Source organism: Dermacentor andersoni, chromosome 2, assembly GCF_023375885.2.
Source record: "Dermacentor andersoni chromosome 2, qqDerAnde1_hic_scaffold, whole genome shotgun sequence".
In the NCBI taxonomy this organism is placed as follows: domain Eukaryota; kingdom Metazoa; phylum Arthropoda; class Arachnida; order Ixodida; family Ixodidae; genus Dermacentor; species Dermacentor andersoni.
Window position 1 is genome coordinate 21943221 of NC_092815.1, and position 72089 is coordinate 22015309.

At 46.4% G+C, this 72089-nt stretch overlaps 1 protein-coding gene across 3 annotated transcripts; it reads left to right on the top strand.

The window, feature by feature from the left end:
• The first annotated feature begins 2150 nt into the window (after positions 1-2150).
• On the top strand, positions 2151-57754 carry Rab5 (RAS oncogene family member Rab5). Of its 3 annotated transcripts, none has more exons than XM_050189943.3 (5): positions 2151-2937; positions 12296-12467; positions 21225-21499; positions 36424-36517; positions 55429-57754. In XM_050189943.3, the coding sequence occupies exons 2-5, from the start codon at positions 12302-12304 to the stop codon at positions 55548-55550; spliced, it is 657 nt and encodes a 218-aa protein (XP_050045900.1). In that variant the 5' UTR covers positions 2151-2937; positions 12296-12301; the 3' UTR covers positions 55551-57754. The 3 variants fall into 3 exon arrangements, with proteins under 3 accessions (XP_050045900.1, XP_050045899.1, XP_054933395.1); XM_050189942.3 differs by having other exon boundaries at positions 2151-2494; XM_055077420.2 differs by lacking the exon at positions 2151-2937 and adding an exon at positions 3019-3095.
• The last annotated feature ends 14335 nt before the right edge of the window (positions 57755-72089 follow it).

The following is a 72089-nucleotide window of genomic DNA, read 5'->3' on the forward strand; positions in this document are numbered from 1 at the left end:
AAGCCGGCAGTATAGGTTAAAGGGAAGGGGAGAGAGAAAAACCAAGATGGAAAAGTAAATCAGGGTGAAGTATAATGTTCATATTAAGAAATAGGTTTGCATGGCAGAGATAGAAATACACATATTTGTAATTATAAACAGCAAACCTTGCGTTCTCTCTTGGGTGGTATTAGAATAATTTCAAAGATCGAATCAGCAGTTTAATGATCTAACCAATTATTCAATGATTTCGAGAATTAATATGGTAGCCTTCTTGTGTCACAGAGATAGTTTCAAATGGCCATGCAGATGTTCCTGTGGTTAAAGCCCAATGAAGCCCCAAAGAAGAGGATATTTTGAGTAGTTGAAGAAATACCCAATTTACGGAATGAAAATTCTGGCTTTTTTCCTCGGGATTCTGAATTGACAGCATGCTGGTAGAAAGTGTTCAATGTTTTTGGGTTCCTGGCAGGTAGGACAGAGGGGACGGTGCCAGACCAGACCTGCTGTACAAGTAAAAATTTAATGGTGGGATGCGACATTGTAATTTTGTGATGGAGATTTCGAATTTATGCATGGGACGCCATTTATTGTCCCATGAAAAGGACAAATGATTAAATTCCGACGTATGAATTTTCAGTTTTGTAGTCTTGGAAAAGAAAATTTTCTTAACCTAGCCGCAGTGACATAAGCTGAAGTAGGCATCACATACATAGCTGGTCCTTCAAGAGATATCCGCGCAAGTGTGTCTGCAATTTCATATAAGAATATACCATGTTGGCCTGGAACCCGTATCAACTTCACCAGGCAAAAGTTTGGGGGGATTAATGATTTAAATGTATTGACTACACTCATAAAACGGTTGCACCCTTTGGGGTGTATATTTGTCCCACAACAATAATTGTCATCTGCCTTGCTTGCGTTTCCTTTCTTGAAAACTCGGCGCTCGCTACTTTCCTGTCGAGGATGCTGCGTCACACTGGTAACGCGCATGCCGTTCGTGACTGGGAAGTAACGGGCTCGCAGCGTTAAAGAAAGGAAACGCGGGCAAGACAGATGATTATTGTTGTGGGACACACTCTTAGGCAAAGTTACACCCTTTGGAGTGCCCCTTGTGCCACACAACGATAATCGTCATCTGCCTTGATGCGTTTCCTTTCTTTAGCGCTGCGAGCCCGGTACTTTCCAGTAACGAACGGCATGCGCGTTATCAGCATGATAGCATTCCCGACAGGAAAGTAGCGGGCGCGACGTTTTCAAGGAAGGAAACGCATCAAGGCAGATGACGATTCTTGGGTGGCAGAAGGGGCACTCCAAAAAGTGTAACTTTGCCTAAGAGTGTAGGCAAAGTTGCACCCTTTGGGGTGTATCTCTGCCACACAACAATAATTGTCATCTGCCTTGCTTGCGTTTTCTTTCTTGAATACGCCGCGCCCGCTACTTTCCTGTCGGGAATGCAACGTCATGCTGATAACGCGCATGCCGTTGGTTACTGGAAAGTACCGGGCCCACCGCGTTAAAGAAATGAAATGCGGACAAGACTGCATATGACGGTTATCGTTGTGTGGCAAAAGGGTGTTATTTTGCTTAAGAGTGTATAGTAGTGTCTGAAGATGGAGTTGAAGATGAAATTTGAAGGAAGTTTCCGAAAAGCTAAGATAAAGGCTTATAGTTCAACCAGAAATATGGACGTGAAATCCGAAAGGTGTAATGCACATGAGTGAAGAAAATACCCACACCCGCTTTCTCCTCACTCATTGACGTGTCAGTCACGATTACATGATCCATTCCCAATTGCGTTAAATGATCCTGTAGTATGCCATTTAAATATGTAATGAGCAGGAGTTTGGCATTTGATGAAAATAGATAATCAAATTCAATTTTTATATTAGGAAAGGGCTTGTCTGGACAAATGCTCGCTCACTCCGCTGTTGCGTGGCGCCGTCGTGTGCATGAGCAATCGCTGCGCGTGCATTTGATTCGTTAACCCCTTAAGATATCAAGCTGGCGTACCTTAATTTACCTTATATTTTTGTAACGTGGTCTAATTTATTAAATTATAGACAAAATTTTTGAGGAATGTTGTGAGCGTAGCATTACTAAAGAGCGGTTTTAGCGGCATAAATTAATTGTGTAGGCAACACCGAGAAAGGAACTTGTGACGTCAGAGATTGTTCGTCGCCAGAGGAAGGAAAGATAACAGGAAACATAGTCCGTTGCTTTCACGCAACAGGGCTGCGCTAAAGATATTCGGCGAAAGTCCGCAATGTTTTCGGACCGAATGGAAGTTTAGCTGACTTTGTGGCATCGAGAGCGAGCGCCAGTATTGCCTTCGAACTTGCTGGCTCCTTTCATCCAAGCCCCAGCGGAAGGTTACAAGGACGTTGTGTGACTCGGCTGCATTTTTCGAGGGTGGTGTAAAGGAAGGCCCGTCGACTCCCTGTGAAATTTTTTCGTATTTTTGTTTTTAGCCCGTATTTCGGACTCTCCGGAGTACATTCAAGTTTTCAATTAGGTGAGTTTTGTGTGCTTTCCCGTTGCTCTTAACCCGTGCGCGCTGTGAGGGAGTGCGTGCTTTTGTGCTGCTGTTTTTCTTAAAAGCTGGGAAGGGAGAGGATAGGAAAAACGGCATCGTCGAGAGAGCCAGCGGCGAAGTGGGCTCTAGTACGTGTAAACGAGATTGCTCTAGGCCTAAGCGCGAATAGGCCTAGCCTTTCCCGACGTCGACGGTGACAGTTTATTTATCTCGTCGCTATCCGCGGATCCGCGTTGACTGACGGCTGGTCGCGGTGCTCGGTGTGTCCGGGCTCGCCATTGCTCACCAGAGCGCCCTGCGAGCGCCGCGTCGTTCCTGACAAGCTGCAAAATACGCCCACTCGCCTCAAGCAACCAACTAGTCGGCGCCAGGCCCTGAACAGGACCAGTGAACTTCGACCGAAGGGTTCCCTTTGCACAAGCGTGAGATCAATTTTTTGGTTTTCACTTTGTTTTCGTTACTGTTTTCTCACAATGGCGATGCCGTCCCCTGGCGTAGTTGTGCGCGTGTTGACGTGAATCAGAGCGTTCCGAGGAAAGAAGTCTTCGTTGCGACCAGCCGGCAGCGATTTAGTAGTCAGGTGGGGACCCCGTTGGAGTTGCGTGCTCTGAATCGTTGAGCGAAGCTGCGTCACAGGTCTGTTCCGAGCCAGCCTTGCGCCTTTAGCGAGGTCGGCACGTCAGGCTTCGCACTCGTCAGGCTCAGATCAAAGTACTCGCGCTATTGATCACCGTTTACGATACCTTGCTTGGCGGTAGTCATTTTACCTCGCTTGTTGCTATCGGGCGCGCGTAGCTATCGTGTAAATGCAGCAGTGTCCGCTGTGTCAAGACCTTGCAAACGATAAATAAAAATAAGGACAGGAGTGTCGACGTCCCCTGTCTTTCGGCAAGGTTGTGATTCACGGCCGGCGGGCTGCGTTCAAGGGGCGTCTTGCGGACAAGTTCCACGCTGTCTCCTCAAAGGGGCGTTCACGCACAAGTCGCCAATTTCGCCTGATATTGCAGATGTATCCCGCAGCAATGTTTCCCGACATTTCGTTTCATATGTTTTGGGATACCATATCGGTGCCAATTTGAATGTTTGAACAGGATTGGTGCTTGGCTGATCCCTGCCTCTCGCTCTGCGTTCCTAGCCTTCCGAGGAGTTAGGCAGTCCATCTTATTAGCTCCATTGTACGTATTCCTTTTTAAATGCTCGTAGCAAAGGGAGTAAACAGCAGTGTTTGCTAAAAGGATCCCAGAATTTCGATACTGTTGGGCATCTGTTTTGTACTGCTAATCTCCGAAACAGGGGAGCTTCCTGAACATATATGCACGAACGGGCCAGCACAGGTCTATATATTGTATGCGCTCTTCAGAAAGAAGGGGTTGGCAATGCAGTACAATGCTGAGCTATATTAATAGCCATTATGAGTGTAAAATGAAGCGAACTGATAACTCCAAGGAAAACGCAAGTAAGAGAATAAAAGAAATACCGCCAAAATAATTGGACAAAAGTTGAATTTGCAGTTTTCCTTGCCTTCATTACCTTTTAGGTTCTTACTTGATCATAATAAAGCACTGTTGTTCCTTATATTCTTCTCACTCGTTTCTCAAACAGCAATTATGTTCATTTTCACCAGAGGTGTCCAGATTGGCTGAACTGGAAAGTCCAAGTCTCTTTTCATTCTGCATCCTAGCAACGCCTTGCGGCATTTAAAGTATTCCTTCACTTAATAGTGTAACAAAATATTTGAAGTATTTCAATGAATCGCTTACTTTAGGGCATATCATAAGAAGTCAACAAACACTGACACCAAGGGCAACATAGGGGAAATTACTTGTGCTTAATAAATGAAATAAAGAAATGATAAATTAATGGAAATGAAAGTGGATGCAAAAACAACTTGCCGGAGGTGGGGAACGATCCCACAACCTTATAAACCTAATATAAAACCTTATAAAACTAATATATCGGGCCCCTTGGTTTAACCCCCTTTCTTCTCGTTTATTACTTTGGGCAGCAATCTTAAAGGCTGCTGTTATGGTAGAAAAAAATGTTAATTGAAAATGAGACCTGCTTCAGTGGCCGTCATTTTGCAGCTGAGCAGTGCAAGGTTATGGGCTAAGTTCTTGATTATGGCGCCTGCATTTTGATGGGGGTAGAATAACCAAAAGTAAGTAGTCAAAATTCTTAGTCCTCCATTACGGCATCTATCGCAGCCTGTGCTGGTTTGGGACCCCATCGATCATTGCATAATAACATTATGGTATGTAGTTCTGCTGAAAATGTTGGGTTTAGTTCAGAAACAATAAGTTAAGGAATGAAGAGTGCGTAGCATTTGTCCAGCTATGCATACCTTCATTGTTTTAGTCGTAGTATTCAGCTTGGCTGTTCGTCCCTTTATGTGTTACAAATGCTCGTCAGTTGCTGTCCAGTCTGACTTGTTGAACAAGGGGTTTCCACTGGAGCTAGCAATACCCCCCCTAGGAATCTGTATTGCCAGTTGCAGGGGCTGAGCTTGCTGTGTACTGCTGAGTGTTTATATGCTGTTTGTCAGTCAGCCTTGCGGGAGTGAGTCACACCTTCAGTCTGACTCTTGACAAACACATGGCAAGTTTGCCAAGACCCTTTTGCAATGACACTGCTCATCTTTTGCTTTGCTCTTCTCTTGGCTTGCTACAAAAATGTTGTAGCTAATACACATTTTCCTTCAGCAGACAGGTTTGTGCTCATTCAATCTTCTGTCTTTCATGTTCTCACATCCGCTTTGTAGAGGAACATCACTTATAAGTTCATACTTCCTGTAAATTGCTTTTGTGTGCAAGATATACACAGTTGGAAATATTTTCTAATAGTTTTTTTTATGCAGCAAGTATCTTTCAATGTTAGCTTTACACCATGTAACAGATTTCACTTACTCTAAATTAACAGGTGTGCAGATGCAGGATGTTGTTCAACAGGCAATTGTTCAAATTAATAATGCATGCTTGCCATAAATACATGGCCTGGCATTACTATTGCTGCAGTTAATCCTCTGCAATATGTGAAAATTCTGTGTTGGTGTAGTAATTGATTATTCCAGACGAGCATGGTTTTTTGCCATTTCATTTAAAATGTTAAGCTGCTCACTGGTACAATTACGACAGTTCAATGCAAGGAAGCATTACCCATCTCTGCAAACAAATTCTGATACTTTACAGTCTACGCTTTTTGTTGGCTTATGTCTGATGTACATGCCACATAGAGGAAATAGCTATTGTTTTGTGGGCCGTGCGAGTGTCTGCTTTTCTCTTGCTTGTAGCTTTATAGCAAATCACACTACATTCTCAAATACATATTGGTTTGACTTGGTTATTGGAAGCAGCTTGTGAAGTGTTGGTATGCCCTATTGCCTTGTGCATGCAACTTCTGGCTGCACCTGTGCGCAGATTGAGTTGCTGTCAGTTGCCGCTTGTTGTGGGAGGCTCATTGATCTGCAGCCCTAGAGCAACTGTCTGGGGAAACAAAAGTACATTCCACATCTCTGTTATCTCTCGGTGCATCACATGGCTTAGGTTGGCTATGCTCGTGCTACCGAGTTATGCTTTTCTGACCTTGTGTGTGTGTCTGCATGCACAGACATATGTGTTTATGAGTGTGCTTCACTCAGAAAATTTAATATGAATTAAGGTATTGCTCATAAGGAAGCACCCTTCCATAGCTCAAAACAGAACCTTTGCCATCTTTAGTGGTTCTTTACAGAAGAGAGAAAAGCGTATGCCTCGGCATTAATCAGTTTTAAGCACCATATGTAGCTTGAAGGTCCACAATTTAGGAAGGTAGGTGGGCTTGACCAAACAAGCGTTAACATGACAAAGTTGCTTTATGGTGAGGTTATTGACCTCAATTTAACTTTTGTGGTGGTGTGGGTATTGATTGCAGATATTGAATTGTAATTCTGCATGATAGTGCATAATACTGCAGGCTTTCTTTATTATTTTGTAGCTCCAATAACAAGTTGCATGCACTGTATGAGTTTCATGCACTGCAGTTGCATGCATGCTTTTCTGATGTTCAGCAGGGCTGCGATTTTGTACTAATGCATTCCACTAGGTTATATGCCACTTCTCTCATTCACCGTTCATTGCAGGCTAATCCCATTGATAAAGCAGGCAGAGTATTGCCCTGTCCAAGCATAAAATGGAATGACATTGGAAAAGGCATTGGTGCAAAATTGCAGTCTAGCATTGCATTTCAGTCGATCACATGTATTGGTTCCTTCGGTCGTGTTGCTGGTATGTCATCATCATCATCAGCCTGGTTATGCCCACTGCAGGGCAGAGGCCTCTCCAATACTTCTCCAACTACCCCGGTCATGTAAAAATTGTGACCATGTCGTCCCTGCAAACTTCTTAATCTCATCCGCCCACCTAACTTTCTGCCGCCCTCTGCTACGCTTTCCTTCCCTTGGAATCCATTCCGTAACTCTTAATGACCATCGGTTATCTTCCCTCCTCATTACATGTCCTTCCCATGCCCATTTCTTTTTCTTGATTTCAACTACGATGTCATTTCTCCGCGTTTGTTCCCTTACCCAATCTGCTCTTTTCTTATCCCTTAACGTTACACCCATCATTCTTCTTTCCATAGTTCGTTGCGTCGTCCTCAATTTAAGTAGAACCCTTTTCGTAAGCCTCCAGGTTTCTGCCCCGTACGTGAGTACCGGTAGGACACAGCTGTTATACACTTTTCTCTTGAGGGATAATGGCAACCTGCTGTTCATGATCTGAGAATGCCTGCCAAATGCACCCCAGCCCATTCTTATTTCAGTCTCATGATCCGGATTCGCAGTCACTACCTGTCCTAAGTAGATGTATTCCCTTACCACTTCCAGTGCCTCACTACCTAGTGTAAACTGCTATTCCCTTCCAAGACTGTTAAACATTACTTTAGTTTTCTGCAGATTAATTTTTAGACCCACCCTTCGGCTTTGCCTCTCCAGGTCAGTGAGCATGCATTGCAGTTGGTCCCCTGAGTTACTAAGCAAGGCAATATCATCAGCGAATCACAAGTTACTAAGGTATTCTCCATTAACTCTTATCCCCAATTCTTCCCAATCTGGTATGTCAGGTTGGCTTTAATATAATCAGCATTGTTGTCTGGGCTATAGATGATAGTGCACTCCAGACCAGCTATGATGTGTACTGTAGTTGGCATACAAAATGTTGTCGAGCAAGAAGTACTTTTTTGCAAGCTAGTTTGTTCATGCTGAAATTCTTAATGTACTGCACGAAACAATTACCATTAGGTGCGGAAAGGGGAGACACGATAGAAAACAGTGCAGGCTACCAACTGTTTATTTTTGGGAGAACTAGCAAGCCAATATGAAGGCATGATACAATTGTGCCACCTGGAGAGAGCCCAGAGTTTCTAAAAAAAAAGTTTTCTTCATTGACACATATCTTGTTTTCCTAAGTGCACATAAACGTCAATTGGTACAAGCAACCCACACGTGTTTGCAACACTGATGAAACATTGCTTGCTACATGAAACAAAAATGCTGGAATGGGAAAATACGGCCCCTGTGATACATGACCCAGATGTGGTTACAAAAACCCATGAAGCATAATTTTTCTCTTATACCAGAGGCTAAAATTCTACAAAAAACATGATTCAAAAGAAAACAAAATTTAAGCCCTAAGGCGTGTTCACAGCAAAACCTTGAGTGTGAACAGATCAAACGGGGCTGTCAAAGAAAGTTATCTCCTCCCAGTTAGTGAGACTGATGCTGTGCTTACACGTGTCACCGCTCTGCTTTTAAAGAAGGCTTCGATGATTTTACATTGTCTTATTCCAGGCTCTTGCCATGACAGCTGTCGTTTCATACTGTGGCCTGTACCGACAGCTCCTGCAGTGGAAGTCAAGATGGCCACCTGTCTTGATACGCACCGCGAAGCTGTGCTCGTGTGTCCTATCGTTAATGCAACATCCCGTTTGTTCTATGTGCAAAGCTCCGCAGGACAATGGGATCTGGTGCACAACCGCCAACACACAATTTACACATTCACATGTGTCTTTCTACACTGCACCTTCTTTTCTTTGTTCATCATAGAACATGTTTGTCCCTACTTGAGAGGGGCCAAAAAGTCTGCATTCTCTCGACGTCTACTTGCATTCTTTTTGAGGTTGTGTTAAATTTTTTGTAGGTATGGTATTACCTGTACCGGCTTCTTCTCCTTGTCTTTCTTTGGTGTTGTGTTCCTTGCGTTTCTGCAGCAGGCTCTCACTTGTCACTAATTGTTGAGGGTATCCTGCTTCCATCAGCCGTTCAGTTTGTGGCCTGAAGCTTTCCTTCACCTGTTGAGGGCAAGATATTTCAAAGGCTGAAGAGCAAGTGATCAGCACAACACTCTGTTTGATGAGCTTGGAATGTGTGCTTTCCTACAGGAGCAAACCTTTCTTGCTTCTTGGATTATACTTCCAGCGAGCGCACTTCTCAGTGAATTGCAGCTTCAGATTCAGAAACTGTATTTGGTTATTCGTGGGCAGCTTGTGCATGAAATTTAAACCCCTAGAATGCTTTTTAAAGGCACCGAGAACCTCATTCACACCATTGTACAAGCTGCTGTTGTGGTTTTTCTTGTCCACCACAATCAAATAAGCGACATATTGAGCCGCTTTTTCATTAATTTGCTCGGAGTAATGTGAATGGTGGGAGGCAAAGTTACATGGGGGAGTATAGTGTAAATAAAAATGCAAATGTGGAATTTATAGACAACAAAAATGTCTTGTGGAGAACACAAAAACAAATGAAGATCTAATGTTCACAGCAGAGAGGAACCTACACTTCCTCCAATAAATGTTTACTCAAGCATTTCATCATGCATTTGTCATTTAGAATGTGCTGGTACCATATATTTATGTGTAGACTGCTCATTCACTGACATTTTCTCTGGCAAGTTTCAAAATTATAAATTGTCACGCAAGGAATCTGGCTGCACATTCAAAGAAATGTTTTTTCACTGTCTCACCTAGTGTCCAGAGCTTGCAACACCGGACCCTAGCCATCCTTGAAGCACAGGCAAAGTGGCGCATTGAATTCCCGCACTTCCATCGAGCTGCATAACATGGTCATGCTATAGCCATCTTGGCATAACTGCCTCGCAACCCAAAATTCAGTGGTGGGAACTTCACCTAGAGATTAGGATGTTTCTTTTTAGTGCCATTTTGTCACGACAGCGTGATTGATCAAATGGAGGGAGGCAATATCTGTAAGTGGCTATTGCCATTGAAAAGAAGACCCTCAGGTCTGCACAGTCAAACTGCAAGTCTTAACAAGTAACCTCTTCTTGCATTGCTACTATTGTGCCTTGACTTATTCTGAAACTTGTTTCCTAAAAGCTGTAGCTAACATAGAGGTGGTAACATAAATGACAAGCTCTGGCTATATGAGTACAGTCAACCACAAAAGTTTACGGAGTATGGGATCTCAGAAAACGTTCAATTTCCGAGTAGCTTGTAATAGTAGTCGATAAAACAGAACATCACAATGCTCACATATACTTGTAGAGGCTGTAAATGCGAATACTAGCCTGTGTTGTAAGGCTGCGGGGATATTCAGCTTTTTCTCGGATCTAGTGTTCCATAAAGTTTTCTGGTTCAGCCATCTTGCATGTAGCATTGTTGATATCTAGTGAGTGGTGCATCACATCCAAGCAGCATGAACTTCCATGATCTTTGTTGTGGAGCGCCTGAGAAGGATATTAGCTATGCTCTAGTGCCACACCAGATACGTAGTGTATTCACAGCTATCTCTAGCAATTTGTGTGGATTTTACAAGCTGTGCATGTCACTTTCCAAAACTGATCCTGTAAGATGCACCGCAGCAGCTAGCTATGCCAATTTGCTGGCGACATTACAAGCTCGGAGCACCTCTTCAGTAGAATGCTTGTCTTTCATGCAGTGGACTTAAGGAGTGTATACACACCAGCGGAAAAACTTGCTTGGTGAGACGTGTGTCGCAGGTGGCAAGACATGTGCCGTGAAAGCTGCCACGCGGCAGCTTTTTTGTGCCGCAGGAGAGATCTGTCCTGGACAGATTTCTTGCGGCTTTTCACAGTGGCATGCCAGCCGTGAACGCCGGAGACCAATGAGAGCGGCCCCTTCAGTGATGTGCGGGGGGAGGGGGGAACTGGTTTCATGCGGACCTGCCCGACCGTTTGATTCATTTTCGTATGTCTAGTGTCAGCAGGAGTGTTCGTTTCGTATTGTCTGCTTGCGCCAGTACACGCTAGCTCTTGTTTTGGTTTGCTTCATTTGGTCTCATTCGCACTTGTTTGATTGTCATAGTTTGCAGGTATTTTTTACTATGAGTCAAAGTCGAGACGTCCTGATATAAAGGTTTTTGGAGAAACTGCGCCATGTCCGATTCTGTATGACAAGACGGGCCCTGAATACAAGGACATGAAGGCGGCATCCTTTACCTCATTCTCCTTGTCTTTTGAATGCGGCAATACTTCAACAGAAGTGAGCGCACCAACATGATTATTAGTGGCACTGGCATCATCTTCACAAGACATAACTTGCGTTGAGAACAAAGGATGAAGAATGAAAACACAGTACAGATCTGTCAGCACATGAAGGAAAAAGCATGCGGCATCTCGCAGCTACATGTAGAGTAAAAGAGGAGGCAAGATTTTCGTGCTGTCGTGCGACTGCTGCAGCGGCTTGCCGCCAGTTTTTGTGGCCACTCTGCCGCAGCTATGTTTTGCCTGCGGCGGCACACTGTGCGCATTTTTCTGCTAGTGTGCATGCGCCTTTAGGTTCGAGTTCTGGCATGAGAGGGTCAGGTATGTACAAGTTACTCAGAAAAAAATGCATGTTAAGCAGTATCAGGCCAAAAGAGTTTGTGTTACTCCACTTTGAAAAGTACTTGAGTAGAATACTAATTACTTGAGACTCGCATATTCTTAGGCAACAGTAATAAAATCCAGCCATACCAAAATGGCGTACTTGCCGTCAGCCTTTTTCTTCGAAACTCAAATTGCACAGTGCCGCTTGCTGCTGCTTTTCATGGACAAATTCACTGAGAAACACTGGCAGGGGAAGTCGACGCTAGTTTTGATGAATGCACAGAATTAATACTTGAAAGTTGCAACTGTTACTGAACTTGTAAAATGCTTTGAAAATAAGCTTCCAAAAAATTCGGAGCAGCCAATTTTGTTTCCCACAACTTTTGTATAATATGTTGACGTAAACTTCAAAAGCTTGCAATGAACATTAGAACTGTGGGTTTTGTAGATTATACCACACAGCTAGACGGTCTCATCATCCTCACCTCTTTTTTTTTTTTTTTTTCATTCCACTCTTGCTGTCTGATATTCTGGATTTATTCCAGAGCTACAGAATGATGTTGTCGTCTGCAGGCTTATTTTTATTTTCTCCATGTTCAATGAATCTTTCTCTGGGCTTTGATAGCTGAGAGCAGGGCAGTCAGGTGTACCTATTTTCTAAAGTTTTATTGGCAAGTGCTGGCTTGGGATATGCCGAAATGTATGCAACCGATTGGCATTTGCACATCAAGCCAGAGTCGACACTAAGCAATCCTTACTCTTGAGAATTCACATATTTTAGGTAGCTTTTGCTTCAAGCTCTGTCATAGGATGCAGCTCCATGTGGGATTTATAGTGATTTCTGCTGTGGTCTGCTCTCCATAGTTCAAGAATGCATTAGGAATTTAAAATGAGCTACAGATTCTTTAAGTGCATGTTTAGCAACAACTTCAGTGAATGCTAATTTGTGTACTCACGTTTGCAGGCTCCGATGGCAGGACGCGGGGCAGCGGCACAGAGGCCCAATGGGGCTCCGCAGGGCAAGATTTGCCAGTTTAAACTGGTGCTTTTAGGTGAGTCGGCAGTGGGAAAGTCAAGCCTGGTGCTGCGTTTTGTCAAAGGCCAGTTCCATGAATACCAGGAGTCCACCATTGGAGGTGAGCATCTCTGGCAGTATGTGATGGTCATGGAATGTTAGTCTTCAACTGCAACAGCACTGTGAATTGGTTCTTTGGCAGTTTTGTTGTGGCATTGAAGTACAGTGGCACAAATTTATGCATCTGTCAGCCATTTAAATAATTGACTTGAGATGATTTCAGTGTAAAATGTCTTGCGCATTTATTGGTTTGTCTTTGTAGCATTAAGGTTCTTAAGTGAGTTTATGGCCATTTAGGGGAAGTATGGAACCTCTACGCTCAGAATAAAGGTTGTGGTAGGTGTGTGAGCGCAAGAAAAATTATGCCAGAATGCCTACTATCATCTAGTTGAGGTGGCCTTGTCATCAGCCAGAAAATGACGATCGCTCATGATTAGCCGAGGTTGTCAAGATCCTTTAAGGGTTTACAACAGGTTTGGTATATTGATCCCAAAAGCGGTGCTGCTTTTGAAAGTTATTTAGTAAGACCAGTCACAGGTTAGTGCAAGTCACATAAACCTTTATTGCCTGATTTTGGGCGTCATTGTAGTACCATGTGCCAGGTTATCTTTTCCTCACATCTTTTTTTGCAACTGCTGCTTCAGAACACCTTATTAAGAGGGCTGCGCAGGTGGCAAATAAGTCTATGTACTGTTTATGATTTCATGAAATCTGCACGACAGCAGCAGCTGAGAGCTGTGATTTGTCTGGGAGATTTGAAGCACTTGCTTGGCTCACAAGTGAAGACACGCACTGCTGCTTATTCTGCCCTTATAGCAGGGGGCACTCTACATTACATTGTTTTTGGCTTATGTTGACCTCATGAGTATTCAGCACCCCCCTTTTCCGCTTATTGCTATGATCTCCAAACCGTGAAGGGTTTCTGCAATGTACCCAAAGATCCTAGATGGTACCTATAGCATCATCATAATGCAACAATTTTATGCACTTCGTGCAAAGGATTTAATGTCTCTACAGCATGCCATCAACGCACTAAGCATATGACACAGCAACTTTTCTAGTGGAAGGTGATGTAATCATAAAAATGGCACCATCAATAAGCTGAGCAGTTTTGGTAACCATGGCCTGCAGACTTGAGCTATGTAATACCATTGCGGTGCTGCCATGGGGTGCTGCAGTTATTTGTCATAAGGGTGAAACGTGGCATCCATAGCCACAAAAGTTTGAGTTGAGGGTAACTCTTGTTTGTATTTTTTACTTTTTAGGACCTGTAACTTAGGTTTGTGTGTGTTTTCATATATATATATATATATATATATATATATATATATACACATACATACACACACACCGTATTTACTCTCATAATGATCGCACTCGCGTAATGATTGCACCGCTGAATTTTGTCGTCAAAATTAGATTTCTTGCTTTCCCGCATAATGATCGCACCCCGAACTTGTTGCAGCTATATGTTGTGTGCCAATTCTAGCTAATGATGATCGCGCTTACCATCTGGCGAATGCTGTCAAATGCTACGCGAACGACTCTTGAAGACATACCAAGCGGTCTGCACGCACCAAACATTCCTAAGCAGATGCCCAATTTCATTCCTTTCATCACTTTCCACACTCCCGTGAAAAAAAAAAAACTACAGCCAAATTTGCCTTGGCTTTATTACTTGTAGGCTTCATAGTAGTTTTGCCCAACAACAAGAAAGGCGCCTTTCGATTCTTTTTGTCTGCACTCGTGAGCATGCAACAAATCGCGAGTGGCAACTATAGTGGCCATGTTTACACTAAGACGTTAGAAGTGTACCCTATTCATACACTGACGCGTGCAACACAGCTATGATATTCGCCCACCCTTAGTGGAAACATGCCGTATTGAAGACAAATGCCGCAGTTTCCGCAGCATGCCCGCCATGTGTTTCTATGTCACTGGCAGCTACGCGCTCCCATCTCTGATTCTGTCCCCTTAAAGTGGACATGGCTGCGGTATTGTCGCAGACTTGCCGATATTAACAATAGTATTCATTACTGATACTGAAGAAACTGTTTCAATGCGCATAATGTACTCACGAGAACAAAAATCGCGTTCGGAGCGTTCGGCTTGCTCCGCCAGCCACCATATTTGTTCTGGTGTCCTGCACTGTTACAGTGGCAGCCACCTGCTTGTTGACCTGTTGTCATCTGCAGCAAACGCAGAATGAAAGAAAATATTTTCGCGGGAAATTTAACCCGCGTAATGATCGCACCCCTGAATTTGCATCAATTTTTTTAGAAGAAAGTGCGATCATTATGAGAGTAAATACGGCATATATATATATATATATATTGCCGCGACGCCATCTGTGCCCAACCACGCTGACGACGAGGACGACGACCTCGTGCGTGCAAGTGAGGGGGCTAGAGAAGAAGCCAAAACTGAACGCTTGTTCTAATTGTCTAGATAAAATACCGCTCTCCGCTCTTGTCTCAAGTGAGCCGTGACACTGGTGGAGGTGCTGGGTATCGCATCATCGCCTAATGATAGGGACGACTCCTGCGAGTAGCCCTCCGTCCAGCCCTTCAAGACATCATCCACGCGTCGAGACACCTGTGCACCGCGCAAGCCGCTGCCTACAAGGTCTGGGCCCGGAATTCGGTCTCTTGCAACGAACTTCGTCAGCGACCTCACCGCCTCAGGAAATGGCGATTGCGAGTCCAACACAGGTGACTATCCAAAACAATCTAGTCCCCACAAGCTTCCACGGTGACACGTACGAAGACGCCGAAGACGGGCTGGACCAGTACGAACGCGTAGCTAAGGTCAATCAGTGGCGTCCGGACCAGAAGCTTTCCAATGTGTACTTCGCTCTTGAAGGTAGCGCAAGGACGTGGTTCCAAAACCGCGAGGCACATTTGACGTGGGACGAATTTCGCCGTCGGCTACTTGACACCTTCGGAAGCACTGATCGCCGAGATAATGCACAACGCCTTCTCGAGTTGCGCATTCAGAAGCCCAATGAAAGTGTCTCCATGTTTGCCGAGGACATGTCTCGTTTGTTTCGCCGCGCGGATCCCAACATGCCGGATTCGAAGAAGCTGAGCCATCTCATGCGCGGCGTCAAAGAACAGCTATTCGCTGGTCTCGTGCGTAACCCGCCCACAACTGTAGAAGAGTTCATTAAGGAAGCCACAGCAATCGAGCGGGCGCTCCAGCAGCGTTGTCGGCAATACGAACGCCTCACTAACGATACGCCTGCAGGAGCCGCAGTACTCAGTGACAGACGAGACCTCGCTGCGTCAACTGATAAGGGACATTGTGCGCGAGGAGATTGCGAAGCAAACTTTGACACCGAAGGATTTTACTGTTGCTTCGGTCGCTGAAGTTGTCCGTCAAGAAATTCGGCAAGCATTCGCACCTCCTGAGCCACTCCCCGAACAGAGTCCCGGGCCGCGCTTCGAGCCACGCGCATATAGCTACGCAGACGCTGTCCGTCGCCCGCTTTCTACCATGCCGGTACAGCAGTACCACCAGCGTCCACCTGTTGCTGCCTGGATACAGAGGGAGCATTTCAGACGACCACAGCTTCGCAGGACCGACGTATGGCACACTGCTGATCGCTGACCATTGTGTTTTCACTGTGGCGAACCAGGGCACATTTATCGTTTTTGCCCTCATCGCCAGGGAGGCATCCAGGAAATGTCACCTGCCACTCCGCGCCAGTTTCAAGAGAGACATCCACGCTTCGACGACAGTGTCACTCGGGAACAAGGCAGCTCAGCTAATCTTCGGTCGCGCTCGCCGTCTCCATTACGTTATTCTTCGCCGAACCGTCGCAGTTTCGCAGACGTGGTACGAGGCCACTCTCCAAGCCCACGGCGGGGAAACTGAAATCAGCGACCTCCGGGGGGAAGGTTGCAAGTCGTCGAACTGCCGAAAATCCCCCATTATTACTGAGAAACGAGCAGAGCAACCCGGAGAAACGGGATGCCGACGAATTTGTAAGTGCCGACTTACCCTTAATAATTGATGGGCACGACGTGACAGCTTTAGTCGATACTGGCGCAGACTTTTCGATAATGAGTGAGCAGTTGGCAGACCGGCTTAAGAAAGTCAAAATTCAATGGACGGGCCCTTATATTCGAAATGCCGGGGGCCAGATAATGATACCTACAGGAAAATGTACTGCACGGCTCCAGATAGGAAATACAGCTTTTGTCGCCACTTTTATGATTTTAAAGGAGTGCTGCAGATCACTCATCCTTGGAATGGATTTCTTGCGGGAGTACGGCGCCGTGGTTAACATACGGGACGGCGAGATAACCTTGTCAACTAGTACAGACACGGGCCAAGACGAAGAGCGCCGACGTACATCGTTACGTGTAGCCGACGACGTCTGCATACCACCACTATCATGCAGTCTTGTCTCCGTAAGTTGCGGAGAACAGTTTGACAAGGACGGTGTAGCTGAACAACTAACTGCACTTCTGTTCCATCAAGGTATTGCCATCGCTCGGGGCATCGTCAGCCTAATCGGCGGTCGCACAGAGGTACTACTGACAAATTTTACCAATGAACGCCGGCACATCAGTAAAGGCACCGCTGTGGCGTACTTTGACGAAATCGACCACGTCCAACACTGCTTTGCTGTAAAAGAGGAATCAACCACCGATACGATGCCATCTACACCCGTCGTCGACGTTGACCCAGGTTTAGTGCCGCAGCAGAAACAAAGGCTCGGAGAACTGATTGACCATTTTAAGGACTGCTTCTCTACAACGTCCCGAGTGCGTCAAACACCACTGACGAAACGCCGCATCATTACGGAGGAAACAGCAATACCCATCCGACAGCATCCGTGTCGCGTAGCTGAGAAAGAGCGTGAAGCAATACAGCAGCAAGTCAAGAAAATGCTAGATGATGTCATCCAGCCGTCGAAAAGTCCTTGGGCATCGCCCGTGGTACTCGTTAAGAAGGATGGCAGCCTGAGGTTTTGTATCGATTATCGCAAGCTCAATCGGGTTACGAAAAAAGATGTGTATCCCTTACCACGCATCGACGATTCCCTCGACAGGCTACGGCATGCACGTTACTTCTCATCGATGGACTTAAAAAGTGGATACAGTACTGGCAAATAGAGGTCGATGAGCGGGATCGCGAAAAGACTGCGTTTGTGACGCCTGATGGGCTCTATGAATTCAAAGTTCTCCCTTTTGGTTTGTGCTCTGCCCCAGCCACGTTCCAAAGGCTAATGGATACTGTTCTCTCAGACCTTAAGTGGAAGACTTGCTTAGTGTACCTAGACGATGTGATTGTTTATTCTGCCACATTTGATGAACATCTCAGTCGGCTACGGTCAGTTCTTCAAGCCATACAGTCCGCTGGGCTTACCTTAAAACCTGAAAAGTGCCACTTTGGCTATGAAGAACTACAGTTTTTGGGCCACATTGTAAGTCACACAGGTGTCAGACCTGATCCTGAGAAAATCGCAGCCGTCGCAAAGTTTTCAAGGCCTACGGACAAGAAGGCAGTCAGACGCTTCCTGGGCCTATGCTCATATTACCGGCGATTTATTGCGGGTGTTGCACGCATCGCCTCACCGCTCACCTGCCTAACCAGAGAAGATGTCACGTTTGTGTGGGGCGAAGGAGCAGGAGGCGGCATTTAACGAGTTGCGGCACCGTCTACAAACTCCACCTGTTCTTGCCCACTTTGACGTGGATGCGCCGACAATGATCCACACCGACGCCAGCAATGTCGGTCTAGGTGCCGTCCTTGTTCAGCGGCAAGACGGCGCTGAGCGAGTCATCGCTTACGCGAGTAGAACACTGTCACGTGCCGAGTCGAACTATTCTACCACAGAGAAGGAATGCTTGGCTGTAGTATGGGCCGTTACCAAGTTCCGTCCGTACATATATGGCCGCCCATTTCAAGTCATAAGTGACCACCATTCTCTCTGTTGGTTGACCAACATGAAAGATCCATCTGCACGTTTGGCACGCTGGAGCCTACGACTTCAAGAGTATGACATGACAGTGGTCTATAAATCGGGAAGGCAGCACTTAGACGCTGACTGCCTCTCCAGATCACAGATCGAGCTGTCAGGCCGAGATGATGACGAATCCGCAGGCTTTTTAGGAGTTGTTGGTGCGGCTACCATCTCTCAACAACAGCAAGAGGACCAGGAGCTCGCTTCACTAATTGATTTCTTACAAGGTCGCACCACAAACAAGCCCAGATTGTTCTCGAGGAACTTGTCATCATTCTGCATATGCAACAGTGTTCTTTTTAAGAGGAACTTCAATTCAACAGGGAAGCGATATCTACTGGTCATCCCTCAAACTCTCCGCAGTGAAATCTTACAGGCCTGTCACGATGAAGCTACCTCGGGCCACCTAGGCTACACAAGAACATTAGCACGGATCGAAGAGAAATACTACTGGCCACGGCTCGCAACACAGGTGAAGCACTACGTTCGAACGTGCCTTGACTGTCAGCGACGAAAAGTGCCACCTACGAAACCTGCCGGACTATTACATCCCGTTCAAGTGCCGGAAACACCCTTTGCACAAATTGGGATGGACCTTTTGGGCCCATTCCCAATATCAATTGCAGGAAATAAGTGGGTCATAGTTGCAACAGATTACCTTATGCGTTGTGCAGAAACCAAGGCACTTCCGAGCAGCACAGCAGCCAAAGCCGCGCAGTTCTTCGTCGAAAACGTCGTCCTCAGGCACGGGGCTCCAGCGGTCATCGTAACCGACAGGGGAACCGCGTTCACGGCTGAACTTTTGCGAACTGTACTCTCGCTCAGTGGCACGGCACACAGAAGGACGACAGCTTATCACCCGCAAAGCAATGGACTTACGGAGCGCCTCAACAAGACTCTCGCAGACATGCTGTGCATGTATGTCGATGTGGAACACAAGAACTGGGACCAAATATTACCCTACGTAACCTTTGCTTATGATACGGCTCGGCAAGAAACAACAAGAATGACTCCATTCCGTCTCCTCCACGGTCGAGAAGTGACTACCATGCTGGATGCTATGCTTCCTCATGATTCCAGCGATTCCGAGACTGACGCCGCAGATTTTACAGAGCGCGCCGAAGAAGCAAGACAGCTTGCGCGCGTTCGTATAACTAGCCAGCAAGACCGTGATGCGCGACGTTACAATCAACGCCATCGATGCGTCGTCTACCAGCCCGGCCAAAGAGTCTGGGTTTGGGCTCCAGTACGCCGCCGAGGCCTCGCGGAGAAACTTCTGCGCCGATACTTCGGACCGTACAAGGTTCTACGACGCCTTAGCGACGTCAACTATGAAGTCATTCCTGACAGCCAATCCTGCTCAAGGCGCCGTCAGGACCTGCCTGAAACTGTGCACGTGGTGCGCATGAAACCTTATTTTGCTGAATGACATGGGCACTTGCTGGTCGGCTGGACACCGGGTGCTACCCGCCGAGCATCGGGACGATGCTCCTTTGAAGGGGGGGCAAATGCCGCGACGCCATCTGTGCCCAACCACGCTGACGACGAGGACGACGACCTCGTGCGTGCAAGTGAGGGGGCTAGAGAAGCCAAAACTGAACGCTTGTTCTAATTGTCTAGATAAAATACCGCTCTCCGCTCTTGTCTCAAGTGAGCCGTGACAATATATATATATATATATACATATATATATATATATTTCGCTCTTACTTTCTTGACATGCTGAGAATATATCTAGAGCAACAATGACAGCCTTTAAGCGGGCCCCCTATAACAACTAGTCTGCCCTTGAAAACAGTACAGTACCCTGTGGTAAGTTCCACTACTGGGTGTACAAAGTGTTTGAGAACACAATGGCTTCCAGAAAAGCAAGGACATTTCAGTAAAAAGATATATTTGTGCCAAATTTTGTAGACATTGTTTAAGTGTACATTTTAAAAGCTGCTGGGTAAAACTACCTTCACCCTTAGCACTTAGATGAATTCGTATCCATAGACAAACTGCATGCTTGGATCAACTTGTGTTGATATTGAGCATTTCTGTCAGAATAGCAGCCCTCAGTGAGTTTTCCCTATTCTGTGAAAACTGTCCCTCTCGGCGACGCATGGCAGTACGTATTAAGAAAGAACCAGCAAAAAAACAAAACAAAACAAACGCACACAAGAAACATAAGACAGGAAAGAGGCAGGAAAGGCTGGCTGTAGTCTAGTGCCTTTAAATCTTCAGAACTTGGCAGCTGTTATGGGTGTGATGGTGGTATTTGAAGTTTGCAGCTAGCCACATTTGTTCTATACAGGTCATGTGGAAATATAGAAAGCCATTGCCTAGGGCTGGCACCCAATAACCTCATGCACGGAAGGCCTGACAGCTGACCCTGCCCCTTTTAGCGACTTGGCAAGGTCCATAATTCACTTTCTAATGTTGCTAACAGTGTCCTGTGCCTGCTGGACTGACTTAACCATTGGCAGAATGGCTGACCACTGAAGACTTTAACACAACCAGAAAGGTTGCAGTCTCGGTTTCTATGGCCAGCGGCTAAGATGTCTTGGACTGCACACGTCTCAGAATGGATGCTGCATGGAAACAGATGTACTAATAGATGGATGGCGTAGGGAGTATTGTAGTAAAACACCTAGAGAGATATAAAGGGGATGGTAAATTATATGGTAATCTGAAGCTGCAACTCAACTACCTAATGCATTCGATATATATATGCATGGCTGGTGAATGCTGGGTGCATGTCTGAGGCCCATATTTTTTTTTTTACAGTAATCTTATTGCATAGGCAGCCAGCGCTGACTAGATGTGTAGGGTATGCTTGTGGTGACTGTTGTGTTCATGCAGCGGCATTCCTGACGCAAACAGTGTGTCTGGATGACACAACGGTGAAGTTTGAGATCTGGGACACAGCAGGCCAGGAACGCTATCACAGCCTGGCACCTATGTACTACCGGGGTGCACAGGCAGCCATAGTTGTCTACGACATCACCAATCAGGACACGTTTGGCCGAGCCAAGACTTGGGTCAAGGAACTGCAGCGTCAGGCCAGCCCCAGCATTGTCATCGCACTTGCTGGAAACAAGGCTGACTTGGCTTCAAAAAGGGCTGTGGAGCTTGAGGTATTGTTCTGCATGCATTTTTAAGTTTTCAGTGATTTTGCCTTGTGTACAGTGCAGTCCACTTATAACGATACCACATATAACGATATATCGGTTATAACGATGGGTCGACATGAGAGTGTCATTTTATGCATTAGGTCTATGGGGAAAAAAACCATTTATAACGATAGGTTATTCACCGCATATCGGATATAACGATCAAAATTTTGCAGTCTGGACGGCGTTTTCCGTGCCAAATAATCGTAACGTTTGCGTTGCTTAGTTCCCTGAAACGAACGATGTCGAGACGAGGCGATGGTTACCTCCGTAAGTTCGTATCTGCCGCCATTACCGCGCAGCGCGTCTCGCCCCGCCCGCGCACGAGTAGGCGCAGCCAACGTTGGCGCAGGGCGCCACAAGATGGCGCTAGCTGCTTCATGCGCGTTGGCCACAGTCGCTCCGAAAGAGAGAGAAAGAAAAAAAGAAGCGACAAGCAAAGCGGCGCGGTAGCGCCCGTCCCGCGTCTCTCTCGCGATAGCAGGCTGACGCCACCGAAGCAGCGTGCAACTAACGGTTCAACCCAGTTCGAAGATAGCGCCGACAAAGCGCAAAGCTGTGTCGCTTGACACGAAGATGGATATTTTGCAGGACTCTCGATGCGGCTTCAAGGTGAGCGCCCTCGTGAAGAAGTATGAGCTCGTCCAGTTAACGATATCAACCATCTTGAAAACCGGGAGCACCGCGATTGTGAAGGCAGGAGCTATCAGCGGCCATTCCGATCAGCGGAAAAGGGTTTAGAGACCCCTTGTACGCCGATGTTGAAGAGGCGCTTTACCAGTGGTTCATCACCAATGGCTTAAAGAAGGCGGGCTTTGTGCGTAAGGACGAACTTCCCCAACCCGCTGAGACCGACCCGGTGGAAGTCGCTGACATAACCGAGCTCTGCGAGCTCGTTCCTACTGGTGACACAGGTGGTGTGTCGAAGGAGGAGTTTTTGACTGCAGACAGTGCTGCCTCGTTCTGCGATGAGGTCACCGACGAGGCGATCGCCGAAGATGTGCTGTCTCGACAGACGCAAAGTTGTGCGACGGTGGCGACGGCATCAGCGACAGTGACAACGAGATCGACAGTGGCTCCTTGACCTCGACCACGATGTCCACGCAAAGTGCACTGTCGTCGATCGACTCCTTAATTGATTTTATGCATGCTAAAGGATTGCCGCCAGTGTTCGCGCAGCAGCTGGAATCCATGCACACCGCGGTTGTGAAGCTGAAGCTGCCGCAAAAGCAAGTGCAGATTTCGGACTATTTCGGCGCGCCTAATCCTTGACACGGTCATTGGCGCTAGAAATAAAGTTTGTTTTTCACGGCCTACTGTATACATCATCTATTCTTTAGAGCAAGTAGCGAATTCGAGTTCAGAGCTGCAAAGGTAAAGAGCGCAAACGCGTTAAAAAAATTTTTTTTTTTTGATAACTGCAGTCCAGATATAGCGATCATCGGTTATAACGATTATATTTTTCGTCTTTATCGATATCGTTATAAGTGGACTGCACTGTATTACACAATTAGTCAAACCCACTTATAACAATATTCAAGTGCCACGAAAATTCCAGTATTATATCTGATAAATTTTATAAGCAAAATATTGGGGTGGCAGAGCTTCTGTGAGAAAACTTTGATGGCGGTGAGGCCAGTGCCTCTTCCCACCACCTTCCTCAATCTGGCTGACGATTGTGTTGACTCGGGAGAAGAGGCAGCAAAGGTACTGAAGCCAGCACACTCACCATGGGCCACTTTGGCCCATTATAGCTTCTGAATAAAGCAAATGAAGCTTTATCGCACCCACATTTTGCCCAGCCTAAGTAGACTTGCTTCGAAAATTTTTTCTTCAAAATGAGTTTAACTTCTTTATTTAACTATCTTTTGCTTTTGTCTTATGTTGGAAGGTAATGTTTTGCGTATATGTTGCAAAGATAATATACTGCGTTTCATACTTTATTTCAAGTTTCTGCGTGCAACCAAAAATGCGCCAAGAGGAGTCAGTTGCAAAATATTTCTGATTTCGGCAAAGTTTTGAACTTAACATTCTTTTTAGTTCGTGGACAGCATAAAAAACGCATGGAACTAATTTGCCGTGAAGCGTATTAAAATGAGCAGGAAAGGTTTTCGACACGATGGTTTTAGTTTGCGTTTAATTTTGCCATGAAATTGGAAAATATTGTGGTAATAGGACAATGCTCGCGCTGCCACTTTCAAATTTTTTGCGTTGCTGTGAATGCTTTTTGGGAATAAAATTTTTGGTTACTCTCATGGAATCGCCCCACTGGTTTTCATGAGAACCTCATGTCGGTCAGCCTTGCTTACTATACGTGAAGCTTGCCGACAGCCTTCTCCAAGGCTTCCAGGTGTCCCACGTTGTGCAGCAGAAGGCCCCCTTGCGAAAACAAAGCCCCAGAGGGACTGCATAATTTGGAGGGCCTCCTTCAAGGACAATGTTTGAGGCAGCTTGCCCTACCGCGTCATTGCGCCCGTCGTCACTGTCGCCGACACTATCCGATGCAAGCACATTTGCGACGATTGCCTCTTCTGTTACAACTTTAAGTCTAATGCGTCATCCACATGTAGGAACTCTTTCGAGTCCTGAAGCAACCTAGTCGACAGTGGGCCAAAGTTGAGCATCACTTCATCGGTGGGAGCTCTGTAGGTTTCGTATAAGTCACTGCTGCCTTGGACATAGCGTGCGGTCCTAACGCAGTTCCACACTGTAGGCACGCTTACTTCGGACCACGCACCACAAACATTACGGCCATCAATAGATTGATCTTCAAGTCTGGTTGCTCTCTGCTTGTCTGCATGGCCATGTCCATCAACAAGACTACTGTATTTACTCGAACCTAGGCTGGCTCATATTCTAAGCCGACCCCCGAATGTCCGAAGCCAGAAAAAATAAAACTTACCTTGAATGTAGGCTGAACAAAAAAAGTGAGGACAATGTTCACAAAATAACAGCTTTTATTTTATATGAACATGCAGAGTTCACCATACGTCGTCATCACCGTTAGCCTCGTTCCTATAGCCCAGACCACACATACGCTTGCGGATGCGCGAAAGCTTGCGTCCGCGTGCCCATGCATGCGCAGACAGTGCAGTATTGCACTCGTCAAAACGCGGCGCGATCTCTGTGAACAGCTTCTCTCTGTTATTGCGCACTTACCCCCGAATGCAGAGATCTAACTTGGCTTAAACTTGACTTCTGGCAGTCTCAAGACAGCTTCGCCACGCGTCTTAAATCGTGCTCGAGCTTGCGGATGACTTGCGAACGACTTGGCTGGCTCGAAGTCTGCTCAAATTTCAAGTCTGCTCCCGGGCTAGCTTGAAACCACGGAGCAAGAAATATTTAGGAGTGGAAACTCCACTGTTTGCGGCGACCAGAAAAGGTCACAAGCCCATGGAGCAGTTATCGTGCTGGCGGCCTGGAAAGAAATTACCGCCGTTGAGAGCGCGCCGGAGCCGCCTGCCCGGGCGCTACATTTTTTTTCGCTGCGGCTTCTACGACGCGCCGCATGGCGCCGCCACTGTATACGGCCCCGTCGGCGCATACAATTGTGACCTTATCTGGTCGCCCGCGCTCGCTCGCGCTGACAGGAGTTTCACCTCCTAAATGTCTTACTCCGTGCTTGAAACTGACTTCGTCCATTATTCCAACATGGCAGCCTCCCGAACGGACGTTGCGAACTACGTATGTGCGCGCACTCAAAGAAACTGTGTGGTTGTGTGCCCGTCAAAAAAGCAAAACGTGTGACAAACTTCCACTAATCTTCATCTTATTGCCAACCAGATGCAAATAGTTTTCATGAGTGTCAAAAAAGAAAGCAGCGGAAATGCATGCGTGGCAGCATCCTTCCTATGCGCACCCTTGTAAGCACTAAACAAGTGAGAAACAAGCGGTAGCGCTTTCAGCGATTAGTAACGAGATAGCCAACAAAACCCAAAGTGCCGCCTGCGCGCGCACGCCAATGCGCGAGCAGTAGTACTATATTGCGATTCCGGACACAGTCTCATTTGACAGTTTCACGGGTGCTGACACTGCTGTACTGACATGCGCAGAACTCGACGGCGGCGAGATCATTCGTCAGGTTTCTGCTGCACCCATTCTCTATGCTGCACCGCTGGACGATGACTCCGAGTCGGAAGATGACGCACCATGTGTTACGCTGCCGTCGCATGCGGAGCGTGCACAAGCAGTGACTGTGCTTTCAGCCGCCTATAGTGACCGTGCGACCCTCTCCGAGATTCAGGCTTATCTGATTGCGCGTAAACGGAACAGCGTGCAACGGCGCACTCACGATTTCTTCAAGCCTAATGCCGAGCCCGAATAAGTGCGTGGAAATAAAGGATTTCATTTTTTTTTCTTAATCTGCTTTTTCGGACACCTGTTTATTCTGACATTTCCGCAGTCCCCGTGATGTCCGAATAAACGGTCGGCGACTGTACATGACTCATCGCAGTTACTGTAATTGCTGGTGCCACTTGGCTTCCAGAAAGTACTGCACAATTTGCGTCGTGTGTACATTCGGATTACAAAACAATTGCAAACCGTGACAATCTAAACAAGCGCGAGCTGACGTGAGCAGGTGATAGTACGAAACGAGTAGCCCGGCCGAGACCAGATACTCTCACATCGAGTAGTTGGGCGGGTTGGCATGAAACCAGTTTCCTGCGCGCACGTCACTCAAGGGGCCGCTCTCATTGGTCTCCACCATTCACTGCTTGCATCTTTCATGTCACTCTGCGTTCGCTCTTTCATCTTTCACTCTTGTGTTCGTTCGCTTGGTCACGCCGCTGATGCTCGCCGCAGGAACGAGCCATAAAGAGCTGTGTTCTAGTAGAATAGGAGTGATGAGCATCAGGCATGGTCTGTTTGTATATGATTGTGCGAGGCAACAGCTAGAAATGCATGTAATGCCCATTTATTGATGACTGATTGCTACAGAATGGTTCTCTTACCTGTTCTGCGCACCATTGCTGCAAAATCTCTCAGCTGCACATGAGTCTCTGTTCTCCAGATATTGCAACTCTTGCTCAGAATGTGCTCGCTTGTATGTTAGGTCATTTGGATATGATCCATGGTGCACAGATATTAGGCATTGAAAACACTGTCAGCTCTTCGGCACTCTAAGTAAACCATTATGCTCAGTTTTCACTGTGCCAATGATAAACTCCGCTTCCTTGTGCAAGAAGCTGTTGCAAGGACAGCTGTACCATGTTTGAAAGATTTGGCGCGCGAAAGCACACATTTGCATTCACATGTACCCAACACAAATTTGGGCATTCAGACCTCACCATTAGAAGTCAGTCCAGCACCAAATCTCAATGATGGAACTACCAATGTTGTCGTGCTGACCAGTCAGCAGTGCAAAGGAAAGCTATCTTGGACCCTTTGCATATAATTCTTGGTAAAGGAGGCTGAGTTTATACAAAAGGAAACAGTGTGGAAAACGAGGCAATGTTTTTTCAACCTGCCCATCTACTGCAAACACTTATTGAAAGTGTATCATGTTAAGGTTATTTTATTAACGTTGCTTGAAAGAGTTCTGCAATGTTGAATCAAGTTTTCCCTTGCTTTCTTATCCTGCACTAGAAGAAAAGAAACTGAGGGCCCAATTTTTATTAGTCATATCATAAGAAGCCAACAAACAGTCACCAAGAACAGCTTGGGAGAAATTACATGTACTTATTAATTGAATTAAAGAAATAAATTAATGGAAATGAAAGTGGATGAAAAAACAACTGGTCACAGGTAAAGCATGAACCCACGTCTTTGCATTACGCAGGCGATGCTCTTACCAATTGAACTACCGCAGTGCCATTTTCCCAACTACTTTCTGGGGTACTTATCTACTAGAACTACTGTAGATTTACTCTAATCTAACGTGCACTCTTTTTCAGATAAAACGGGTCCAAAAATTGCATGCATGTTAGAATTAAGCACGACCCTAAATCAGTGTTACCATGTCGCCATTGGCATTTCAATATGGCCGTCTCACATGTGCTTTGAGCATAGCTGCCGTAGCTTCCTCCAGGTGCTGTAGTACGTATGCTTAGGTTAGTCCACTGTCCATCTTCCTGCTTTATGCGTTTCCTCTATCAGCATGGATGTGCAGACTGCAAATACAAGCAGAGTTCATCATGATGCCGCAATTAAAAGGAAAGTGATCATGTGTGCGGAGATGGACGGAAACCAAGCCGCATCATGGGCGTTTGGAGTTCCCGAAACTTGCTTGCGGGACTGACGCAAACAGGAGAGGCATTCTACTCTGGCAGCTGCTGCATACAGCACGGCTGCACGACCCCTATCTTGAAAGCGATCTGAGATGCAGACAGTCTAGGCGCACTGCGCTGTGTTCTCGTCACATAGTTCGCGTTGAAGTGAGAGGCCACACAAAAGTAAATTCGCTCGCTCCTGCTACTGCACTTCCCCACTCCACCGTTTTGATAGGTTGCGCAGTGTTAAGAACGGCCCGATGACGTGCAAGTTTTGCCTGCCAGTTGCGACAGCGGGCGTCAACTTTTCCTGGAGCGCCGCCGCAAACCTCTAGCCGCGGCGGCATAAGTTGACTTTGTTTGGACAACAATACGCGTGTCCTCGGCTCTCCGTCGCTGGAGCAGTTTGACAAAGCAGGCTTTGTGCCTGAACCCGCCACCGCAGACCTGATCTGCTATGAGCGGGGGAGTTGCCGCGGGAACGTCTACGGAGACCCCTTCCCATGCGCCAATCAAGACGCAAGACAATGGGCAGCCGGCGGGCGTGCTGCGGGGGTCAGCTCGGGGAATAAAATGCGCCTACGGTGCCTGGTCGTCTCGCCTACGGTGCCTGGTCAACTTGTCTACGGTGCCTGGTCGAACGTTTTCCCTCACCTTGGGATCGATGGAGGACCGAGTGTTTATAAACCGCTGTTGTGCGGCTGCTCAGGGCACTTTCTCAAGCAGTCATGTTAGACGGATGAACTGCATGTAGATACTGTAAATAAACCCATATTCCTCGTTCTCGATGAGAAGCAGTCCTTCCCTTCATCAACGTCCTCAGCGTGGATGAGTTGGACGATGGCATGGGCCAGCTACCTTCTAATTCATGCCGGACTCCAATCTTGACAACGGGTTACGAGCGATGGGATTGAGCCCCCAATCCTAACAGCGGTCACTAAGGGAGACAGGTTCATGTTTGCTTGTGCACGCTCGACACCATGCTTGTTAATTTAGTTAGTAAGCGAATGTTTAAAACTTCACGTGGCAGATAAAGCTACTATCCGTATAGCTGTCTACTAATTTGCTATCACAATCGATGCTTCGCCTCTCTGGCGAAACCACAACTTTTATTAATCGTAACTTTAATGTATTGGAAATAAATATTCATTTTCCTAAATCAGTTTTATTTCTGTATGAAAGAACGGGGTGCGCGGTACTGTAAAGGACTTATTTTATTAGGTCACGGGAAACAGGTGTGCGTTACAGTCGAGAGCACATTAGGATCGAGTAAGCACGGTAAACCTGGCCGTGTTAGCCAGCGCCATACCTCACGATCTTGACGGTGGATGTGGAACGCCCTTTTTTGTTGCATGTGTCACATGTATGTGATCTTTATGGGTGAAGGCAACTGATTAATACACCCAGACATGCTACCTGAAGGCATCATTGCTGCCAGATTAACCAGTTGCCTTCACCTATAAAGATTACATACATGTGAGACGTCCCCGCAGGGGCGTCTGCGCAAGCAGGCGTTTGGTGTGTTGCGACACCACGTACCCGAGCACACGAGGGTTGGACCCTCCCGCGTGTAGCCGTGCGCGGCTTAGCCGTGTCTGGGGAAAAGGGGATCCTGGGGGTTGATCCGATGCTGGGTGTCTGGACCTTTAAGGCCCCCCGGCGGAGGCAACACACCCCTTTGGCCTCGGCTTCACATAGACGGCACCTCCAGGCTGACCCACCTGGAGGACATCGGCAGTCGCCTTTTCCTGTCTCTCCCTCCTCGAATCTTCGTCTTTATCTCTCACTTTTTGACCTTTCCTGTCTCCTTCTCTCTTCTTTTTACTTCCTTTTTCCTGGCGGCAAGGGTTAACCTTGTGTAGCTAGCCAGCCTTGGTTATGCTGTATTTGGTTATAGCAGCGATGTACGGCTGACGTTGGCAGGGTTTCTATCGCAGGAACTTCTGTCACGTCCCCCTGTTGGGCTCCATGGTGGGTGGTCGGCATCGCGGCCGAAAACCCAACTGCACCTATGGAAAACTCGTTTCCTAAGCTACCTGATCGCCCTCAGAAACGAGGGCGCACCGAAGAAGTATTTCAGTTTCTCGGACGCCAAGTCCACAATTTTCCTCGTTTTCATGTGATCCACACAGAAAAACCAGCTAAACAAGTCCGAACAATCTTCCCCTTCCTTGTATCTAAGACCCTTACCGAAGTTTTTGGCCCTGGTTATAAGGCGTCGAGGATGGCTAGCGGTGACCTCCTCTTGGAGCTCCGCGATCTGAAACAATTTGAGAAACTGCCAAAACTAGTATCATTTGGGGAGACCCAAGTAGTAGTAACCCCGCACCGCACGATGAATACCACCCGCGGCGTTGTCTCGGACGATGATTTGCTGGAGCTCACTGAGGCTGAACTCTTGGAGGGCTTCAGTGAACAAAATGTTATAAATGTCAAAAGAATCAAGATAAGGCGCGAGGGTAAAGAAATTGCGACCAAGCACCTAATTCTCACTTTCAATTCAAGTGTCCTGCCCGAATCAATCGAGGCCGGGTACATCAAGCTCCGTGTAAGACCGTATGTGCCAAATCCCTTGAGATGTTTCAAATGCCAACGTTTTGGCCACAGCTCGCAGAGCTGCCGAGGCCGCCAAACATGTGCGAAATGCAGTGCCCTTGAACACGCAACTGAAGAATGTAAGAACTCTCTACACTGTGTAAACTGTGATGGGGATCACGCCGCGTACTCACGGTCGTGCCCCTCCTGGAAGGAGGAAAAAGAAATTGTAACCATAAAAGTAAAAGAGAATATAACGTTCAAAGAGGCACGAAGGCGGGTAGCATACCTGCCAAAGAAAAGCTTTGCCGAAGTGGCGCGTCAGGGGGCAGCGTCACAACGGCCTCCGGCGGCTGTCCGACCCACAAGCAGTGAGTCGGCAGTCACGCCATCTGCCCCCGCGACGGTTGCAGCTAGCGCTGCTCCGTCAACCGAGGAGAAGGAACCATCGACCCCGAAGGAGGGCGCAGCCGAGGCTGCCTCAACTTCCGAGGTTCCTTCCTGCGCTGGCAACGGCCGGCGTAGCCAAATCCCTCTGGGAGCCCCATCGACCTCCGGGCTGGTGGGTGCAGGGGTCTTGCCCTCCAAGGCGGGACTCCCTCTGAAATCTTCCCGCTCGCAAGAGCACGTGTCCGGCGCCTCACAAGAGGCAATGGACACTACACCCATCCTCAAGGCGCACCAAGCGCCTAAGGAGCGGCGAGGCTCCCTCGAACGCTCCAGAAAGAACAAAACCCCTATTACAGGGCCTCGAAAGGGTTCTGTAATCTAAGGCATCCCGTCCGTTTCCGTAAACACAGCACCAATTTATTTTAAATATGGATACACAAATCATTCAATGGAACATTAGAGGTCTCCTTACAAACTTTGATGATTTGCAAGAACTCATCCACAAACATAATCCAAAAGTGCTGTGTTTACAGGAAACACATTTAAAATCCAGACACGCAAACTTTCTCCGTACGTATGTTATGTTTCGTAAAGATCGCGATGATGCCATCGCATCATCGGGTGGTGTTGCGATTCTCACACATAAAAGTATAGCATGTCAACCTTTACAGCTTCGAACGCCCCTTGAAGCAGTGGCGGTGCGTGTTGTTCTGCTAAACAAGCTCATCACTATTTGCTCGCTTTATATACCGCCACATTACAAATTAACTAAACATGAATTTCAGTCCTTTATAGATGAACTGCCAGAACCCTATGTTGTTCTTGGCGACTTCAATGCGCACAGCTCCCTGTGGGGCGACTCTCGTATAGATGCGCGAGGTCGTCTTGTTGAACAGTTCCTTTTTTCTTGTGGTGCGTGCCTTTTGAATAAGAAGGAACCCACATATTACTCTCTAGCAAACAGAACCTTTTCTTCAATCGATCTCAGCATAGTTTCTCCTTCTATTCTGCCTGAACTTGAATGGGAAGTTACAAAGAACCCTTACGGAAGCGATCACTTCCCCATACTACTAAGAACACCTCAAGAAAACGAATATCCACCACAGGCACCTCGGTGGAAGATTGAGACAGCTGATTGGGACAAATTTCGAACTCTTACTGGTATCTCATGGCATAACATCTCCTCGTTAGAAATTGATGCTGCTGTGGAGTATTTTACAGCCTTTATAATAGATGCCGCATCTAAATGCATATCACAAGTAAATGACCTCTCGTGCAAACGGCGCGTCCCGTGGTGGACCGACTATTGTAGGATCGCACGTAAAAAACAGAACAAAGCGTGGGGTTTGCTACGCGCTTCTCCCACTGCAGAAAATCTTATCAACTTTAAAAAAGTAAAATCCGAAGGCAGGCGAACCCGCCGACAGGCTAGAAGAGAAAGCTGGCAGAACTTTTTATCGGGCATCAACTCGTACACAGATGAGGCGAAAGTCTGGAACAGGGTTAGTAGGATAAGAGGGCGACAAACATACTCCCTCCCTTTGGTAAACACACAAGGCGAAACTCTGCAAGACCAGGCAGATTCACTTGGGGAGCACTTTGAGCGTGTATCGAGCTCAATCAATTATTCCCAGTCCTTTCTTAAACATAAAGAAATAGAACGTAAGCCAATCATACGAAAATCCAGGCAGAATGAACCGTATAACCGGCCTTTTAGTATTGCCGAGTTGAAAGCTGCCTTGAACACATGCAAAAGCACTGCACCGGGACCTGACAGTCATGTATGACATGATCAGAAACCTACATACTGACACACAAGTTACACTACTTACACTATTCAACACTATTTGGGCTTCCGGATACCTCCCATCCACATGGAAAGAAGCGATCGTAGTCCCTGTTCTGAAGCACGGAAAAGACCCCTCCTTGGCGGCAAGTTACCGTCCGATAGCTCTAACTAATTGTGTAAGCTTTTTGAAAAAATGATAAATCGCAGACTAATACATTTCCTCGATGTCAACAATATGCTCGATCCTTATCAGTGTGGATTCCGAGAAGGGCGGTCGACGACCGATCATCTTGTGCGCATAGAAGGAAATATCCGCGATGCCTTTATACATAAACAGTCTTTCCTATCGATATTCCTCGATATGGAGAAGGCATATGACACGGCATGGCGTTACGGTATCTTGCGAGACCTGTCGGAAATTGGCATCCGTGGAAATATGCTGAACACAATTGAAAGCTATTTGTCAAATCGTACCTTCCGAGTAAAAGTCGGCAATGCACTGTCACGTCCCTTTACGCAGGAAACTGGTGTACCCCAGGGAGGCGTGCTCAGCTGCACTCTCTTTATCGTTAAGATGAACACGCTACGTGCTTCACTACCACCTGCCATTTTTTATTCCGTATACGTAGACGATATACAAATAGGCTTCAAATCCTGCAATCTCACAGTATGCGAAAGACAGGTACAGCAGGGCTTGAACAAGGTTTCCAAGTGGGCAGACGAAAACGGATTTAAGGTCAACCCCCACAAAAGTTCTTGTGTTCTCTTCACAAGAAAGAGAGGCCTGGTCCCAGATCCTTGTGTAGAACTGGGCGGACAACAAATCCCTGTCAACAAAGAACACAAATTCCTTGGTGTTATTCTTGACTCCAGGCTCACTTTCATACCTCACATAAAACATCTTAAAGAAAAATGTCTTAGAACAATGAACTTACTTAAAATCCTATCCCACACAACGTGGGGTAGCGACAGACAGTGTTTATTGAATATATACAAGAGCCTAGTTCGATCACGGTTAGATTATGGTGCCGTAGTATATCACTCTGCCGCACCGAGCGCACTTAAGATGTTAGACCCCGTTCACCATCTGGGTATCCGTCTGGCCACTGGCGCATTTAGGACAAGCCCTGTTGAAAGCCTATATGTAGAGTCAGATGAGTGGCCACTCCATCTTCAGAGAGCAAACATCAGCTTAACGTATTTTCTCAAGGTTTGCTCTAATAAGGAACATCCGTGTTTCACAATCGCTAACGACTTGACGTGTGAAACACTTTTTCATAACAGACCCTCTATGAGACTTCCTTTTTCACTGCGTGCAAGAGAACTTAGCACGGAAATGGATGTCCCAGTTCTAGAACAACGCCTAATGCCTCCAGCTAAGCTAGTACCCGCCCTGGGAGTGGCAGCTGATAGAGTGTGACACATCCTTTGTAGAGGTCACTAAACATGCGCCAGAGACACATATCAAAATGCATTTCTTGGAGCTCCAGTACAAGTACTCATGCACAGAGTTTTACACAGACGCTTCTAAGTCGCATGCCGGGGTGTCCTACGCAGCCATTGGTCCGTCCTTCTCGGAATCCGGTGTACTGCACCCTGAAACAAGTATATTTACGGCTGAGGCCCACGCACTATTGTCGGCTGTGAAACATATCAGAAAATCAAATATTCAAAAAACAATTTTATTTACAGACTCCCTAAGCGTCGTGAAAGCCTTGAAGTCACACTGTAAACACAGAAACCCCGTAATTACTGAGCTCTATTCTATTCTCTGTAGAGCGTATGTGTCTAACCAGCATGTCATTATATGCTGGGTGCCTGGACATAGGGGCATCGAGGGTAACGTTCTAGCAGACCAGATGGCCACATCAATTTCCTTGTATACAGTCAATCCTGCTGCTTCGGTCCCTGTCACAGACCTCAAGCCTTTTTTAAGAAGGAAACTGCGAAATCACTGGCAACGTATGTGGGACGCAGAAGTAAATAACAAACTGCACGTGATAAAGCCACAATTAGGTTCTTGGCCCCCCGTAACAAAATCACGGCGAACAAATGTCCTATTCTGTCGCCTGAGAATAGGACACACATTTGGCACGCATAACTTTCTACTCACTGAAAATGATCCTCCAACCTGCGGTAGATGCGGGGAGAGGCTGACCGTCCTCCACGTCCTCCTGGAGTGTCGGGCAGCCGAATCTGAAAGAAGGAAACATTTTTCCCTAGCATACTGGCAGCACATCCCCCTACATCCCGTAATGTTACTCGGCCCAGAACCGCTATTTGATACCAACGCAGTCCTAAATTTCCTGAAAGATGTTGTCCTGCATGTTATTAGCCCCACATGTTCGTAGCGGGTCCTCTCTTCAGAGGATACCGCTGTGATAGCTTTTTCGTATAGCACGTGCCTCTAGGCCCTTGTGTTTCAAGGGCTCCGGCGAGGCAACAGTGCTCCAGCTATTTTTACCATCTCGTATATTTTCAATTTTATGTCATTCTTTCATGATGGATTTTAATGTTCATAGTATTCGTCATTAGTCATCGCCATAATTTTATATCACGTAGATTTAATGCACTTTACAGCAACTAATTTTAGGCCACTTTACAGCCAAGTCACATCTCCATAATACATCGTCAACATCACCACTTGTCATGGCGCTCTTTGGCCACACCTGGCCCTTGCGCCATTAAACACCACATATCATCATGTGAGACGTGCGACAAAAAAGGGTATTCCACATCTACCGTCAAGGCCGTGAGGTGTGGCACTGGCTAATACTCCCAGGTTTAGTTCTAGTAAACAAAAATACCGAAGAAAGTGGATGAGAAAACGGCGCCACGGTAGCTCGATTTAAGAGCATTGCACATTTAATGCGAAGATGTGGGTTCGTGCCCTACTTGTGGCCAGTTGTCTTTTTGTCCACTTTCTATTAATTTATTGTTTGTTTAATTCATCAATAAGTACATGTAATTTCCCCTATGCTGTCATTGTCCTTGTTTGCTGGCTTCATATTGTCACGTGGTGGTGACGTTAAGAACACAGTGGCAATACTGCGAAAGGCAAAACTAGATTTTATTGGGCGAACCTGTGCCCACAAAACAGGCTACACTTATAGCACAACGAAAGCGGCGAACACAGTCGGCGATCGTCGAAAATCTGATCAGCGAGGCAAGCGCGTCGGCTTTTATACAGCAGTCGTCGAATGTTCCAGACTAATCGTTCGGACCCGCACGCCTTCCACAATGTTCTACACCATTCGCGTCACGCGATGAAATCGGATAACACAACGTTCGGCGACAACAGACAGCCGGGTAGAAGCATCGATAACTTTCCAGAAACTTCGGATACATGCAGGCGCGTCCCGCGCTGTGCGATTACATTTGTTAGGTGGCGAAACGTGGTCGCCCGATAAAGATAAGTACACGTGTCAATATGATGTCTTATTCTGCAAGTATTTGATTCATGTTGAGTGTGTTGCCAAGCTGCTGCGAAATAATGTTCCTCTGCTCCAAAATAGTGATTTTGCTACTTCCTAGAGCTGCTGCATAACGCTTTAGCCTGCTTCCACATCCTCTGCTGTTACACTGGTGAGCTGGAGATTGCAGGTTTGATCCCATCCGTGGCCGCCGCATTTTGACGGCAGAGTGAAGAGCTGGCGGTGTACTTAATTTAGGTGTACCTTAAAAAGCCCAGGTGGTCAGAAATAATCGGAAGCTCCTGCTATGGTGCTCCTCGTAATCGGATTGTGTTGAATCTTTAATTAGGCTGCTTCCACCCCTGTAACATGCATGTTATAATTAAGGACATGTTGGAATACAATAGTAATATGGCTTAACATAAAAGTATTCATTCAATGTGTGTAGGGACAATGTGTTTAGCGAATTATTTATAAATATTTGTGAATCGTTCGGTACTCGCGTGGTTTTGTTGTATACCCCTTAAATTTTATTTCTTTCAATTTGTGTAGGAGGCACAGGCTTACTCTGAAGAGAATGGGCTTCTTTTCATGGAGACGTCAGCCAAGACAGCAATGAACGTCAACGATATCTTCTTGGCCATTGGTGTGTATTGGCTTTCTTTTATTAGGATGTGTGGTTCATGTTAAGGGCTTTTGTTCATGCTTAAAGGGACACTTAAGGGAAATACGAAGTCCACGCAGACTGTTTAAATACCATTCCAGAAACCTCTCAATGCTTGTTTTGTGCCAAGAAAGACTTTGTTTACGAGGAAATTGCAACTGAAGGGTTCGAATACCTTTTATCGCATTCCAAATCTGCTGCCACTGAACTTGGGGAGTGGTGTTGTTGCATACACTAGCATACGCCATCACCACCCTTTGCTGCCGTCGGTGAGTAAAACGGCGCCTGACAGACGGCGGTACCGAGCCAAGACAGAGCTGCGGACTCGCCGCTGAAACTGCTTTTTGGTCAAGTGGCATAGGCCTTTCGGGCATCCCGCGTCATCACATGGAAGTTGAATTCTTCGCTACTAGCAGTTCGCGCAAGTTTTGCAAGCCAGCAAAACCAGTGCAGCACTATGCGATAGCTACTTAAACACTAAAGCATGGGTGGCTCGGAATCGAGCGAAAATGCAACCCTTCGACTGCCCGCGTCGTTGTCAGGGTTATTTCAATGAGTACTTTTTTCTGAACGTGAAATAGAACAGCACAAGTAGCATTCTATTTCGTCTCGTAATACAATACAAGGATGTTTTGTGTAACGAGTGGTTGAGTACTAGTGACAGAATTTAACTGAGGAGTGCTTTCGTCATTGGGCAAGTACTTGAATGTTCCGGGCCAGTCTAATAATCTCCTGCATATACATCAATCTCTCGATTATTAAGGCTCTGTTCGTGATAATATTGACGCCTTAGAGGTTCTCAAGCACTAATCTATCACTTCAGCTTGACTTAATATTTGCCATTAGTGTCTCTTTAATTGACCAAGAGGGCATGTGACCGTACACATTCGGATAAGATTGATAATTTAAGTGAATTATCCGGTTTAAGAGCAGTAAACACATTTAGAAGATAGTTTAGGCTGCCTCACCATGTTTGCATCCCTTTAACCCTTTGAATCCTAAATCTTCAAGGAATGCATCCTCGCAGGGTCCAATTCTATTGATTTAATTTCTTCAACGTGACTTATTTGGAAAAAGCTAGTAAATAATTGTTTAGGTCACATTAAAGCTGCAAAAATGTTTTTGTTTGTATGCAGTCCATATTTACTTGCATAATGATTGCACTCGCTTAATGATCGCACCCCTGAATTTTGTCGCCAAAATTCGATTTTTTTCTTTCCTGCGTAATGATCACACCCCGAACTTGCCGCAGCGGTATGTCGTGTGCCAAGTCTAGCTAATGATGATCGCGCTTACCATCTGCCGAATGTTGTCGAATGCTACACGAACGACTCAAGACATACCAAGCGGTCTGCTTGCACCAAACAGATTCTTAAGCCGATGCCCCATTTCATTCCTTCCATCACTTTCCGCACTTCCATGAAAAAAAAAAAGCTACAACCAAACTTGCCTTGGCTTTATTATTTGCAGGCTTTATAATGCTTGTGGTCAAGAATGAAAAAGGTGCCTTCCGTTCCCTCTCATCTGCATTTGTGGACACGCAACAAATCGCGAGCATCAACGATAGTAGCCACGTTTACATTGATACGTTAGAAGTGTACACTATTCATACGCAGACGCTTGTAACACAGCTAACATATTTGTCCACCCTTTGTGGAAATGTGCCGCATTAGGATAGTGAAGACAAATGCTACAGTTTTCGCAGCATGCCCGCCATGTCACTGCCCGCTATGTCACTGGCAGCTAAGCGCACCTATCTGTCCCCTCAAAGTGGACATGGCTGCGTTGTTGCCGTAAACTTGCAGATAACAATATTATTCATTACTGATACGGAAGAAACTGTTTCAATGCACGTAATATACTCGCGAGAAAAAAAATGTAGTTTGCCGCGTTCGGCTTCCTCTGCCGGCCGCAATTTTTGTTTTGCTGTCCCGCGCTGTTACAGCAGCAGCCGCCTGTTTGTTGACCTGTTGCATCCCGGAGCAAATGGGGGATGAAAAGTTTTTTTTTTCTTTTCACGAAAAATTTAAGCTGCATAATGATCGCACCCCTGAATTTGCTGCAATTTTTTTGACGAAAACGTGTGATCATTATGCGAGTAAATGCAGTATTATAGAGCTTATTTTTCAAATATGTGGATTAACCAGCGTACCATATCTTTCCGCTTATCTTCCGCTGCACATAAACCGCACCCCCAGTTACAACAGCTAGCAAAAGAATATATATGAAATACAGTCGACTGATTTTTTGAACCCTCAAGGGAACGTAAAAACGTCCGAAAATTCGGGCAGTCCGACAAAATGAATGCATGCAAAAAAACTCACTTTTCTTTTTTTCTCGGATCTAGAGGTAAAGGGCGAAGTACCAGGCTTCTGAAACCCTGCCAAAGCATCAGTGAAGTGGCTATAAAAAGAGGTGTTCAAAAACTCTGTGTGCAGCCGGTGTTATTGCTGCAGTGGCTTGAAGAACTTGTTGATTGTTGTTTGGACGGCGTTCCGGTTGCGTGCGATCATACTCGCCTCGATCTGAGCAAGGGTCATGTCAGCACTGTACACCGATGAAAGAGCCAACAGTGCTCGCATCAACTCGGCGCTTGTAGGTGGCGCGGGCATTGGCTCCTCATTTTCAACATGGGAGTCTTCTGAATCCCCCACAACCTGACTATTTCCTCGTCAGTCAGTTCTGCGCGTTACTAACCGACGGTACTGCTTTCCGCGCTTCGATGCCATCGGCGAGGACGACGAAGACTGAGTGGGGGCCATCGAAGGCAAGCGAAATCCTCAAGTTGCGAACAGTGGAGTTTGCTGACGAGCGTCGAAGCACCTAGGCCTAGTGTCGCAGAGCACACTTGACACAACAGCACAACCGCACACCACGTTAGCCAAAACGTGGCCTGCGCAAACAAACGAGATCGTGCCACTCCGGAAACTCCGCCGGAGGCAGAAGTGCGGCGATGAACATAGCGATGAATCGGTGTGTGACGGCTAAATTCGGCTAGTTGTGGTTCAAAGCGGTGATATGCTTGGGCTGCAAGTCGATTTCCTTCGCAAGGGCGCTGCGCGAGGAGCCAAAGGACTTTCCGTCGCGTTAAAAAGTCCGGAAAATTGAACGGCGGGGGGGTTCGAGGGTCCGAAACTTCAGATGTCCTTATACATTGATTCTATGGGGCTCGTGGTGGTGCCACGAAGACGTCCGAAATATCAGGCATGTCCGAAAATTTGGGCGTCCGAAAATTCAGTCGTTGACTGTATATGTAATGAATAAAGAGGCCTTAGTATTGATCCCTGCAGGACACCATGCATTATTGTCTGTGTATAGGAGATGTTATTTGTTCGTACGTATTGGGACCTATTACTCAGATAACTTTTCAACAGGTTCAGTGCAATACCTCGAACTCCGTAGTCACAAAGCTTAAGGAGAGTACCATGATGTGGTAAGGGAATTAAGGGAATACTAAGGGAAGTGGTAAGGGAATACACAATCAAAGGGCCTTGCGAAAATCTAAAAATAGGCCGAGCGTATTCTTTACATTCAATATTAACACTAACAGCGCTTGTTGTTTTGTGGACCTATTTATAAACCCATACGGTGAATCAGCAATGACATTGTATTTATGCAGAAAATTGGCTATCCTAGAATTAATAACACTTTAAAAAGTTCTTGATAGAACAGGTAATACCGAAATAGGTCGGTAATTAGACAGCTTATTTATGTCACGACCTTTATACATTGGAACCACTCGAGCCAATTTTTATTTGTCCGGAAAAATACCTGTTGACAACATAAGGTTTATAATGTATGACAAGACATCGCATACATCGGTGCATACATACTTTAGGGGAATTACATTTATATCACCATTATGCCCCAAGGGCCCTGTAAGAGACATTACATGATGGTTGGGTGCAGGGGATAAAACAAAATTGGTGAATTTAGGCCAGATGTATACAAGTCAGTTCGTGAATATAAGGCTTGATAAGTAAAACAGCAACGATGCGTAGCAGTACACACGAATTATCCTATAGGTTAACATCAATGTGTGTGATTTCTTCGATGGCAGATTTGAACTCTGCAGGGTTGGTGGTTTCAGTCACACGCAGTACGAGTAGAAAATGATTGATGAACTGGTGTGGTGCGGGCATGCGGAGGGACGGAGGGATGGGTGCTGCGTGCATGATGAGTGTTGGATGAGTTTTGCGGGAACAATCAGTTCACTTTTAAGCGAAAGACAGTGGAAGAACTTGTGATCAAGATTTAGTCGAGAATTTCTGCAGCAATGAGCCAAGGCAGGTAGATCAAGTTGTGATATTAGTGCCGTGAGGCTAGAGCTGTAAGAACAATCACTCAAGATGAATCTAGCAGCTTGGTTCTAGACTGCTTCGAGTGTTTTAATTAGGTTTAATTGGAAAGGCTCACATATTGCACTTACACAATCTAGTTTTGTATGGGCTAGTGTGTTGTGTGCCAAGAGCTTAACAGATGTTTTATACATTTTCAAGAAAGGCAATTACGCAGATCATTAGAGAGTTTTAGTTTAGGGGACGCAAGCGGCTTGCGTACGCAAGAACTAGGGGCAACGGTACTGCGCATGCGCAGACCGCTATATCTACTTGCGTCCGTGGGTTCTTTGGCCGGCCGAAAACATCACTGCCCCTAAGTGGTCACGTTACCCACGTGACTCTCTTGGTGTAGGAGAACTTGCGAGTAGCTAGCGGGTAGATAATCTTAATAAATCTTTCGCCAAGTGTCGACAGACGTCGTTATATATATATATATATATATATATATATATATATATATATATATATATATAACGACGTCTGTCGACACTTGGCGAAATATAGAGAGAGAGAGAGAGAGAGAGAGAGGGGGGGGAGGTTTAGCGTGTCCGGTACTCGGATAAACGCAGGCTGGGGCGTTGGGGCGGAGGCATGAACGGGAGCGGCCTGCATGGTGCATCCACCTGGCGGCGCAAAGCTCAAACAGAAAAAAGCAGCTAATATTGCTGTAACCAAGTATATTCTACTTCGCTGCTGGTGTAAATTTTCGGCACTGGCGTAATTGTGTTGCTGCCAAAAATTTATACCCACAGCAAAGTAAAATACACTTCTTTACTGCAATATTAGCTGTTTTTTGTCTGTTTGAGCTTTGCGCCACCAGGTGGCTGCACCATACAGGACGCTCCTGTTCATGGCTCCGCCCCAACACCCCAGCCTGCGTTTACCCGAATACCGGACACGCTAAACCACTCTACTAACTGCTTTTAATATAAATAGTTTGGTGTGCTTCACTTCATATGCTTGATTTCATGTTTTAAAAAATGATTACGCAGCAAAAATCGGACGTTGATGGCGCTTGCAAGCGCATGCGACCTGTCCACTGTGGCTTGCGTTTAGGGCCGCTAACCTATAACGTGTTCCTGCTTGCGTACGCAAACGCACCCAAGCGCTAGGGGCCCCAACGCCTTGCGTCCCCTAAACTAAACCTCTCTATTGACATATAGTGAATATAAGTGGACCCAATATGGAACCTAGGGTATGCCAGTATTAGTGAACATAATTTTAGAATGAATGCCTGAAATAATTGCTACCTGCATTCTGTCTGTTAAGCAATTTTGTAGTAACAGGAGTGCTGGGCCGGTAATTCCTAATGATTCAAGCTTATGAAATAAGATACAATGATGCATTTTCACAAATGCTTTCATTAAATCCACAAATACAGAAGCTGCATAATTTTGCTCATCGATAGTGAGTTTTAGTTGATCAATTAGTGCAACAAGAGCAAGTTCAGTCAAGTAGCCTGGGCGAAAGCCATATTGGAATTGTGAGAGAATGTTAAATTTTGTAAAGTAATTAGTTAAGCATTATTTAATAAGTTTTTCAATTTCCTTGCTGAAACAAGGTACTACAGTCGGGGTGATTATTGGAGGTTAGAGTGGTCATCTTAAATATATTGGGGTAATCCTGCCTTGTTTAAGTTCCTGTGTGAAACTGCTCAATTCAAACATGATGTTGATTATGTCTGCAAGGATATCAGTTATTAAGGGTGCAACTAATTTTATATGAGAAAGGGGTAATTTATCAATCCCAACGCTGGTGTTCTCACCTTGTTTATAATGTTTAGAACTTCCTGGGATGCAATTTGAAATAAAGAGACTGTGGCAGACGGTGAGGCATGGCTTTGTCATGCACAGGTGTCGGTTGTTCACTGCTAAAGAAGAAATCAGCAAACGCTTAAGCTATTTCTTTGGCAGTTGTAAAAACATTGCACTGATGAGCAATTTCTGTTGTAGTTCTGTGATTGTCATATTTAAGGAGTTCACAATTGCCCATTTCTATTTTACGTTTTTACCGCATTCTAAAATTTTCCTTTTGTACCATGTTATTTTTTTCCAATGTGGCAGAAAGCTGGTTAGAAAACTTTTTGTACAATATGGCTGTGTTCTTGTTAAGTGCCGTATTTACACAATTGTAAGTCAACCTCTTTTTTTTAAATTTGAAAATCTGAAGTGGGGGGGTCGACTTACAATCGAAACCAAAACCTGGCATCACTAAAAAGATGGACCAATGGGATATCATGGGAGCTACAATGTAGTTCCAATTTTGTTTGCTCTACAGCCCCACTCGTAGCTTTCCGCTATGCCGCGCGTTTGTTTGCTTTTCGGTAGGGTTTTTCAACATTTTTGAGTTTTACAGAGCACACAGCACTCATGGGGGGGGTGTTGATAGGTCATGGAAGTGCCGTTGTTCCATTTGCGGTGGCACCCCTAGAACGGTGGCACTTGCGGGGAGTATCGATAGTTCATGGAAGAGCATGCACCGCTCGTAAAGCCCCTTAAACTTGGTAAAGCAGTGCCACGCTTTGAAGAATGCCGCGTCCTCCTCGTGCGCTCTGGCCGAGGCCGACGCCGCAACACTATTGGCCTAATAGCACCACGTGGGCCCTCGCGCCATGCATCAGCACCATTTTTGCTAGAGAAGCGACTATGGAGTGGCGAAGAGCGCATGTTGGTGCCATTGCTATGCTCGAGCAGTGTAGGCGGCGCCACGGTCGAGGAGGGAGCATGAAAGAAAGGAGAAACGAGGAGTGAAGGCAGAGGAGGAGAGTGTCGCTACTTTACGAAGTTTAAGGGGCTTTAACCCTTTGAGGGTCGAATTACTTTGAAAAAAACTTTCCCAGGTGGTCAAATTACTTTATTGCGGATCTTGAATGTACAAAATGTATTAAGTCGGGAATAAATAGTCAAAAATAATTAGGAACAGTATTTTGGTGTCGGCATCACTCAGAACTGCAAAATGTTCAATAGTATTTTCGAGCGTGGTACTCCTTGTAACACGGGTCTACGCACAGCGCCTTATCGCTCTCTGCACACCTAAAATGCATGTCCGTTCTCTTGAAGCGAGAAGTTGTGTTGGTGCTCACATGCCAGCTCACATGCCATCTCTGCGTGCGGCTGCCTTGGGCAGAGGTCTGAGGCACCCTCTCGAGTAAGCGCGGTGCCGCGAAGAGCGAGAATACCTCGCGAACGGCGCTGATAAGCAAGTGGTGATGAACAAGCTAAGAGCAGTGCCAATCAAGATAGAAATAACTTCCGCCGCCCCTGCGAGAGCGTGCCGACAAAGAGAAAAACCACGTTTCGCGCGCCTCCGTTGCGATCACGCGGCGGAACCGAAACCGCGTTGCCACTGAGAGCGAGAATACCTCGCGAACGGCGCTGATAAGCAAGCTAAGAGCAGCGCCAATCAAGATATAAATCAACTTCCACCGCCGTGCAAGAGAGTGCCGTCAAAGAAAAAAATGACGTTTTGCGCGCCTCCGTTGCAATCACGCGGCGAAACCGAAACCGCCAAAGGGGCGTTGCCGCAGTCTGAGCGACGCGCTGAAGCTAGCAATCAGCTCTGTTTATCTCCCCAAGAAGGTAGCACCAATTTCAAACGCATCTTTTAAGTGCTAAGAGGTGGCAGCACCTCCCGATGAGCGCTCATTGTCATTATGGCGCGAAATTTCAAACGGAGGGTCGGAACCGTACCCGTACGGCAAAGACCTTGCGGGACAGAAAACCGCCGCCGTACATGTACGGTGAAAACCGTCAAAGGGTTAAGTGCTCGCGGCTCGCGTTTTTCTCTTTCCCTGTAGCTTTTTAGTTTCATGCGTTCAATTTGACTGCCGGCCACAGCTACTTCCGTGCTTCCTCAGTCGTCATGAGTGCTCAGAGTTCACTAAACATTCGGCGCTCGTTCACAGTGGCGTTGAAGAGGGCTGCCATCCTTTACGCTGAAGGAACAAATAACTATGTAGAGGGGCACAAGTTTGATGTTTCTTAATGGGTGGTGCAAGTGTGGCGACGGTGGCGAAGCAAAACTTTCACCTGTGACGGCAAGTGAAGAGGTTTCCGCAGGCCGAAATCGGGACGCTTTTCGGAGCTGAAGGCCAAGCTTGCAGCGTACGTCGCCAAAATGCATGATTGGTCCCTGCCAGTGATGTGCGACTTGGTCGTGAGACAAGCCTGGATCTTCGCCTTTTAAGGACCTGCTCCGCCGTGAGTACGAGTGGCTGGCGGCAGAAGACCGTGAACTTACGCCAACCGGACATGTCAAAAGAGCCTTCCGGGCGGCTGTGTGGTTGGGTGCTATGGCGTGGACTTGTGTACGTATGCAAATACGGAATTTCGCTGGATGGCGAGGTGCTTTGGGACCGTAGCAGCAATGACGATGGCAGCACTAATGAGGAATGTTTTTCGCTAGAATAGCAGCTTGGGCTTGTTGGTTTTCCATCCTGCTAGTAACAGCGCAAAATGTAGACAAGAGACGAGACAAGACACCACAAGCGCTGTGGTGTCTTCTTGTCTCATCTCTTGTCTACATTTTGCGCTGTTACTAGCAGGACTAATGAGGAGTAGTAGTCCACTGACCATGCCAGCTACTAATAAATTTTCATAATGAAATGCGCCCGCGGGTATGCTCTTCTTCTTTTTTTTCCCCATGCCACACGTGATATAGGAGGGGGGGATCGATTTACATTCGAGTTGACTTACAATCGTCTAAATACGGTGGTTGTCGCTTGCTTTTTTTTGTGAAATATATCCTTTTTGCACATTAAAAACTAGGAGCTTATTCGTTATCCATGGATTCTGAGGTGGTACGAATTTCTTTTTGCGTTTAATTTGATGGGAATGATGATAGAAACAGGACTTAAGCATAGACATAAACAGTGATCATTTGTAGAAAAGATGGGGTTCCATTCAAGATTCGACACGGCTTCAAGGAATGATTGTTTGTCTAACATAAATCCGTACATGAGGTACATGATTTTTTTGGAACCATGAGTATAATGAAAGTTTAAAATTATAAGATAGTGATCAGTTATGTTGGTCATTAGAACACCTGCATCTGGTGGATATGCCAAATTTGATGGTGCATGGTCAATTAATGCACCTATGGGGTGGTTAGCACATTGTGTTGGTATCTTAAACATTCATCACCAAAATTGTTAATCAGAGTAATGTAAAGCCTTAGTAGACATACTGCCAGCAAAATTAATGTTGATGTTGCCTATAATTACTCCATTTTTGTTTTCATTTGCTAGCATTCCCATTACATTAGAGAGCAGCACAGAAATTGATTGCTGATGAAGAGGGTGAACGATATATGCAACCAATTAGAATTTTGTTATCTATGTTAAGGAAGCCAGCTTTAAGTTCAACCCAAACATCTTCACAATTAATTACGTTAAGTGCAAGATTGTTCCTTTGTTGTGTGATATCAGAATATATGGTGCTGCGCCACCATGGTTGCTGAACAGACGATTGGACTATTCAGCAACAATATAAGAAAAACGGGAAAGGTGTTTATCGTGGTCACTCAACCAAGTTTCAGATACTCCGATGACTGGAAATGGGAAGGTGTATGCAGAAAGATTAGAAAACTCATGAAAGTGCTTGTGCAGACTGCGTGCATTCGAATGCAAGACGGATTGCTGATGATTTGAAAGACTACTGTTTAACTGGTTAGCTGTGAGATATGACGAAATTTTGAGATTTGCCTAGGTGACAGGCATGGTGCAAAGGTAGATTGTCTATGAGAGATCGAATTCAGTTGGGATGTGAAAGATCTGGCTTTTGGTTGTTTTCCGAGCCTTGATTTGACAGTTGTCTATCCACAGAAATCTCCAGTTTCTCATTTTCTTAGGACACAAGGCTTAGGACACAAGAAAGGAGAGCTTTATTTTCAAGTGCTAAATGTTCAGACAGGGTTCTTTTGTTGTTGCAAGGCTATTATCCTGGCAGTCTTGCTTATCGTGCTTTCACGATGAACTCTGCTTTTTTCATTCTCAAGCTGAAGGTAGCGATGACATTTTTGTTCTATTTTAGTAGGAACCCGATAAACAGTAAGATCGGTGGCTGTTACTGGGCAACTAGTTCTGTTGCCAATAATTCGTACGACTGTTGCACAGTCTCTCCTTGTGTGCAAGGAATGTCCTTAACCTTGACATTTTTCAGTCTCAAGTATTGCTCGAGTTTGAAAGCTTTCCTTTGTGAGTGTAGTTTGTTTCCAAGCTTGGATTCAATTCTCTCATTTCTTTTTGCAAGCTCCGCATTTGTAGACATTGTTCACCGGTCAGACCTAGAAGACTCAGCAATACAACGCAAGCTTGGCGGTGCAAGTTAATACAAGTTCGGCAACAATATCTGGCAGCTGCTGCAGCAAATGACGATACAAAAGCATATTACTAACCTGCAGATGCAAAGAATGTTGGTCAGTGAGTGTTGCTATGACCACTACCGCTGCCAGAATAAGGTGCCATTGCTGTTGTGCAAGCGCAAGTGCAGCGCTGGTTTCAGCAGCACAGCAGATTCTTGATCTGTGCACCTGGGGAAGGCAGGGACACACATGGAAGCAAATAACTAGGTGTTGATCACAGGAAGTGGAAGAAGACACTCGCCTGCAGATGCAAAGAATGTTGGTCAGTGCATGTTGCCACTTCCACAATTGCTGCCAGAATGCAAACTAAATTATTGCTGCCAGGGTTTGCGCAGCAGCTGGACGTGATGCATACCATTGTTGTGAACCTGAAATTCCCGCGAAAGCAAATGCTGCTTTTTGACTATTTCAGTGCGCCTTATGCTTGGCATGCTATTTAGAGTTACAAATAAACATTTTATTTTTCACTGCCTAGTGCAAGTGGCAATTTTGGTTTCAGAGCTACAAAGGTATGTTTGGTAGTCCTTTTTTCCTTTCTTTTCTTCTTCTTTTTTTTTCCGTGTTTACAGCACGCCAGATATAGCAATGCTCACAATAGGATTTTTCTTTCTTGATATCGTTATAAGTGGCCTGCACTGTGTGCACTCGGTGGCAGTTGCTGGTCGTTGTTTTCGGGCTTTTGTAGTCTATGTAGTATGATGTGGGGTCTTCTGCTTTGTAAACGGTCCTGCGACACGTATAGACTTGATTTAGAAGGGGCAGGGGGCATGGCTGTCACGTGTAAAATGGCAAAAGAAAACCTTGACACTAGCATTTTCAGTTCAATTAACTTTTTGTGTACTAAGCATGACACAGAAGTGCTCTAAAAAAATTTATCAGCCAAGGTGGCAGAGATTTGGTGGAAATAGTGAAAAAAGTGTTTTTCAAGCCACATTATCTCTGGAACAGTGCAACTGAGCACTGCCATCTTTGTCTTGTCAGAAGGTGCATTTGTCTGTCTTTGCCACTTCAGCTCTCTGCTCCTCACAGAAATAAGTGTACAAAATGCAAATGATTGAAGATCATTCTGAAGTCTCCGTTTGGCTGTGCCCGCCATGTAATGCCAGCCCGCTTCGCCATTGGTCCGGCGCTTGCTCCATATGGCTGTCATCTGCTCTTTGCACCTTGTGAGCTCTTGACCATCTCAACATCTTCCATGGTTTGGTGAGTGCCGAACTGGCCACCACACAAGCATCGCAGAAGTGCAGCCGATCCCTCCATTTCTGGATGTCTCAGATGAACGCCTAAGTTCTGAGCATTGGCGACACCGATGTCATGCATGAAATCCTTGGACAGCCTTTTGAGCATCGGTGCTTGGGAATTTGCTACCAAAAACATCTCGCAAGTACTCTGGACCCATGGCTAAGGATTTTGCACACTGGCACGTTGAACTTGACATTCATGCACATTGTGTGCAGACTCTCTGAATCCTTGGCTAGGCATTTCGCACATTGGCACCTTGGCCTCCGCGACCAAGCACGTCGCACACCGAAGTCGGAAAACCTGACTTCGGTGTGTGATGTATGTGAACAAATTTTTCTTGATCACGGTCTTAAGCTACAGTGCAGGTCGGAACATCCTTGCTTTTTTGTTTATTTAAATTTGCTGGCACCCCAAGTGTCAAGTCTGGTGTGAAAGGAAGAAGAAAAATAAAAGGCACATTTTTGCTTAAAAAAAAAATAGGAAATGTCACATTCGGCTGTGCTTACAATATTCGATCAACAAACCTTTCGCTGCATTCCATAGGCCCTCGTGAAGTTAAAAGCTGAAAATGTTTTGCAATACAATATTTTGAAAATATGGTAGCTGGTGCAAATACTAGACCACAAAAGAACAGGGGAACCTCTGAATAAGTGTTGACTTACAAAGGCATGCATGTTTAAGCTGCATTGCTTCCCATTTACCGGTGCCTTTCTGATGTGCAGCAAAAAAAGGAAAACGCCACTGAAAGCCTTCGTTCAGTGACTTCTCATTCTTACAAAAAAAAAAAAAAGTTGAATGCGGCAGACATTATGCGGGTGATGGTGAGAGGTAAGCCTCCCTTCTACACTAAAGACAGCAGTGAACTCGGCAGTATGCAAATACAATTCTCGGACCCGCTGTACACGAGTTTCGTGGGATATTATGCAACATTTGGACTGAAACCTGGTAACATGCCCTTCACTAGACATGTGCAAAGACAGCCACGTGATGCCATGCCATGTCAGCATGCCATACTTTGTGGACACGCGGCAGATTAAGTCTAAAACGGGATATGCGAGCTGCGAACTCTGCTGCACTGACAGCCATACGCAGGCCCCGGCCGTGCTAGAAGAATAGGCTTGCCGACCCGCACCCCACCTTGGTTGCATTACTGTGAGCTTGCTCCCCTCCCCCATTTTCCCTTGCTTGCATGGAAAGACTGTGCTCATGAAGCCACCATCCTTCTTGGCTCACCTTGACATGTTTTTCACCTGCGCCTAAAGCTTGCAGCTCAGTTCTTATTGCACTTGGACATGATACGGAACATTGCACTGCTCCGTTTCACCGGTCACTCTTGGTCTTGCAGTGTGTGATTAGAGATGCGTGTGCAAACAGTCCCTTGTAATTTAACCATTAGTTATCTGTGACCACAGAAGTTTCCTTTTATTGCCTTGATATTCTTTCGCAGTAGTAGTGAAATTTCGTTGCATTGAAATCTTGTAGAAACACACTTTCTTGTATTGAGGTCTAAATACATGGTGTTCTATGGACAGGAAGTTATAAAAAGTTAAATACTAAATACATGGTGTTCTATGGACAGGAAGTTATAAAAAGTTAAATACTAAATACATGGTGTTCTATGGACAGGAAGTTATAAAAAGTTAAATACTGTTATATTGAGAATTTCGTTACAGTATTGAAGTTCATTATATCAACGTTTAACTGTATAACTTTGAAATGTTTATGGTGACCTCACAGAAACATTGCCAATAAGTGTTCATCAAAATCGAGAAATAAAATTTCGAGAACACATAAGCACTTCTTACGAGTTGTGAATGCAAAAGCACTAATGTCCTGTTGAATGCCGCTCAGTGGTCCTTCTAGTTTTGAACTGCTCGTGTGCAAGCGAATGTGTTGAGACGCTTGCTGCATTTTGATGTGGCCTTGCCGAGGCGCAGTTAGAATGCACGCAAGAGCTTGTGCAGACAAGGAATGCGCGGTTAACACAGGCTTCCAAAAATGAGGGTGACGGGCTGTTGCGGTGATGCCCTCATTGCACAACACATGGCTCGCTACCGGTGCACCATATGCTCCCTTTCACTCGCTTTGCTTCGTCAAGTGCACTCATGCCATGGCGTCGTAGCCATTGGGAACCCTGTTGAGGAGTGCTTAAGACTTGGCTTTGCAGCCAATGGCAATTTACCTGCCGTTTTGCTGCTACGGACAGATGCCGACTTTTTCGCTCAATGACCTGTTCAACTCCTGCATCAAAAGGAAGACTATTTCGAAAGCCACATCACTGCTTAAAAGTGTCCTGGACCACCCCTCGGCCTTGGTGAAAAAGGTCACCACAGTCTGCAGATAAGATATGCTGCTGTGAGCATCTCGGCCAAATTTTGCAGTTGTGTGTGGAGTGTTGCGCCTGCAAGTGGAATGCGTAGTCGCCTTTTATCACTCTTTTCAGCACAAGCCTATTTCTCTCTTTTTGGGCTGCAAAATTTCATCATACAGCAGATTCCCATATGCGGCGGCTATTGGCTAATAGCTAACATGAATCAAGGGTGTTTGAATTAGCATGCTTTTTCCTGCTATTATTGTGTACATTTATTGACGCAGTTTTAATACACAGGCTGAAGTGAAAATTTGAGTTACAAATTTCGATAGGACTTGCATACTTGTGGAAGTACGACTATCTGACTATTGCCGACTGTCATCTGCTAACACTAGGCCATGCCCAGCTGTGTAGGAATGAAAATTTGGCCACACTGCTTATCAGTGTCGTAGCCGTTGGGTCTCGCTAATTTAAGTTAGTTCTGAACACTCAACTAGCCTCGTACCGTGCAGAACTTAAGGTCAGACCACATGTACGCTTGCTCACTCCTGATCGCTCTTGGCTAGATGCCTTGGCAGACATTGCATCGAGCTATTGACAGCGCTTCAAAATGAGCAATTTAAATGTGGCTACTATCTTTCAATCAAGCTGGTTCAGGACAAAGCTGGTCCACACTATGTAGTACTGCCAGACTGGAGCACGAGTGTGCACTCCAGCCCTGTCGTGCACATAGCAAACGTTGCGCACAGTTGTGTGTAGCTGTGTATGCTACGTAGCGTAGATACCATGGCCACTAAAGGGTGCCGTGACGAGTGCACTTGCCGAGCGCGCGCTGCAGCTTGCTGAAGACAGCAGCTTTCTCTGAGTGGTCTCTATGGGTGACACGGCTCCAGGCACGTGGTGAGCTGGCCCAAGGACAGTCTGACGGGAACAGGTTATCTGCTTCCCGAATAGCACACCTTCAAGGTGTGTGTGTCACCATCATGTTTGAATCTAAATACGAAGCTTGTTACACATTCCTTTCAACGCTAGTACACAGTCAAGCATCCATTGCTTACCCGATGTGCAAGCTGCCAACGTACTCGCACAAGTGAACATGAAAACCTTTCATTTCGCCCTTGGAAATTGTGTGATCACCGTAGAAACAAGGGTGCAAAAGGAAATGTGCCACTCGCGAAAGAAACATAGGGCTTGTCGCATCACCCTGCATTGGCCGTGATATGCACGCTACATAGCAGTGTGGCCCCAGAGGGGCCAAAAGTCATACCTAGGAGCCATGCTTTAGGTCATGCGTCACTTCCAGTGAGCAGTAATGGCGGTGTATTTTTTGGTTTGAGTTTCATAAACAACTGTTTTTGCAAGCTTATCGCGACCTTTTCGCTCAAATTTCAGAACTTCAAATTTTGCATAGGGGCTCCTCTGTCTACATTGCCTTAAAGGGGCCCTGAACCACTTCTTATCGGAGTGGAGAAATACATTTTGGGAATACTTTGCCGTAAAAAGTGCTATACGTTCAGCAGAAGCAGTTATTGGCAATCAAACACGCCCATCTTGGTACCTCCACTCTTTCTTCAATGCCTTGCACTGTGAATGCTATGGCGGAGCGGGGCGTGCCCACAATGCTTTGCCTACTGAATGTCGCTGTGGCGTGCAGTTCAAATTTGATTTTGAATGTTAATGTAGATGTCACTACCAATTGTGTAGCGCCTATGATGTGTCACAAACTTAAGCCAAATGCGGCTGTCCTCGGTGAGCTGCAATGCACTCAGCCAGTGGACTTGTCATGGCACCCTGTGGTCGCCGCGGTGACTACGCTACATAGCAGACCACAGCTACATGCAATTGCAGTGTGTATGTGCAGCGTCTGCTTCATGCATGACAGTGTTTGAGTGCATGCTTACGCTCACATGCTCCAGTCCGACGATAGTATGTAGTGCAGACTGGCTTTGACCTTCACCAGCTTGAGCGATGGGTAGTAGCCACATCCAACTAGCGTGTTTTGAAGTGCTATCTATAGTCTACCAAGGTGTCTAACCAGGAGCTGCGAATAGGGGGTGCGCACTGGCAAGCGTGCGTGTGGTCTCACCTCAAGGTTTGTGTGCTTTGAGGCTGGTTGAGCATTCAAAACTGGTTGGGTACAACTTCAGAAAAAAAAAAAAAGCATGCTTACTCCTACAAGGTGGATGCACATGAGCCTGCACCAATGGGCGCACACTCTAGACTGGCATCACGAGCCGGACGGCCGGTCACCCTGCCGATGGAGAAGATGGCCACCGACTCACTGGGCGAAATCGTGTCAGTCTTGTGCGTCTGCCCCTAATCAGAGTGAACTCCCCAAACTGTTTGTGGTAGTCTATCATGCCAGAAATATTATTGCGAGCTTACGATCTACCATTTGTGCCGAAGAAAGATAGCACCGAGCATCGCTGATGCTATGCAAACTGGCGAGACTGCAGGCTTGCAAAAAGAAAAAAGAAACGTGAAAAGGAACGAAAAATAAAACCTATCACATTCTTGAAAATAAGTTTGTGACAACACAAAACAACAAAAATAGCAATCTTCTATTTAAAACAATGAAGTATTTTCTTTCCTGCTTTGATCATCTTCTTGCCCCAGGTTTGTAATGGTTTTGATCAATGTTTTTTTTTAAGTACTGATATAAAAGCTTATTCATTTTAATCCCAGAAAACAAGTAGTAAATGTGCCGTGTACATGTAACCCAGCGCAAAAGCCATGCGGAGCTGCTCCATTTCTGTCCTTTGCAATGAAGCTAAAGAGCAGACGAAGCGCCGCATTGTAGAAGGCACTGGGTTATTTTTCTCTCGCAATCCGACATGTGCTGTAGCATAGCAATCTTGAGAGCTCTTCCAAATCAGTAATCGAAATACAAAAGTCTTTATTTATACCAAGAATTACGCGTTTTCGAAGCACTGTTTTTTGAGCAGGACCTGACTAAGTTGAAATAGGCGAGACCTGACAGCTATGACACTGATAAGCAGGGTGGCCAAAGTATAATTCCTATATGGGTGGCCGAGCGTGAATGTGAGCCAGCTTCTTCCAGAAGTACATAATTATCAAAATACGAAAGCAAATTTTCGCTTACTTCATTTTGTTTATTAAACTTTGTCAATAAATATATAGTAACAGTACAAAGTGCACTGATCAAACATTGTTCTTGATTGGTGTCAGCCATTGGCCAATAGCAGCTGCATATGGGAATCTGCTATATGTTAAACTAAAGTGTTCAGAAAAGAGTGAGGAGCAAGCTTCTGTTAAAGAGAGAGCATTTGATAGAAAGGTGACTTTGCATTCTATTTGCAAGCTCCACACGCTGGGCAAGACTGCATAACTTGGCTAAATGTTCACAGCAACGTATGCTATCCGTGGACTGTTCATAAGCTAGACTTCTTAAGAAGTTCAAAATTTTGTTGAATTCCAGCTGGTCAGAATTTGAACCCTCCACAATAGTGTACCCAAATCCCCTGCGCAGTTGCAGAATGTTATGCCACACAATTTTTTTTAATCTGGTGAGATTAAGCTATCACTGTAATAGTTTTTCTTACTTGAAGCCTGCCTGAGAACTTTCTCAATTCCCACAAGCGTGCAGTGCATACAAGCTCTGGGCAAGACAACAGGAAATTTCTTCAGAAAAAGGGGTTGTGGGCTTGTTTCCATCTGTCATGCTATATGTAACTTCAAGCGTACTCCTGAGAACATCTTATCTCCAGTTGTACCAGTTGACTTCTGTTAATTCGACCCCGATGGGAACAACTAAATTGATTGAATTATCTGGCGGTTCAAACAAACAAAGATGCATAGGAAATAACACACCATTGATTCATTTGGCAGTATTTGCCAGAGTAACTAGTAACATGAACCCAAATCAAACGTACGCCGATGTTCTATGTGTTAAAGTAGAAAACTAATGTAGAAGTTACGGTGAAGCTCCTAAATAAAGCAGAAACTTAATGTGCACTCGTTTTTATTAGCAGGAAATTTACCCATTTGTTGTACATTGGCAGCTTCACTGCACTTTTAAAGTGCGCTTTGCCGCAATATGTATGTCTCAATAAAATGTATTAATGCTGTGAAGGTGGTTGTGGTTTTGTATCTGGTTGCACTGCACTGGCAATTTACAGCCCAATTTTTTTAAAAACGGAAGCCACGCATTAGAATTAGGTAATTACCGCAATATGACATTGTGAGCTGCTGTTACTGCTTGAAAATTTTCCTATGACAGGCCAAAAATGAGTTCAACTTTTTTTTTTTTCGCTGCCAAGATGGATGCTGCTGCTGCAGTCATATGGTTTGGGCTGCATGTGCGACGACCAGCCAAGTTTGAATTATTCAGCGAAGGTGAATTTTAGGATCAAAATAAAGTTTGGGGCCATAGAAATACATGAGTGCTGCCCAGGACCTTCGATGTGGATTGAATTAACTGCAGTAAAATTAACGGAAATATGCTGTAGTGTCGTGTAGTTACATGGTGTAACATCAGTGATTAGTGTGGCATTCATGGTACCTGTCACCTTGTCAGACATTACATTGTCTGGTGCAGCCTTGATAGCAACTAGTTGAGAAAAAAGTGCTTTCAGTGTTTTACAGTCGCACCGAATTATATCTGCTGCCTTTCCTTGCAGCCAAGAAGCTTCCCAAGACGGAGCAAGGCACTTCGGCTGTTGGTGGTGGGGCCAGTGGCCAGGGTCGTCGAGGTGTGGACCTTAGCGAGCACCCGCAGCAATCGGGTGGCTGCTGCAAGTGATGCCCCTCAGACCAGGACCCTTTCCGAGCCCCGCCATATTGCCCAGGCCCCACCCACCGCCACGAGCAGACCTTGCTGTCCCTGAGCACTGTTCTGTGGCCGAGGAGGGAGGCGCCGCTGCTGCCGCCGACTGTGATGACGTCGAGGATGGAAAACAGAGGCGCCCCCTTTTGTAGCCCCCTCCAATTACGTTTTTTTTCTCTATCTGTACATACGCAGTATATATATATACATATATGTATACAGACGGGGTGTATAGGTATATATACTAACTGGAGGGAGTTGCTGCACTGGCACACATCTGCGAGCGTGGACGATGAAGTGTACGCAGGCACACACACCCAACTTATTGCTTGAGGCGTGCAGCTCTGTTTTTCCTTTTTTGACCACGATCAGTTCCATTGTGACACTCTGGAGGGAAGAGATGGCCTGCTCTTTTCAGGCAGGGGCAAGCTGCAAAGTGTGACACATTTTATAGATGAATGCTCCCTGGTTTGTTGTGGGTCCTTTTTCTTTTTTAATTTGTATGTATGCTTGTGTATGGATGTCTCGCTGAGTGGTTCAGCAGTGATGTAGGGGAGCACCACTGTTAGCATAGCATGCCTGGTTGAACTGTGAAAGTGTGTGCTGAATCTTTTGATGTCACTCTTGGCATGCCCTTTCTTTTCCTTCATGAGCATGCAGGTTAGCCAGGCTCGTGAAGTTGAGTGTGTGTGTGCATTTGTCAGTCGTCCAGAAGCTTGAGGCGGCGGCCTTTTGTGGGGCAGGCTTTACTAGGGTGGGGCACATAGAGGATGCTTCGCTGTAAATGAGGAGAATAGGGCAAGGACAGTGGGAATGGGTTTTCTTGTTCACTTTATTTCCTATAGCTCGTTTCACGAGGACACACATGGACATGGCAGTTTTTTTTTTCTTCGTTCTCTGGCCCTAATCTCCTCTTGCTTTAGGAGCATTATAGTTCTTTTTAAACCTGGGAACAAACATAATGGAGCCTTGAAGGCCATAGCTATACGCTGCAATTTTTGTTTTTGCAATGTGCTTCAAAGATTGTTCTTTGAACCTGAATTATGTAAGTGCAAAAGAAAAAAAAAATGCCTGGTCAAACCAGCTGTGCAGTTCTCCCTGGTCACGTTTTTGACATTACCACTGCAGAAAACTTTTTGAGAAATACTGTTCTTCTGTAGGCACATTATATGTTTGTGAAATGTATGGCTTTGAAAGCCTCTACGGAAGGGACAAGTGTTATGTGCAGAGGTCAGAAAACATTGTCTTCAATCAATGACATTTGTCTCAAAGCAGGCCATTCAAAAGGGATCAGCAGTTAGCAGAGGGCTTCACAGTAGTTAATGCTGTGCTCACTTTGCTGCACACTGTGTTGCTGAAAAGACGGCAGATGCATTCACGTCTTCTTGAGCGCTATGCTCTAGCTTCTCTCTCCGTAGCCAATGGGCGTGGACTTTCAGCCACTGCACCAGTGACTTTTGTGGAGCTGCCAGTGCTTTGTACGTAAAATCAGCTGGGCGAATCGAATGAGCATCCCCTGGATGTGGCTGCCATTTTTTTTCCAAGATTGTCATTGTAACCACTTGTGCAGTAATGGACAAGTGAGTGTTTGTCTAATTTGGACCTGCCTGTTCTTGGGGAAAAAATGGCAGCTTCTCTGTTGCTTGTAGATAGCTCTGTTTCAGCCTCGCCTGTTGGCTTTTTTTTTTTGGTACAAGTGCATACTTGTGGTTGACATTGTCTACTCATCTTACGGGAATTTTCGTTTATGGCCACTGCTGAAGCATTGTAAGGCCCTAGGCTGGCCCGTGGCTATATACACAATGCTTTTATAAGCCTCATTCCTCAGTCAAGGTGTTAGTCTGCGCATTGTCAGACAGTATGCCTTGCAGTATTTCATTTGCCCTCCTTTTCACTTAGAAATGTAGGTATACTTGGAGGTAGTGCTTTGTTCGCACACCTCTTGTTTGCCTTTGTTCCCTCATGGCCAGGTGCAGTGGCATAGCAAGCAGTTTTTAAGAAACCGTGCGAACAGCAAGTAATCCAGGGATGTGCCGTTGACCTGTCAGAAGGAATAAGTTTATTGTGTAGTTATGTATACATTACGAGGCTCTTGCTGTGTTGTCTATATTAATTAATGTATGATGTTTATGCTGTACATAACGTTTGATATTAAAAATTAAAAGAAATTTTGAAGTGCACCATGGTGATCATGTGTATTGTTGCTGCAGATGAGTTTATTACGTTGGTAATTGTAGTGTACATTTCAGTATATTTTCTGGAAGCTGTTGTGCAAGTTGCGTGGACAAGCACAGTGCTCCAATTTTCTGGTAGTATCAGCAGGGTTTGCATTTACTGCTTCACAAGGTACATTAGGCTGGTTTCATCCAACATACATCAGAACCTCGTTCATATGTATTGGAGAAATAAAAAGTGAGAACAAATGTAATAACTGGGAGAACATTCGATCCATAGTCTCTAAAAAATTTGACAACTGTAGTTCACATATGCGTAATGCAAAATTTTGCACAGACCTTTGCAACATAAGATGCGCAGGTTTTGTGGCTTCAGCAAGGTACGTCTGCATTCCTCGAATTCGTCCTGGGCCAGCAGCAGCTTTGAGCGGGGCATTTTGGCAGGAAATAGTGACTTTCCCACTTTGTGCGAATCATTGAGGCATGAGACGACGTCAGCTAGTTAGGCCCGAGCGATCTGCGACACAGTCGTTTTCATATTGCATAGCTTTTTATGACTGGTATTGTTTCAACAGTGACTGAGAACCGAAAGAAAATCAAGTTGCTAGACGACACTGGAATACAATGCTGCCAAAGTGAAACATGATGCTCACTTTGTGCCACCTGCAGTAGTCAACAGCGGTGCATTTGGATTATGGTGTGCTGTATGCTTCCAACCGTAGTACGCCCCACACCCTGTGAAACACAAGTGAAGATGCTTATTCTAAAAGTGTTGGTGGTGATAGCTGTAAATGTGGTTTGCGACTACCCAGGATATTTGCTTGTACCAGAATGGAGCTGCTGTGTTTGCCTAGTGGCTTTGGTGTTGCGCTGCTAAGCATGAGGTCGCGGGATGAAATCCCGGCCAGGGCGGCCACATTTCGATGGGGGCAAAAGGCAAAAAACACCTGTGTACTTAGGTTTAGGTGCACATTAAAGAAACCCAGGTGGTCAAAATTCGGAGTACCCCACTATGGTGTGCCTCATGATCAGATCATGGTTTTGGCATGTAAAACCCTATAATTACTAGAATGGGAAACTGCGTGCGTGCCAGTGTTTTTGTGAGAGACGGGCAGGAGAGTATTCAATGGTGCGCTCATTGTGCCTTTCCTTGTTTACATAGGATTTAGTGGTTGGAAAATGTATACGATCGCAGTTGGACGATGTACTGAACGTTAGTGCCTAAAAAAAAGGTGTTTTCCGGAAACGTATGAACTGGTAAAAAATAAGCATGACTGTTTTCGGTTATTTGTGTTTTTGATCAACATTGGCACCGGGAAATCGTACGCAGTGGGATTGTATCAATGAGGCTCTGTTGTACAACCAACTGTGGAGCTTTGGTTATGGAGAAAACGCTCTATGTAGAGGTTCTCGTGCCAACAAGCTTGCAATCATTGCTGACCTATTGCTGTGTGGAAATGCTGCGGTCACAAGTTCTGATTTTGGGCTAAAAAGGTGGCATTTAGGGTTTTGAAGACATTTATCCACTGTGGTCACATAAGCGCCTACACACATTTATGCTTAGTCTGTCTGCAAGTGGCTGTGCCTGGCAACTTTAATGGCAGATAAGTACGTAAGCACCTTGAGGGATGTTGAAGAATTTTATAAAGCGAGCCAGTGTATGCGATTATTTGCCTTTGGAATCCCATTCCTAGCAGACTTCTGTGACATTGCAGAATATAGTGGAGCAGAGGCTGCAGGACATGGCACTTTCTGCTAACATGCAAGTTCAGAGGGGACATAGTGCTGTAGAGAGGAGGGGGGAAGAGGAGACAGGAGATGGGTAGAACCTACAGTTATGAAACCAGTGAATAATAGCATTGCCACTCTTGCAGTTCCCATACACGGGGAGAGGGTGGAGGACTGAAAAGGTGACGTGAGCATACCTGCCAACTCTTCCGAATTTTCTGCAAAATGTACGAATTTCGAGCAGTCTTGCGATTTTATGAGTCTTGCTTGAAATTTTATGAAAAACATTTTATTTGCGAAAAAGAAAGTGAAAATGTAGTAAAACTACACCCTGGTACCTTGCACCGCCATGAGAGGGCAATACGTGTGTGTGGTATCATCATCAGCAGCTGCAAGGTTGTAGTGACTTCTGTCGTATACTATGGGGTTCACGAATCCACATCCAAAGCTCCAAAGCTCGATCGTGCCGATAGCACCTCTGCAAACCTGTTGCCATGCTGTTGCCTTTGTTCACGCGGGCACGTGGGTTTGGACTTCAGTCAGCTTCAGTCGCTGCAGTGTTGGCGTCACCTTTTGTGTGACTAGCTGCCGCGTCGGACGCAGTGCAACTCTGGCCTGTAGTGGCTTCACAGTGCAATGGCGGGCTCGAAGCCCTGACAGCACTTCCAAGTGTTTTTGAAATCGAACATGGCAGAATTTCCGTGCTTCGTGCCGTCGAAGAAAGGGGGGAGAAGTTCGGATTCTGCACCATGTGTGCCTGTGATGTGAATATCTCGCATGGCGGCAAGTCTGACATCAAGGTCCACATAGCTTAAAAAGCATCAGGGATACGTGTGAGCTGCGGACAGCCAGCCAAGCCTAGCAAGTTTTGTATGCAGCGACACTGACCTTTCTGTGATTCATGCAGAATGCCTCTTCATGGCGTCTTTAATTGAACACAACATTCTGCTGAGTGTCAGCGATCATGCCGGACCGCTTTTCCGGAAGGTGTTCCCCAAGTGCGAAGAAGTGAAATGCTACGCCTGTGGACAAACAAAGACGACGTCAATTGTTCGGGAAAGGGCCGCCAGCTTGGAGACTCCTTTGCTGGATGCTTTGCTGGATGCCCTAAAACCGAGTATTTTCAATCGCTGTGGATGGCAGTAACAATAGGGATACGCAGCTTTACCCAATTGTTGCGACACATTTTGTTAAGGAAACGAGTAGAGTTGAAAGTCGCCTTCTTTGCCTCTGGACAATCCAAGGGAAAGTGACGGGTCACAAGATTGCAAATCTGGTTCTGGACGAGATGAAGTCTCTGAATTTGCCTCTTGGAAACCTGTTGGCTATGTGCTTGGACAATGCCAATGTCATGATCGGCACGAAGAACAGTGTTTCTACTGTACTGAGAGAGGCTCAACTAGGTTTGATAGGGGTTGGTTGCCTGTGCCATCTCATCAACTTGGCCGCCCAAAAAGGAGCTTTATATCTTCCTGTAAAGGTTGATGAGGCTTGGGTTGGCATTTTTTTTTACCTAGAGAAAATTTCGAATGGAAAGATAGACTTAGAGTTCCAAAATATGCATGACGCTGAGGTCGGAAAGATGTTTAAGCATTCGCTGATACGTTGGCTGTCGTCTGGAAAGTGTTTGAAGAGGCTGCTCGACCAGTGGAAACCACTACTCAGCTTTTTTTTAATCTGACACAAAGCAGTGCAACAAGCAGATCTTGTTTTTGGAGTCGTACTAAATTCTGAAGACTTCCTCACAAACCCCCAAGAACCCTGCGCTGACCCCAAAGTCTGCTACACATCTTCACAAGACTGCTGCAGGCCTCGGGAAAGCACCGACGGCGATGAACTCTTGCTAAAGAGGAAAGGAGCTCATTCTGGACCTCAAGCTAAAAAACAAACTTCATACCAAAAATTCTGGGGAAGCCAGCCACGTGACCTGTGAGGAGCGCCTGTTTTATTTTTTGTCGTCGGAGCTAATCAGGGCACGCTGTCTTTTTCTCCAAAATGGTATACTTCTTTTTGAGAAAGCAAACTGCCTTTTTCAGGCACAGGCTCCTCAGATTCGTGTACTGAGGGGCCTCTTGAACTGCCTTTTCGAGGATCTATTGACTATATTTGTGCGCCCAGGTGTTTTCAAGGCATGTCATTCATTGCTGGAAGTTGACTATGGAGCTGCAGAGAACCAGAAAGGTGATGAAGACAATCATTGGCAGCACAACCTACTCTGTGGTTGAGACACGGAGCTGCATTGAGAGAGAGCAGTTCTCTGCTGTACGTCTGTACTTAAAGGCAGCATGTGATTACATTCACCGCAAATTCCCGCTAGAAGACTTCAATCTCAAGATGGCTGAAGTTGCTCAAGTACAAGCTCTGGAAACTGCTTCATTCAACAGTGTACATAATTTTATGGCGTTCCCTGCTATCCTACCCCAGCAGAGTGGTGAATCAAAAGAAGAAGCAATGGACGCACTTGAAGTTGAGTTTGCCAACTTGCAAGCATATCAGGTTCCAGCTGAGATATTGAATGAGCCAAGGTGCGATGTACAGTGGTCGCAATGAGGAAGCGTTCGAAGTGTCGACGGATCACTTAGGTTCCACAGAATTTTAATGGTTATGCTGGGTATTCTCTCCATTCCCCACAGCGATGCTGAATTTGAGAGAATATTCAGCACTGTGAACAAAACTCGGAGTTTCGCTCATCTGTGTGTGAGAAAACACTCGAAAGTCTGCTGATGGACAAGGGGCACCAGAGGTAGTTGCTTTGAGCAAACCTACACGGAGAAGTTTCCGAAGCAGGCAAAGTTGGCAACAGCAAAATCATTGCAAAAATAAATTGTGCCCCAGTGTAGCTTTCGCTCTTTACTCTCCAAGACACGGATTTCACTTGCGGTTGTGAAAACGTGAGTAAGCTTGTCGCAAAAGGGAAATCCCTTAAAGGGCCGCTCACCATGTCTGGCCATATTGAGCTGACAAGCGCAGAACATACATTGCGCGATAACAATCGTGTCTGCAAATTATTACATCGCTACGCGCCGCGGAAAGGCCTGAAATTTCAATCCGAACGCCGTTTCCCTCTTCACTCGCGGCGAATCGCCCCGAGAGGGACGGTGACGTATTCGGGCTCCTGCGCCTACGTAATCGTGTCCGCAGTGTGACGTCGCTCGTGGTGACACGTGACTTGGATGATTATTCGACGTGTTATATGTGCGATCAGTTGCTTGAATTGAAGTTTAGAGAAATAGAACACAAACGGAATGTCTGCGTGTTTTTTGTTTTACTTCGCACCGAAACAAGAGAGATGTACTTACGCTTCGTCTGCTTGTTCCCATGGTCGTGCAGTCACGTGTGCAGGTACCGAAACTACGCCATTTTCTACCGTTTTCCAGCGCGTGATCACGCTCTGCGATCTGCTTGTTCTGCCGCAGTATTCGTGTAACACTGAATTATACCGCTAGTCATGTTTCCTTGTGCACATCACGCAAAATCGTGCGCTGCGCGAACGAGACAACTCGCACGCCGCAAGAAAAAAAAAAAAAAAAGGAAGGCGAGGCTTGTGACGCATGCGTTACGCGATCCTCGAGGTCCCGTATGGGAGAACGCAGGGAAGGAATTCCGCTTGCGGAGGCTAGACGGAGCGAGTGGCGAGAGCGTCTTGCTTGGCAGTGGAGCCCGCCTGCTGAAATCATGGGTTCGCGGGACTGAAATATTTCCAACTCTGCTACTAATGAGCCGATTTGAAAATTTTTTTGCGGTAGAACGCTCCCTAGAGGACGCGTAACAACTTCCAGCGTATAACCAAAATTTGCAATGGGGCCTGGTGAGGGGCACTTTAAATACCGTTCGCCTTCCGGGCATGTGTATGCTGCAGCGAAAATCTGGAGACCACTCAGCACATCCTATTGGAATGCGAAGGGATTCACCCAGTGAGAACCGTAGGTAACACACAAGCAAGATACACTTAGAGCATTGGGGGGGAAAAAAAGCAGGGAAGAAATTGACATTGTTGGATATGTTAGTCGTAGCTAGCGGTACAAGGTAGATTTTGAAGGGGGAAAATGTATACAAGAATACTAGATACAAAATTTGTAGCATACCTGATTAAGTAAGGCAGGCTAAGTGACTATATGTGACTGCCCCGTTTCAAGGGCATACCACTAAATCATGACCATCAGCGGCCAATAGGCTTACCTGCTTTTTCTTTTTTTTTTCGAGAGAACCGGTGCTTATTCGTTTATTTATCGCGTAAATTGGCATCGGCACGTGCGTGATGATTGATGTATGCGAATAACCAGAGCTGTAAGGAAAACTTATTTCACCTGGCTGAAACAATATTTTTTTCATTCTATTGCGATAGCAATTATATGGACATTCCAGGCGCATTTTTTTACGTCGCCGTCGCCGTGATGTACCGCATAAAGTCCAAGGGCGATAGCACACGATAACATTGTCCCCGCGCGTCGTATGCTATATGTGCGAGTGATAGCACGCGAGGCAAGCCAGCGATTGCAGTTCAATCTGAAGCGCGCGCAAAGGAGTAAACCGGAGAGCCTACACAGATACAGCAAAATGTACCCTCATACATATCGCGCCATCTGCCCCTGGTGCGGTGACACACGCCCTACACTCTCACACCTCGTGGGGGTGCGGGGGCAAACCTCAACACTTAAAGACGCCTAGCACGTCATTTGAGCGGTGGGAGGTACAGCTGACCGGCGATACCCTGGCGGGACAACAAGCTCTCGTCCAGCAAGTACGTCGAGCAGCCATGGCCAGTGGAGTCCTGGAATGAGGACACCACCTACTCAACCTCAAGAACAATGACCCTGATGGTCCAAATAAATGTTCTCTCTCTCTCTCTCTCTCTCTCTCTACTTTTCTTAAGAACGGAAGTGTTTTCAAGGTCGGGCGAACAGTCCTTGCAAGTCAGACAATGACTTGTAATCTTCAGCACCTCCTCATTTCGGTCGCAGATCTAGAGGTCCTTCTACAAAAGATGCGCACAAAGCCTAAAACGTGTTAAGCTCGCGCACAACGTAGGCAGAAGGTAGCTGTGATACCCTACATTCGCACGCTATCACATAACCTGAAAAGTGTGGCTGAGCGTTACGACATGAAAGTCGTGTTCTCCCCCCCCCCCCCCCCCCCCCCCCCCACAAGCTGTTGCAGGTTGACTGACAAGGCGGCAACCCAGCAACGTGACTCGTGCACAACGTCAGGTTGGTCATGTTCGCGAGTCACGTTCTCGTGCATAACGTGCGCGCTGTGCACGAGAACACCTGATTAGCGATATGAATAAGTGCTACACGATCGCTGAGCACAAGCGGATCACAGAGCATGATCACGCGCTGGAATACGGTAGGAAATGCCATAGTTTCGGTGTCAGTGCGCGCGACTGCACGACGTGGGAACAAGCAGACGAAACGGAAGTACAACTCTCTTGCTGCGGTGCGAAGTAAAACAAATACGCGCAGACATATGCGGAAAGCTTTAATTTTTCCTCGGTTGGGGGGAGGGGGGGGATGCTGGGGCCCGATCAGCTTTTACAGGATATTTACAATAGTTGTAGCAGCTGACGAGATGGCAGACAGCGCGCCATGTCAGAGCGTCGTCTTCTGCCGGCGAAGCTTAAACTTCTTCGTCAGCGTGTCACATGACCCCCAGCGGCTGAAGCACCGGCTCAGTGCTGGTTTGGAGGCTGGCGAGTGATACAACTTAAGAGGAAGCTTTAGGTCGGGCCCAACTCCGACGCGGCCTATTCAAGTACATGTAAAATGCAGAAACGCTTTTTTGAGATAACCCCTGGACCGGTTTTAATGAAATTTGTTTCATTTGAGAGATAAAGGTAAATTCTAGTGACTGTTGGAAGCGGAATTTCGATTTAGGGCCTGAATTTCGTAAAAACAATATTCAAAAATTCGAAAGTTCGAAAAAAGTAGAAACACAATGTTTACAAGTTAATAACTCTGCATCAAGGACAGATATCGCGGTTCTGTAAACGGCATCAATTATATCATTGAAAGCGGACAAATTTGATGTGTCAATTTATATCTTACGTGGATTCGTTACGTTGTGTACAAGGGTTCTGCAAAAGCTGTATTTACATATTAATAATTTTTTTTTAGATTCATGTGTGACATATCAATTTTGTCCGCTTTAGATGTATTATGAGATGTAATTCACAGAATCGCAATATCATTTTTCATCGCTGACTTAGAGTTCTAAACCTGATAGTTTCGTTTTCTGAAAAGTTTCGATTTTCTAAATAAAAATTCATGCTCTATGTTGAAAATTGGAAACCAACAGTGACTAGATTTGAAGTTTTTCTTTTAAATGCAACAAACCTCGTCAATGAATGAATAGAATTTATTGATAGGAAAGACAGGTCGACCTGAGCTAGTGCGCTCTAGTCTGCTACTCTGCACTGGGGAAGAGGGAAGGGGAGTGAAAGTATTGGAATGGATGATGATGATAAGAGAAGTGGTGAGTGCTTATGTACATGAGGCAGTTGCCTCGCTAGAGCCGCTCGTCGAGCTTGGTATCCTGCAGGAACTTCAACAATACTTTTGTTGCACGCATTGAAATTGCAGTGTCAGGCCATGGGCCGAGAACAGATTCCTCCGACAGTAGTAGTCTGCCAACGCTGGCTAGTGTTAAGAATGGCCATACGGGGTGGCAACGTGCCAGCTTTCAGCCCGCTGCACGTGTTCCAAGCCCACCAGTCGGGGCGCCCTTCCGAGAGCTGCGGTCGGCAGGCAGCCACGTGGCGCGCGATCAACTCCGGAAATTGGTACTTGGCCGAGCCACCCGGGACAAAGCAGTTCTACGAAGCCCTCTGACGTCGGCACTGAAAGCTGGGCGGTACCGAGAACTGCGGATGACCGGCAGCCACGTGGCGCGCGATCAACTCAGGAAATTGGTACTTGGCCGCACCACCCGAGACGGAGCACAGTTCTACGAAGCCCTCGGTCGTCGACTCCGGAGCTTTTGTGTGTATGGGTTCGCACCTGTGTGTTTGCGTGTGTGTGGGCGTAAACGATAGTGCGGGGCGGCGGCAAGTTTACAATGCTTGGACGAACCTTCCCGACCATTCGTGCTCCGTCCACGACCGAACGATGACGTCGAACTATGACGTCAAGCGGAGAGCTTATAAGCAGCGTTTGCCGGCTGCTAGGGTGTGCTCGTGTCGTGATCGTTGTCGGGAGCTGAGTGCTCTGTCATACTAGAAATGTACTAGTGAGCTGTGTGCTCGTAAACTGTTTGCTGTATGTTAGTCTTGCGGGCTCCATATGGGAGTCGCGCTAGTCTGCCAATGTATGTCCTGTTTTAAATGTAAATCCTGCAATTAAATCCTGCTCGCCCAGTCCTGTCGTCCCAAGTTCATCTCTACAGCTACGACCGCTCTAACTCTTACAACTGAATGGCAGCGGAGGGATCCGACTACGGCTCCTAGATCGGCCTACGACTCGGAGACAGCAACGGCAGCTGACGGACGTTGGCACATGGTGACCGACCGGCATCCTGATCAAGTTGGAGGCGACTTGAGATTGACCACCTCTTGCAACTGACTGGATACGGCGGGGAAGGACTGGTGATATGGTGCTGCTTCAGTGGGTAAGCGTTTGGTTTTGGCTGTAAGATTTACCAGGCTTCAATTTCTCTGTGTTTTTGATTTGATTCGCTGGGGATCTTTTACTTGTATTTTGATTTGCGTGGGTATCGCAACAAGTATTGTGTGACAGCAGAGCCAAAGCTTAAAGTAGCGACCATGGTCCTAATGTGTTTGACGAGAGCTGACCTGTTGTGGTTGTGTGAGGAGATCGAGGTAGACGTAGAGGAGGACTTGACGCAAGCAGAAATTCATAAGGCAATTCTCGAAAGTGAGAATGATTTGAAATTCATAGAACAAATGGGCAAACGAATTCTAAGCAAAAAGCGGGAACAGGAAGCAATTAGGCAAGAACTGGAAGACTTTAGGCAAAAACAGGAAGAAGCTAGGCAGAAACTGAAAGGGGTTTCGCAGGAAGAAGGCCTAACAGAAGTAACGAGGCAGTACATTGATGCATTGAACAATGAGATTCAAGGTTTTGAGCAGTCAATTGAGCGAAGATAAGAGCGGCTTGAGAAATCTGTAAGCTGGACGCAGCGAAAGTGGCAGGAAGTAAACAGCAGATTTTGTTCAAAAGCCGAGGAAAGTAGTAGTACCTGTGAGAGTAGCAGCACGTTCACGAGTGAACTCGAAGTGCTAGCAGCTAACGAAGCCTTAGTGGCAGCAGAGGCCGGTAAAGGCCAGAGTGAGAGCGACGAGGTGCTGTGCCAACAGAGGACTGTAGAGACAGCTAGGCCAGCTGCGAACAAATTGGCACAGTTACCGCGCGTGTGCGTCGCATCTCATGGTAGCGAGGTCGTTAGCGAGGTACAGAATACTACGGACTTGACAGACGCGGGCACCCATGTCGAGTCAGATCTGCGTGCAGAAGTGAAGTGCGAACTGGACGATGCAGTTGAGAATAGTTCTCGGGGTGGCGAGCTCCGTAGCTCACGAGAGAACAACTGCATTGTTCAGGGATCGGTGCGGCTCTCCGCCAGTCTAGATAGCCTAGATAGGGATGATTCAGTTGTTAATCATTCGGACTGTGCGCGTGAGACAGCGATCGAGACCGACGGACTGTGTGTCGATGCACAGCGTGAGCTGGGCAATGCAGTAGAGGGCAGTTCGCAAGAGTGCGAGTTGCATAACTCGAGTAAAGCCTGCTGCATTGTGCCAGAGTCGGTTGAGCTGTCCGCCAGTCGAGGCACAGTGAGAGTAGATTTTAATGTAAATCACTCAGACTGTACGGGTAAGAGACCGATCCGGGCCGACGAAATGTGTACCGGCAAGCAAGAGGCACGAGAAGGCGACATGAAAGCGAGTGCAAAGAGAAAGCGCCGAAATAAGAAGCGCGGTAAAGACCGAAAGACGGTAACTAATGTAGCGCCGCCAAAGATGGCGAGAAACCCAAAAGGGCAGGGCGCGAGGAAAAAGGTGCGGTCGTCACTGACGATGTTGACACATCGAAAACGTTCGAGCCACCGGTCAAAGGGGGACCGAGAAGCTTGTTCTGCACGGACGCGGACAAAGGGCACGGGGCAGTCAAATTCCTCGTCGTTCCGTCGTTCTCTTCGAAGCTCAGCGTGCAGTACAAAGAAGCGCAAGGTGGCAAGACGAGACCAGGTGGGGAGTAGCGACGCGGTCAATCGAGTTCGTGTTGAAAGCGGGGCGCCAGGACGCAAATTGGCAGGGGACTGTAACGTCTTGGGGGAGCTGATAGTTAGCCCTTTTGTTGTTCCTCGGCAGCCAGAGTAGCTTTCAAACCGCGGCCACCTCGGGTCCGACTCAAAGTATGAGTCAGACGAAAGCGTTTGGAAAGGGAGACCAAGAGCCCTTCCGTAGAAACATGTTGTTTTGTTTGACTTTTTGAGCATCGGAGAATTTTCGCGAATTGAGACTGGGATTTCTTTCAATGTGTAAGGTTTGAGCTTTGTTTGTGTTTTCGTTAGAGAAGCTCCGAGATTTGAAAGATGCGTTTTATGTAAACCTGTAGTCTCGCGAGATGTTCATTACTGAGTACATAGGCTTTCTTTTTTGTGTGTGTGTGAGTAACCTGTAGGTCAAGGTTATCGTTGAGAGGCCTATCGTAACGCGCGTGTGTGTTATTTAACCTTCTTTCTTTTTAGGTGTTTTTGATTTTTCTAAGGTTAAGCGCGTAGATTTTCAGTAAGTGCGTGATTTGCACTGAGAAGAGCTCTTAGGTCCATTAGCGCGTGTCCTGTGTGGACGGAAGGAAGCAGAACGTTTATGACTGGGTTGCTCGGGTGTGTCGAAGGCAGCCGTATTCTGACTTCTCTAGTACGCGTGCGAAGAGCTAGTTAGTAGAAGACACATTTGTTCGAAGGTTCCTCTGTGTTGCGTGAGTTACGCAAATTTGGTTGGACACGTTCCTTAAGGAACGTGTCCTGTGTGGACTAAAGGAACAAATGTGAGTCAGCGTGATGAAAACTTTGTATGATGCAAGCACGTGTTCGGAATAGGGACCTCAAACTTAGCGCGTCTGTGATGACGTACCTGTGGAGTTGGCCAGACGGTTCAGTGGCAGCCGTACATGAGATAAGTACGCCACTGTGATAGGGTAGGAACAGGCTGTTCGCGAAGTTATGCTGCTGAAGTTATGATTGAGTATTGGTGTTTGAAAGGCTTCGGTTTAATTCTGCGTAAACCTTTACTCTTGTGCAGCGCGACGGTCGGGTTTGGTCGAACTCAGGAGGAACGTGAACGCTCGCTTTGGCGGCACGAAATTTTGGGGCAAAATTTGGGATTCCCAGTTGAGTGACTTGCATGGAAATTGTGATAGGAGGCCTGGTGGGTTAGCAGCTAATTCCGGGCGTTTGAACGCTGAGCGGTATTGTGTTGCCGGGTCGACTCTTCTGTGCCGGTTGTCGTAAGATGGTTGAAGGCATTCCAAGTACGCAGGGGTTGCAGAGAGCAAAGCCATCGTCTTGCTCGCCAGCCATTCTCTTCCTGCCCAGCGGTTGCCTGCACTGGCCAGGCGAGATTTTCCGGGCCATGGAGGAGCTGTTAAGAATGGCCATACGGGGTGGCAACGTGCCAGCTTTCAGCCCGCTGCACGTGTTCCAAGCCCACCAGTCGGGGCGCCCTTCCGAGAGCTGCGGTCGGCAGGCAGCCACGTGGCGCGCGATCAACTCTGGAAATTGGTACTTGGCCGAGCCACCCGGGACAAAGCAGTTCTACGAAGCCCTCTGACGTCGGCACTGAAAGCTGGGCGGTACCGAGAACTGCGGATGACCGGCAGCCACGTGGCGCGCGATCAACTCAGGAAATTGGTACTTGGCCGCACCACCCGAGACGGAGCACAGTTCTACGAAGCCCTCGTTCGTCGACTCCGGAGCTTTTGTGTGTATGGGTTCGCACCTGTGTGTTTGCGTGTGTGTGGGCGTAAACGATAGTGCGGGGCGGCGGCAAGTTTACAATGCTTGGACGAACCTTCCCGACCATTCGTGCTCCGTCCACGACCGAACGATGACGTCGAACTATGACGTCAAGCGGAGAGCTTATAAGCAGCGTTTGCCGGCTGCTAGGGTGTGCTCGTGTCGTGATCGTTGTCGGGAGCTGAGTGCTCTGTCATACTAGAAATGTACTAGTGAGCTGTGTGCTCGTAAACTGTTTGCTGTATGTTAGTCTTGCGGGCTCCATATGGGAGTCGCGCTAGTCTGCCAATGTATCCTGCTTAATCTGTTAATATGTAAATAAATCCTGTTCACCGAGTTCCTGTCCACGACCTTCATCTCCTTCAAATGGTGGCAGCGGCGAGATAGTCCGACGACTCCTACATCTGGTCGACAGCGGTAGGATCGTCCGACAAATCTTACACTAGGAAACTGTCTAACGTCCTTCGCTCCAGCATATATGCTGGGCAGAAACCTCGTCAAATTTGGTCCTGTGGTTGCCGAGAAAAACGAATTCTTCTTTCACATGTATTTAGATAGGAGCACCCGAGCTAAAGCTTCCTCTAAAGACGCGCGACGTGGAGCACGTCGGAGCGATGCTGAGCCATGGTTGGCACAAGAGGGGCGATTTCGTACGTGACGTCAGTTACTTGACGCAAGACACGGTATAGGCCAGAGTAGCGTGAAAGTAACATCTCCGAGAGGCCAACGCTTCGCGACGGTGACCAAAGGAGAACCAGGGCGCCCGTTGTGTAATGGACGTCACGATGGCGGGCGTCGTATAAGCGCCGCTGATTGTCCTGCGACTCCACAAGTCGACGTAGGGCAACATGGTGCGCTTCTTGTGCTTTGAATATGGCTTCATGGGCGTACTCAGATGTGAAATTCAGACTAGCAGGCAGAACGGTGTCGAAAGGTAGCGTAGGGTCGCGGCCAAACAAGAGGAATAATGGAGAGAAAGAAGCCTGCGGTGTCATGGCGAGACGAATTATAGGTGAAAGTAACGAACAGCAACGCAACGTCCCAGCCGCGATGGTCAGTGGAGATATACATGGACAGCACGTCAGTAAGGGTTCGGTTAAGACGCTCGGTTAGACCGTTCGTTTGTGGATGATAAGAAGTAGCAAGTTTGTGTTTAGTCGCGCACGAGTGTAGAATGCCATTGACAACTTTAGTAAGAAAGTAGCGGCCTCGGTCGGTGAGGAGCTGTCGGGGGGCACCGTTGTGAAAGATGACGTTCTCTAGGAGGAAGTCAGCGACATCGGTTGCACAGCTTGTCGGAAGAGCCCGTGTGATTGCATATCGGGTGGCGTAGTCTGTTGCTACGGTCATCCACTTGTTTCCCGAAGCAGACGTAGGAAAAGGGCCTAAAAGATCAACGCCTGCACGGAAGAATGGTTCGGAAGGTACGTCAAGTAGTTGAAGGCGGCCAGTAGGGAGTGTGGTCGGCTTTTTACGTCGTTGACATAGGTCACACGCAGCGACATAACGGCAGACGTCACGGTATAGACCAGGCCAAAAGAAGCGCCGACGAACGCGGTCATAAGTCCGTGACACACCAAGGTGACCATCAGTCGGTACATCATGAAGCTGGGTGAGAACAGTCTGACGCAGATGCTCA

What these genes read in the sequence shown, in the direction of transcription:
- Rab5 (XM_050189943.3), top strand. Translation starts at nt 12,302, where the DNA reads ATGGCAGGACGCGGGGCAGCGGCACAGAGGCCCAATGGGGCTCCGCAG. An exon ending in AAAGGGCTGTGGAGCTTGAG is followed by an intron (nt 21,500 to 36,423) that starts GTATTGTTCTGC and finishes CAATTTGTGTAG; the next exon opens with GAGGCACAGGCTTACTCTGA. An exon ending in CGATATCTTCTTGGCCATTG is followed by an intron (nt 36,518 to 55,428) that starts GTGTGTATTGGC and finishes CTTTCCTTGCAG; the next exon opens with CCAAGAAGCTTCCCAAGACG.